This window comes from Opisthocomus hoazin, chromosome 2 (assembly GCF_030867145.1).
Source record: "Opisthocomus hoazin isolate bOpiHoa1 chromosome 2, bOpiHoa1.hap1, whole genome shotgun sequence".
Classification (NCBI taxonomy): Eukaryota; Metazoa; Chordata; class Aves; order Opisthocomiformes; family Opisthocomidae; genus Opisthocomus; species Opisthocomus hoazin.
In genome coordinates, this window is record NC_134415.1 from 6,143,655 (window position 1) to 6,204,602 (window position 60,948).

At 52.2% G+C, this 60,948-nt stretch overlaps 3 protein-coding genes across 3 annotated transcripts; 1 reads left to right on the forward strand and 2 right to left on the reverse strand.

Moving 5' to 3' along the window:
• Nucleotides 1-6,111: 6,111 nt before the first annotated feature.
• On the reverse strand, nt 6,112-13,588 carry RHOU (ras homolog family member U). The gene is made up of 3 exons (XM_075412157.1): nt 13,006-13,588; nt 12,541-12,599; nt 6,112-9,101 (listed from the first exon to the last, which is right to left on the reverse strand). The coding sequence occupies exons 1-3, from the start codon at nt 13,319-13,321 to the stop codon at nt 8,646-8,648; spliced, it is 831 nt and encodes a 276-aa protein (XP_075268272.1). The 5' UTR covers nt 13,322-13,588; the 3' UTR covers nt 6,112-8,645.
• Nucleotides 13,589-40,582: 26,994 nt separating this feature from the next.
• Nucleotides 40,583-46,436, reverse strand: EXOC8 (exocyst complex component 8). The gene is made up of 2 exons (XM_009938015.2): nt 44,884-46,436; nt 40,583-44,238 (listed from the first exon to the last, which is right to left on the reverse strand). Exons 1-2 carry the CDS (start codon nt 46,411-46,413, stop codon nt 43,630-43,632), a joined length of 2,139 nt encoding a protein of 712 aa, XP_009936317.2. The 5' UTR covers nt 46,414-46,436; the 3' UTR covers nt 40,583-43,629.
• A 302-nt stretch (nt 46,437-46,738) lies between these two features.
• SPRTN (SprT-like N-terminal domain) lies at nt 46,739-53,467 on the forward strand. The gene is made up of 5 exons (XM_075412160.1): nt 46,739-47,012; nt 48,633-48,732; nt 49,533-49,661; nt 50,439-50,706; nt 51,056-53,467. Exons 1-5 carry the CDS (start codon nt 46,768-46,770, stop codon nt 51,790-51,792), a joined length of 1,479 nt encoding a protein of 492 aa, XP_075268275.1. The 5' UTR covers nt 46,739-46,767; the 3' UTR covers nt 51,793-53,467.
• The last annotated feature ends 7,481 nt before the right edge of the window (nt 53,468-60,948 follow it).

Consider the following 60,948-nt stretch of genomic DNA (forward strand, 5'->3'; position numbering starts at 1 on the left):
ATTACCTTGCGCTGCTGCTCTGCCTCCCACCTCAGGCACCTCAAGCATTTGTGCCCTCCTCAAGGCAAAACGCAACTGGGGATCCGTGCAGTCAGACTGGGAATAACGATAAAGCGACTTGCTTTCCACTGGGTCGGTGATCAGCAAACCTGCTGAACAGTCCCTGGTGAGCTACCCGCCAAAGTGGCCAAAAACTTGTGTCACACCTGAAAATCTTAGCCGAGGGTACTGGATCCTTCTAGTACTCCGGTGCAACAGGAAATTTTCACTGTCCGTGTCCTCCAGATGGAGGGGATGATGCAGAAAGCAGTCACTTGACTTTCATCCCTGGTAAGATCACAGATCCACAGAGAAATTTGGATCAGAGGAACCCCTGGGCAGTTTCTCCCTCCCAATGCTGTACCGCTCTCACCACAAAGACTAGGTCCCGTATGTTCATGTGGAGGGTAGATGCTACAGTAAAGAGTAACATAATGGACCACATGGACAATATGGTCTGTTGGGAAAGTGCCCTTCTCTGAAGGGAAATCCTTCTGTAAAGCTGCTGCAGTTGTAAGGGATGAAGGCAAGCTTGAGGGTAATGGGGGTCCCAGAGACATGATATGGCTGGATTTCCAGCAAGTTTTTGGCAAGGATCAACACCAAAGCTTGTTGAAACACCACCAGTACAACACGGGACATTACCAAGAAGAGTGCTGAAGAACAAAACTTGGGGCATAGACTTTTCCCGTGGCTCTGCTCTCCACCCCTCAGGAATGGGACTGTGGGGTTAGGGGAGACCTGGAGGGACGGCAACTGAAATGATCAAGGGGATGGAGTGACTGGCGTATGAGGAGACACTAAAAAAGGCTGGGATCCTGCAGCCGGGGAGGAAAAAAGCAAACATGATGGTGGTTTACGAAACAGCGAAGGCAGTAGATCAAGTCACACTGTCATTTACCTGGTCACCTGGCCACCTATTGACCTGTAAACTGCTCTTCACCACCTCCTGCAATGTTGGAGCTGGGGGTGCACGTGATGGAACGAGTGGGAGCTGAGTTTTAAGCAAAGAGAAACAAATACTTCTTTACGCAGCGGGTGTGGGACCTCTGGGGCTGGCTGTCCTGGGCAGACGGCATTGATGAGGGAGAAGGCAAATCCACGAACAACTGCTCCACAGAATCACAGAATCGCAGAATAGTAGGGGTTGGAAGGGACCTCTGTGGGTCATCTAGTCCAACCCCCCTGCCAAAGCAGGGTCACCTACAGTAGGCTGCACAGGATCTTGTCCAGGCGGGTCTTGAATACAGATTTCAGATACGCAGATACTGAAAGGACCAGGGAGGGATGCACCCATCGACGTCCGCCTCGTACAACTGCAGGCCCGAGTCAGATGCTAGAAAAATTATTGGTTTAAACTTTAAAAACCTGAGGTTTCACATTACTCTCTGTTTTCTCCTTGAATCCCTGTGTACCTTCTTGGGTGTCAGCAGCCCAGGTTTTGGCTGCCTTCTGGGTTACCCAGCCTAGATAAACATACGTGCTGCTGAAACCGTTTCCAGGAACGCCTTCCCTCGCCCTGCAATCTCTTATCTCCCGGAGGAGATTGTCAGAGGGTACTTCAAAGCCCTTTGAAAATGGCCAGGGCTCTGCCTGTAGCCCAGCAGATACAGCCGCCCTCGCCCCAAGAAGTCAACAGCCGCCCCGCTGCCTTATCACCGGCCGCGGGAGAGGCTTTACCCCCTTGCCTTTACCCCCCCTGCCATGGCCACCCAATCTCCAGCCTTTGCTCTCCGATATGCTGCCCATCTTCTCCCCAGATTCACCCAGGCGGGTTGTGGCAGATTACAAAAACGAGGGGAAAGAAAAAGAAGTGGGTTTTTTCCCAGCCCTGAGGAACAGGCAAGCCTGAAGCCTGCTGAGCTCGTAATTAAAACGCGGGAAAGCCACGACTGAGCTCAAAAGATGGAAGAACGGGATACAGGGAGCAGAAAAATGCTGAGCACCAGGCTTTCAGGCAACGCGCCGTTTTGAATTAAAAATAAATGAGAAAATTGCCTGTAGAGAGGGGAGCGTGGGGGGAGAGAGGCAACCGTAGAAAGAGAGGATGAGTGGGGGAGCTCCCGTTCCAGCACTGCCCTCAGATAAATCTTGCTCAGCGTTCCTCCACCGAAAGACTGCGAGGCGCAGCGAGGCAGAGGGAAGCGCTGCAGCTGCTTCATGGTGTTGCTACCCCCGTTGAACCATGGAAGACCAAGCGGGACGAAAGACAGGACTCCGTGCGTGCACCTCTCGCTCCGTCAGCAACTTGAAAATGGAAACACGAAACGGAAAAATCACGTTTCCGCCTGGAACTTGTCTTGTGCCATCGATAACAAGGAGCACCGCTGCAGGGGCCGGCATCGGGGATGCAGGCGAGGCGGCCACAGAGGGCTCGAGGAACACACATGGCCAGGGACATCCCCCAGTGATAGGAAAATTAGCAACTGTCCGGACGAGGACGCTGCTTTACCTCGTGTCATACTTTTCCCATCCTTATCAACACCATTAAGCCACTGCTAATAAAATTACCATCCCATAAAGAAGGATTTTAAAATGACCCTCAGAGTTAATTGAATAAATGGCAGACCAGGAGTCAGAAACATCAGATAAGTGCATGGGGAGACCAGTGACGACAACACGCTTTTTGGAAAGGGTGAGCAAAATAATTCACAAGAGGTGTTGAGCTGGGATCGCATTAGCCAAGTGATTAAGCCTGTCCTCTCACGGACAGTAACCGAAGGACTCCTGCGTGACTCTGTGAGGCAGACACTGAATCTAGCTCCTTCGGGTAATTAATGCTTATGCACAGAAATGGCAAGCTAAAGCTGACAGAGGACTGGAAGTAGGTGGGCTGGACCCAGGGGAGCACCAAGAGCAGCAAAACTCTGAGGAGCAGCAGCAGAGGATCAATATCCATCCCTCGCAGTGAAGTTAGGGGGAAAGAGCCGTACAGGGGCAACATCATTACAAGCATAACTGCAACTCCAGAAGCTTAATAGGAATCCCTGCTTGAGCCTTCTTCATGCGACATCGAGCTTTACAGGTCTGCAGCTCTGCTGACCTCAATGAAATGATTCTTTTGCCCTCAAATAATAAGGATCTGACCTAAACACGCAGAGCTAAAGAACACGAGACGTCTGGGGACACTCTTGCACCCACCACGAGCATCGGAATCGGTGCCTGCGGCAGGTTTCTGTGCTCTGCACTGAAGAGCCAGCGACAGGACAAGGGGCAATGGGCACAAACTGAAGCAGAGGAAGTTCCAGCTGAACATGAGGAAGAACTTCTTCCCTCTGAGGGTGACGGAGCCCTGGCCCAGGCTGCCCAGGGAGGTTGTGGAGTCTCCTTCTCTGGAGATATTCAAGACCCGCCTGGACGCGGTCCTGTGCAGTCTGCTGTGGGTGACCCTGCTTCGGCAGGGGGGTTGGACTAGATGACCCACAGAGGTCCCTTCCAACCCCTACTATTCTGTGATTCTGTGTGATTCTGTGAGATCAGTGCAGTCGCCTGCAGATCCTCACCCTTCGTCCTCTAGACACATTTCCTTTGCTGAATTGAAAAAGCTGGTGCAAGCTGGGGCTTTATGCCTTTTTTTCATACACGTCATTGATTTAGCCATCTGGTTAAAATAGTGTGGGGAAATAAATCGGTAATGCTGAAGAATACTCAGCCTCAGATGGTAAAATTCATTGAATTATTCAACTGCTTGTTCCCCAGGTTAGAGCGTAGAGGGTTGCACTACATGGGTAACGAACAACCCTCATCCCATTACATCTTCCCGCCGGCTGCCAGCAATGCGGGAAGCTAAAGCTGCAGAAGGTCCTGTTGGATCCTGGGGCCCTGCTCTTGGCCCCAAACCCATCCTGCTCTTTCAAAAACATTAAATGCATTAGGACGGCCGTGCTGGTTGATGCCAAAAGTCCACCTCATCCCACATCCCGTCCCTGGCCAGCGCAGATGCTCGGGGAGAGAGCATAAGAACCAAGAGTGATTTTTCCCTATAGCGTGCAGTGATATTTCCTCCCAGCTTCCAGCTATCTGCAGCTTTGGGACTTCCTAAAGAAAAGGCTGTGCTTTTATACCTAACAGCTCTCCCTGGGGCTGTTCGTTTCCCCATACACTTCTCTTCCCCATTGCCCAGGAGTCCCTTTGCCAGTTCTTCTGAGCTTTACAACATCTCACTCTTGCCCGAGTAGCTGTTTTTTCCCCTCTCCCTACCCCCCTGCATGCCAGGGCAATGCTAAAGGCAGAAGCTGGCAGAGGTTTCTTCTGTACGAACCTCCGAGCACATCGATTATCTGCTAGAGCTCCCAAAGGCTGCACAATTCTAAGGGCACTCACATGCTTCAGCGAGGTTCAATGTTTAAGCGTAACACATATGACAATATTCGGTCAGCTGCATGGGGTCACACAAAAAGGCCATCTCCCGCAGCAGTCTCTCCCTCCCCGTGGTCAGTCACTGATGTCTAGGAAGAAAATAAGAAACAAATAAGAGTGTGGTGAAGTTTCCTCAGAGACGCCCTCTCCTGAAACTGTCACATTTGTCAACGTCTCAGCTCTAGTCCATCATCAATCACACCCTAGAGGTATGGCCAATGCACAAAATACACGGGGAAAAATGGTAGAGGTGACATTTTTTTCCATGGGGAAAAAAAAAAAAAAAAAACCCTCAATTTTTCCTAGAGCAGTTTAATTTGCTATGAAAGAAAAGAAAATCCTCTCTTGGGAATCCCATCCATCACAAAGCGGCAGCAATCTCAGCATCCCTGGAAAACCTGATGTACAGCACGCTTACTTCAACGTGATCTTATCAGCCTCCACTGCCAGCCCATCCAGGATCCGAAGCAGGGCAGCTGAAAGAGCTTTTTGATCCCAGCAGCATGCACACGCACAAGGTTACCGTGGTGTTACGCGGTGTGTCGGGTAACAAAGCAGAAGAGAAGCCAACACTTCGTTTCAAACGGGGAGGAACCGGCCACGGGGAAGAGGAACGGCACGTCCATCTCCTTCCTCCACTTCGTGCAGGCTGCGTGCGTTTCAACAGTTGGTGAGGGGACTGGAGCATCTCTCCTACAAGGAGAGGCCGAGGGAGCTGGGCTTGTTCAGTCTGAGGAAGAGAAGGCTGAGAGGGGACCTTATAAATGCCTATAAATATCTGCAGGGTGGGTGTCAGGAGGATGGGGCCAGACTCTTTTCAGTGGTGCCCAGCGACAGGACAAGGGGCAATGGGCACAAACTGAAGCAGAGGAAGTTCCAGCTGAACAGGAGGAAGAACTTCTTCCCTCTGAGGGTGACGGAGCCCTGGCCCAGGCTGCCCAGGGAGGTTGTGGAGTCTCCTTCTCTGGAGATATTCAAGACCCGCCTGGACAAGGTCCTCTACAGCCTACTGTAGGTCCCTTCCAACCCCTACCATTCTGTGATTCTGTGATTGTATGATTCTATGAAAACCCGTTGGGCTTACGACCCAGGAGACAGAGAGGGCATCCGGATATGCCACCCCGGTGTGCCTGCTCCACGGAGCTCCTGGAACAACACACGTAACGGTGACAGTGTACAAACCTCGGTCCGGAGCGAAGACTCTTCTCCAAAGCGGCTTCGTAGCAGGACCCCCGGCTCCACGGGGATGCCCAGGGATCTAGATGCTGCTCCCCGCTCCGCAGTCATCACAGCACCGAGGGGCGGATGGCCCCTGTGCCACGGCCACCCGGGAGCTGGGCACCATCAACCTCAAGCCTCGCACGCCTCAGCCACCGCACGAGGGACAGGACCCAGGGGAGGGGTGGCAAGACCCTTGGTGCCAAGTGGGAACGGGTCCCAGTCTTCCAAAAAACCCCTGACCCCGGCGAGCCATGCGAAGCCCCATGTCACTGGTCTCGGTGCCCCCCGCACTCACCCTGCTTTCAGGGACCAGGCACAAAGCCCCCCAGCACGCCCTTCCCACGCAGCCCAGCCCCTGGGGATGGAGCAGCGTGCAGAAAAGTCTGTGCTTTTTTCACCCAGGGCTGCCTCCCCCCTGCTGGGTATCGGCACGGTGCAGGGCCAGGGACTGCCCCTCAGCATCCCCGAGCGGGCAGCAGAGGCAGACGCGTACACAGGTCAGAATTTATTTCCAAATACCTCATTTATATCATTCTCACAGGAAATATTTTTCGGAATATAGCCTACACTTAGAAAACAGAAGAGAGGTTGGTTCTTTTTTTATAAGGCACATCAGATTATAGACTACATAGAGACATCTCCCCCTCACTTGCACTCGTAAAATACCGGTGATTTTAAAAGTAATATTTCTAAAACCTAGACCCTGTGTAGCCCCGCGTAGAGCAGTATTCGTAAAGTTATTAGACCTCAGTTTACATACACCTAGTAAAGGGCTATAACAAGTTGTATATACATCACATTTTCAGAAACAGTCACAGCTGGCTACATTTAAAAGTAATGCTACTCCCGACTATGAAACAGGCTGCTTATGAAATATACCCTACTGCTTCCCGTACGGCGTGATACAAAGCAGCCTCAGCTCGCTGAAGAAATTCTGCTATTTTTGCGAATGGAAGCTGCTCAGATTCGAGCCTGTCTCCCCCCCAAACCCACATTTTTGATTGACTGAGACCATTTTGCAGAGAAGCAAAGCACCCGAGAGAAATCTGGCTTTATGCTTCTCTCCAAGCTGACGGTATGACTGCATTATCTGAAATGCTGTCAAAGCATTCGAGTAAGAAATAGAAAGGCTCAGATGTTAACTTCATGACCAGTAAACATTAAACCATTACCAACCAGACGCAATCAAGTTAAACGCATCCAGCTTCTGTGCTATGCAAACTGTTTTTCCAGGCTGTTCCAGTGCAGAAGCCAACACATTTTTATTGAATCAGGCCCTAGGTAAAGATTTCCATCCCATTTTCAAGTTTTCAGCGATGGAACATTACCCATTCTGCACTCCTTTCGCTGTAGAAGAGGAAAAAATACTGCCTGCGGAGCCTGTGCCAATACAGCCCAGAATCCATTTACATAGTGTCATTTTTTTTAACGGGCCAGGAGGTAAACGGTGGTCAGCTTTATCAACTCTGATGGCTTCCACAGTTCTTCTTTCTATCGGGCATTGATTCATTTCTGACGAAAAAAAAAAAAGGTTCCGGCTTTCTGTCACTGCAGTTTAGTTTAAGACTATGAAAAAGGTCACTTCACGGCTATGGCCAAAGGTAAAAAAAAAATAATATATATATATATATATATAATCTGATCTCGAAATATCGAAGGGGAAACTAAAAAGAAGTGAAGGCCATAAAAAGGCAGGCAGACAGACAGACAGCACAAACTAAATGGCCTCTGCAGAATAAGTTAAAATACTGATTCTAGTCACGTTATCCCTCAGGTTTCTCAAACTCGCCGGGGCTGGAATTAGGCTTAGTTTCGTAGGAACCAGATTTAGTAAAGAGAGTAGGTGACACTCAGCTCTGCACTGTGTTAATCACTCAGCTACATTTTAGGCACATTTCAGTTAATCTGTTGGACTGACCTGGGAAAAAAAAAAAATATGATCAGTTAAATTTCCAGGGTAGTCTCAGCCAATTTCATGACGATGAGCTTGGACAAGATTCAACCACAAGCGACTGCTGCCTTTAGCAGGGAAACATTAACTTAGCCGAAAACAGCATCGTGGAGAGGACACAGCAGCCTTGGTTTCCCAAGTCCGTTTGGTTATAAATCTTGATTTGTGGTTTGTTCAGCAGCCTTAAAAGGTAAGGAGGGGCATCCCGAAATTCTTGGCTGTAGGCATGAAACCAGATGCAGTTTACATGGTGCTGCACAGATATTGGTTACATCTCTTCAAAATAAAAAAAAAAAAGAAAGAAAAAAAAAACACAAACCACCCAACACAACAGCATTTACATTCCTTTCAGCTGAAATAGATGAACTGTCGTCACGTCTGCAAAAACAGAGAGGAAATCGCCGCTGCTCGAGGTAGCGAGTTAAAGCTTGGTCATGTTCCTCGGGCTTCCATGTGGCTTCCCGGGAAGGAGGACAGAAAGGACCTTCACAAAGTCAGGAGGCGACAAACCGAGACGGCGGCTCCGTAAGGGACCGGGATCCCTCACCGGGCGCTGAAGGCGTATTCACGACCTTTCCAACCTCTCACGCACCCTTTTCAAAGCAAGCCCTCAGAGCGCTGCCTTGGGAAGACACGGACGGGAGAGCAGGAGCGGGGTTTTAAAGCTACAGATGCCAGTCAGGAGGCACAGTGTTCTCCTTCCCTTCGATCGCCCGTGTGCGGAGCTCTACGATTCCGCCGCCTCCTGCGAAGCCCCGGCAGCGAAGGCCTCTGGCGCGCTCCTCCCCGTCGCGTACACCTTACAACGCAAGAAGTCGACAGGCAAAACCTTCTACCCTCACAGCCACGCGGTGCTCTTCTTCCTTAAGGGGAGGTTTTAGTCGCGAAAGCGGACGCCAGACCTGATTTCTAGCGATTATTTAACTGAGAATCCTTCTGCCACCCTCGAAAGGGCAACCGAGACAATCCAGTAGCAACATATACACATACGTACAGATCTACACTATACACTCGGGACGACACAGAATGAGATTTCAGCTAATATAGCCTCTATACGATTTCCTCCTCGCAACCCCTATACAAAACAGCAGTACTTTTTCCACCAGGATTTGGAGAGGTTTTTCATCTTGTCCGGAGTCCTACACTTGGATTTCTTTGGTTGCTGCTGGGTATCCGAGTACTGAATGCCAGCCACGATGGCCGCATCAAAGACCTCCTTGAGGTTTTTCTGAGTCAAAGCAGAGCACTCGACGTAGGACGCAGCTTTTATTTCCTCGGCACAGAGCTTCGCAGCCTCCTCTGAGACCGGCTTTTCTTTGCACTTGTCCAGCTCGATGAGAACTTTGACGTCCTCCCGGAGGTCCGACTGCGTCCCAACCAGGATGATGGGCGCCTTGGGGCAGTGGCATCGGATTTCGGGAACCCACTTCTCACTCACGTTCTGGAAGGACGAGGGGCTCACCACACTGAAGCACAGCAAGAAGATGTCCGTGTTGGTGTAGCACAGAGGCCTGAGCTTGTCGAATTCATCCTGCACGGAACGAAACTGCGTTAGCACCCAACGGCAAGAGCAAGATGCCCGGAGGACATCCCGACACGCTCCCAGCTCCAGCCCACCGCTGACCTTTGGGGGAAGTGGAGGATCACCTGCTGCTGCCACCTTGAGAGGCACCTCAACGTGAGCACCCAGACCACCCAGCGAGGTGGGTTACAGGCAGAAGTCGCCCGTACTTGGTGGTGGCAATGGTGATGGCTTCCCCACATTGCTGAGATTTTCTGAGTAACCAGCAAAGGAGCAAGGATCCTGAGGGGACTGGAACATCTCCCCTACGAGGAGAGGCTGAGGGAGCTGGGCTTGTTCAGCCTGAAGAAGAGAAGGCTGAGAGGGGGCCTAATAAATGCTTATAAATATCTGAAGGGTGGGTGTCAGGAGGATGGAGCCAAGCTCTTTTCAGTGGTGCCCAGTGACAGGACAAGGGGCAATGGGCACAAACTGAGGCACAGGAAGTTCCATCTGAACATGAGGAAGAACTTCTTCCCTCTGAGGGTGAAAGAGCCCTGGACCAGGCTGCCCAGGGAGGTTGTGGAGTCTCCTTCTCTGGAGATATTCAAGACCCGCCTGGACGCGGTCCTGTGCAGCCTGCTCTGGGTGACCCTGCTTCGGCAGGGGGTTGGACTAGATGACCCACAGAGGTCCCTTCCAACCCCAAACATCCTGTGATTCTGTGATTCTGTAATGCTGCGGGAAGCAGGGTAGGGCACACAAGCGACGCAGCCAAAAATCGAAGCACGGGAGGGAGAAGGTACCTTCTACGGGTCCACCTCTCACAGGGGTGGGTCAGGGAGATGCTCCGACGCGGAGGGCCCGCGGACCTCCAAGCTGGACACCCCTACCTCCAGCCACGGGCAAGAGCCGGGCGGGCAAGCGGCAGCAGGCGTTACCTTTCCTGGAATCATCCTCACCTTTCCAGGAATCGCCTTTCAAACTGGCGACTACCCCACGACATCCTACAGGATATGGGAATAAACTTCCCTGCCATTGTGCCCAGGGATTTCAATCCGATGGCGGCACTAATGACTCGCAATGCGCAGGCTGAACATGAGTAAGAGCTTTACCTGTCCCTCCCACCAACGCCACATCAAACAAACACCTCCCAGCGCTACTTTTCTTGGTTTGGGTATTATTTTTTTCCCTCCCCCGCTTCAGGAACTAGACATAAGAAAGCCACACAGCTCCAGGTAACTGATCCGCAGCGCGGAACGCGGCGAGCAGCAAGGGTTAAGGCCAGGCAGGCTGCTTTTACGCTGACAGCGGGGTAACAGCAGCAAGCAGCAGCCCGAACAGGCAGGATCTGCCTCAGCGGCACTGACATTTTAATTAAAACGGACCGTGCTCTCAGAAGCTCCGAACCAAGCATGCGAAGAGCACGGGCAGCTGGAAACATCTCTCTGGTACCAGCAGTTTACTGCTGGATTGCAAGTCCCACGTTACTTTTCAAGGGGTGAAATTTTGCTTTCAAGCCCCCGGGGGCCCCGGATCCGCAGCCTGAAGCCCCCCCGGCAGCCTCAGAAGCCTCGTTTCGCTCGAACCGATTTCTTCCAGCAGCATCTCCGCGAGAGACGGCGACGTCTAAAACACGAGTCAAGCAAGCAAGCTTCATTAGCTCTCTCGATTCTCAGGCTAAGCCTCCGGGGAAACCAGGCTCTCACCGCTTGGCTCGAGAGAAACCCGGCGCTCACCGAGAGCCACCGCTCTGAAGGACAGGGCCATTTACAGCAAGACACCTCGTCACCTAATTGCCTCTTCTTGCTACGCAATAAACCTCAAAATGGCTCGATTCAATGCGTTTGAAAGCCAAACACAGATCTTCGAGGGTTTCTGTCTGGGTGAAATAGGGCCCTTTATATTCCAAGCGCGCTCCTGCAGTTTCAGTGGTAGGTACGTGGACTGTGGGGACTCTGCACCTCTTTGGGCGGGAGCTGCTGAAATACAGCATCACCCCTGAAATACGGCATCACCCCTGAAATACGGCATCACCCCTGAAATACGGCACCACGCCGTCCCTTCAGCGGGGCATGAAACGATGGGATAGTCCTGCTCTTCTGCTTCATATCGTAAAATCATGGAATGCTTTGGGTTGGGAGGGACCTTCAGAGGTCATCCAGCCGAACCCCCCTGCAGTGAGCAGGGACATCTTCACCTGGGTCAGGCTGCTCAGAGTCCCATCCAACCTGGCCTGGAATGTTCCCAGGGATGGGGCATTCACCAGCTCTCTGGGCAGCCTGGGCCAGGGTTTCACCACCCTCATGGTAAAAAAATGTCTTCCTTATATCCAGTCTAAACCTCCCCTCCCTCAGTTTAAAGCCATCACCCCTTGTCCTATCACAACAAGCTCTGCTGAAAATATTTTCCCCATCTTTCCTCTAGGACCCTCCAGGCACTGGCAGCTGCTCTAAGGTCTCCCCACAGCCTTCTCTTCCCCAGGCTGCACAGCCCCAGCTCTCCCAGCCTTTCCTCCCAGCAGAGGGGTTCCAGCCCTCGGATCATCGCTGGGGCCTCCTCTGGCCCCGCTCCCACAGCTCCAGCTCTGTCCTGTGCTGGGGGCTCCAGAATCACCACCCGCAGAAGGCTGCTTGTAGGATTTTAGCTTCGGTTTGTAGGGCAGGTGGGAGTCCCACGCTGCCGTCTAGCACTGCGCAGCCCTTCCAACCCCTTTCCTAAGTAGGGCGCCCAGTTCCGACTCCTCGAAATAGGTTTGTGTGTTAAGGCCACCGAGATTTTCCAGGGCGGTTTCGGTGAAGGCGCAGACCCAGATCCACAGAGTCGCGTGGGAACCGAACTCCCACCGCCTTCCAACGCCAGCCAGGTAGCAGAACACTTTCGGCTCCTTCTGGCTCTCCAGACCCAACCCCCGGCCAGCAGCACCGCACGCTGCTCGGGCCAGTACGAGCCAGGGACTCACAGAAAACATCAGGTGCTAAGAAATGGGTTCTTTTCACGTATCGGGCAATACATGAAAATATGTATTGGGGCAGCAGCACTTTTTAAAGGGGTGGGAACAGCAAACACGAAGCCTGCACGGACAACACCCAGCAGGACTTCTTTCTCCCTCCAGCTTCTGCCCCTTCGAAACCGCCGCCTCTGTCTCCACCGCGGAGGACGCTTCGCGCGCGTACACCCCAAGCGCCGTAATTCTGAAATTAATTTTAAGAAGAGAAAACCAGCCGGCCCTGAATCCCCGGCAGGTTCAGCCTTTCCGGTCGGGCTCGGCGGAGCAGCAGCTTGAGCCCGGCCCCTGCGGATGGAGGCAGCGGGCGAAAGCAGCGGATTAAGCGGCGGCGAAAACGATAGCAGGTTAATAAAAGTGATCGAAACGCCGGGAATTCTTTCGAAATCCATGAAGTCATCAGCAGGGCTACTTCACGCAGCAACTTCTCCCCCCCAGCCCCAAAGAAGCGGCTCCACTGACCTGACCCGCTGTGTCGCAGAGCTGAAGTCGCACCGGCTTGCCATCGACGGACACGACAGCTTGGGAGAGAAGGGAGAAAGGGGGGAAAAAACGGGTGGTGAGGCCAATTTTGCGCGTTTTCCGTCAAGGAAATAAAAATCAAAGGAAATATTTACGCTCCCCGATGAGCATCCCGGCAGCAGCCGAACCGGAGGGAAACCCCAGCCCCCCTCGGTGAGGCCAGGCGAGGATTTCAGCCCGGCTCGCCCGGAGCTGGAAGTTTTCGACCGGGGAGCCGGCAGCTCGGCTTCCCCGCCGCCACACCGGCTCCGTTAACGGGAGATGTCCCGGTGCTGGAGCTGCGGTGGAAGCCCCGGTCCCGCCCGAGCAGGGTCCTGCCCCCGAATAAACCGCGAAATGTCCGAAGCCGGACCCCGCTGCCCCCCGCCCTGAGTCGGCAGCGGCCCTCCCGCCGCCGGTCCTTACCGGAGAAGTTGTCGAAGGCGGTGGGGATGTACTCGGTGGGGTACCCGTTGGTGGTGTAGCTCACCACCAGGCTGGTCTTCCCCACCGCGCCGTCCCCCACCAGCACGCACTTGATGCTCCGCCGAGGTTCGGTTCCTCCACCGGCACCGGCACCGGTCCCGGCCCCCGCCGAACGGCAGCGGCCGCCCAGCGCCGCCCCCAGCGCCGCCGCCGCCCGCCCGCTGCGGACCCTGCGGGGGGGAACCGGCGGCACCTCGCAGCCTCCCGGTACCGGTTTGCTGATGTAGCCCGCTTCTCCCTCCTGCTGCGGCGGCATCCGAGCGGCGGCGCCGAGCCCCGGCGGGAGGGGGGCGGCGCGCTGCGCGGGGCCGGCGGCAGCGGGGCGGCGGGGTTCGGCGGCGGGGAGCCGGTTCGAGGCCCCGGAGGGTCTGCGGGAGCGGCGCGGCCGCCGGGAAGCCAGCCCCGGCGGCGGGGGAGGCGGCGGTTGGCGGGCGCGGGAGGTGGCCGGGGAGGGGGGGTGGAAGGAAATCCCGGCCGCGCTGCGTTCGCCTCGCCCCGCCGCTACCGAGTCCCGGCCGCCGGCCCCGCGCCTCCGCGTGACATACGGCCGCGCGGGGAGGAGCCGCCGCCGCGCCCGGCCCGGCAGGCGGCGCCACAGCGCCCCGCGCCGCCCGCCCCGACGGCGGGGGAAAGGGGTGGGGGCGGGCCGCCGCGGCTCGGGCGAGCGTCTCATTGGCCCGCTCGCCCCGCCGCTCAGCGCGGCGACCAGCCCCGCGCCGCCATTGGCTGGAGCGGCGGGGGCGCGCCGCCCGCCCCGTCGGGTGCGCGCCCGCCCCTGCTTGGCCGGCTGCGGTCGCTGCGCGGTGACGGGGCGCGGCGGGCTCGGGGGTGCCTGCGGCCTCTCGCCCGCAGCGGGGCCAGCACAGGGCAGGGACCCGTTCCACCAGCCCCGGGGTGTTCAGAGCCCCGTCCAGCCTGGCCTCGAACACTGCCAGGGAGGGGGCAGCCACAGCTTCTCTGGGCAACATGGGCCAGGGCCTCACCACCCTCATGGGAAGAATTTCTTCCTAATATCTAACCCAAATCTGCCCTCTTTCAGCTTGAAGCCATCACCCCTTGTCCTGTCACTCCGTGCCCTTGTACAAAGCCCCTCTCCAGCTCTCTCGCAGCCCCTCCAGGCACTGGCAGCTGCTCTAAGGTCTCCCCGCAGCCTTCCCCAGGCTGAACAGCCCCAGCTCTCCCAGCCTTTCCTCCCAGCAGTGGGGTTCCAGCCCTCGGATCATTGCTGGGGCCTCCTCTGGCCCCGCTCCCACAGCTCCAGCTCTGTCCTGTGCTGGGGGCTCCAGAGCTGGACGCAGGACTCCCGGGGGGTCCAGCAAAGCGGGGCAGAGGGGCAGAATGCCCTCCCTCGCCCTGTGCCCACGCTGCTGGGGGTGCAGCCCAGGGCACGGTTGGCCTGCTGGGCTGCCAGCACACTCTGCTGGGTCATGGCCAGCTTCTCATTCACCAGTACCCCAAGTCCTTCTCCTAAGGGCTGCTCTCCATCCCTTCATCCCCCAGCCTGTATTTGTGCTTGGCGTTGCCCCGACCCATGTGCAGGACCCTGCACTTGGCCTTGTTGAACCTCATGAGGTTCCCATGTACCCACTTCTCAAACTTGTCCATGTCCCTCTGGATGCCATCCTATCCTTCTGGTGTGTCAGCTGCACCACTCAGCTTGGTGTCATCTGCAGACTTGCTGAGCATGCACTCGATCTCGCTATGTCATTGATGAGAATGTTAAACAAACAGCACTGGTCCCAGTATGGACCCCTGAGGGACACCACTTCTCACCCACGTCCACTTGGACATCGAGCCGTTGACAACTACCCTCTGGCTGTGACCTTCCAACCAACTCCTCATCCACCAAACAGTCCACCCATCACAGAATCACAGAATCACAGAATCACAGAATGGTAGGGGTTGGAAGGGACCTCTGTGGGTCACCCAGTCCAACCCCCTGCCAAAGCAGGGTCACCCAGAGCAGGCTGCACAGGACCTTGTCCAGGCGGTTCTTGAGTATCTCCAGAGAAGGAGACTCCACAACCTCCCTGGGCAGCCTGGTCCAGGGCTCTGTCACCCTCAGAGTGAAGAAGTTCTTCCTCATGTTCAGCTGGAACTTCCTCTGCTTCAGTTTGTGCCCGTTGCCCCTTGTCCTGTCGCTGGGCACCACTGGAAAGAGAAATCAAATCCATGTCTCTTCAGTTTAGAGAGAAGAACGTTATTAACACATTTCTTCTGGGGATCTTAACAGCACTGTAGGAACATGAGCAGTGCCACCTGGAGAACGTGGGGTACGGACTTCAGTATCCTCATTTTGCAGACGGTGAGTGCAGGTAGCTTAAATAACTTACCCAACTCGGTGCTGGTAACGCTACGGCTGAGTTGGGATTTCAGCTTAATCCCCGAGTTCCCAGTGCGACCCGGAGCGCTGTGTCCCCGTTTCCCTCGCTGCCACGGAAGCCCACGGGATGCAGCGGGTTCCGCACCGCAGCGTGCGCCGCGGCTGCCTGTCATCCCCCGCCGCCTGTGCCGCGCTCACCAGAGGAGCTGGGAATGTCGGGCCCAGAGTGCCGTCGTGTTCCTGCTTCTGCAAACCCTGGAGCTGCGTGGTCTGACCTCCGAGGGCCCTGCCGAGGTGCATCCCTCCTGGAAATAAGCTCTCCCCACGGCTAATCTTGCTTTCCTGGGTGTGCTGGCCTTGGGAGCAGCTGCTGTGGCTCTCCATCATGATGCTCCTGCACTTACAGAGCATTCCTGGCACCCCAAAGCAGGGCCAGAACCAAGGTCCTCCCTCACCTGGGAAGACCCCAGGTTGGACGCCCTGCGCATGCGGTTGGAGGGGTGGGGACGAAACAGCTCGGAGCCCTGCACGTGGCCCACAACATCCCCGGGCGGGCACAGAGAACAGCAGCCGGCGGAGCACGGGGGCTTGGGTGCGACGCGCGTGCTGGAGACCCACGGGGACCGCTGACCCTCCTGGCCCAGCCCTGCAGAGTTACCTTCCCCTAAACGAGCAAAAGCAGTGCTGTCGCCTATGGGAGCTGGTGCCAGGGAGAGACGTCGCAGGGCACCCGGCTACAACCAAGCAGCGGTTCCCGGCCGGGTGCTTTCACGTCTGGATCCCTCTGTGAGGAAGCCTGAGCAGAGGAGATCACCCAGGCAGCTGGGCTTTGCCGGGACTGACAGCCAGAAGGATGAGAGCGGGAGCCTGCCGGCGCTCAGGCATACACTAAAATAACAAAAATGGCTCATCTCCTTCTCTGGAGATATTCAAGACCCGCCTGGACAAGGTCCTCTGCAACCTACTGTAGGTGACCCTGCTTCGGCAGGAGGGTTGGACTAGATGACCCACAGAGGTCCCTTCCAACCCCGACCATTCTGTGTGATTCTGTGTAATTCATACCTTTGGCTATTTTGGTGCCGGTCCTCATGGGGGGTGCCTGGGTCAGAACAAAAAGCATTCTATTTTAATTTAGTGTAATTATAGCTTGTCTACCTACTGAACTGCTTTAACAATGCTGTTGCAGCTAACTCCCCGGAGTATGGATGCAGTTGTGCCGGGACAACGCTAGTATGGCTTGTTCTTGTCGGGAAGGGGAAAAAACATTACGTGTGTAGGTGCTGGCTCGCTTTGCTGACAGCTGCAGCACTTTGAGAGGTTACAACCGCGGCAGCCTGTTGCCACACTTGTTCCCGGGGTTGCTCCTGTACTCTGTCCAGTTCTGGGCTCCCCACTTCAAGAAAGATGAGGAGCTACTGGAGAGAGTCCAGAGGAGGGCTACGAGGATGAGGAGGGGACTGGAGCATCTCTCCTATGAGGAGAGGCTGAGGGAGCTGGGCTTGTTCAGCCTGGAGAAGAGAAGGCTGAGAGGGGACCTTAGAAATGCCTCTAAATATCTGAAGGGTGGGTGTCAGGAAGATGGGGCCAGACTCTTTTCAGTGGTGCCCAGCGATAGGACAAGGGGCAACGGGCACAAACTGGAGCAGAGGAAGTTTCACCTGAACATGAGGAAGAACTTCTTCCCTCTGAGGGTGACGGAGCCCTGGCCCAGGCTGCCCAGGGAGGCTGTGGAGTCTCCTTCTCTGGAGATATTCAAGACCCGCCTGGACAAGGTCCTGTTCAGCCTACTGTAGGTGACCCTGCTTCGGCAGGGGGGTTGGACTGGGTGACCCCCAGAGGTCCCTTCCAACCCCTACCATTCTGTGATTCTGTGATTCTGTGAAGACTGAGGTTCCCTGTGAGAATTGAGTCTTCAGGCTCCAAGCAGCACCCGAGAAAGTTGTCTCCCACACGCATGAGCTTTGATAGAAAGGCCCATTGTGCCTGAGGAGCAGAGCTGTCAAGAGGAGTCTCTGTCGCCATGCCCAGATGCTTGTCACCCTTCACCTTCACCCAGCAGTCAGTAGTTTTCCATCACTAGAAATCCAGATGAACATTCCGCCTTGAGGAACAAGAAATTGGAGAAAAGTCAATAGACCAGGCTCAGTTCATACCACATTTATGCAAGAAAAGAAATATAAGGAGAACTATAATTGAATTTTAACCATATTTTACTCTCAGCAGCATCCTATAACTCATGTACCTTGGTAGTACAGTGGAAGGGCATGTGATGCTGGAAGTTAGCAGATGGTAAATAGGTGATGGTAAATACAGTGAATACCGTACCCTTGTCGGCTCTGGCCGTCTTGGACGGCGTGTCGTGGTATGCTGGAGTCGTGATAGCAGATGAATCTCTGTCCGTTTTGGATGGTGTGCCAGCTGAAGGTGAGCAGACAGACTGCGGTCGCTGACACCAGGACGGAGTCTGACCCAGCTGAGGACACAAGGATGCCTGAGCGATGTCACCTTCTTATCCGCCGTGACGAATGGCAAAGCCGCGGCCCGTCTCGACACTGCGACGAGGGCTCGTTAAGAGGGGAGATGCACAGCCACGAGGGAAAACTCCTGTCGGTGGGAGATGAGAGGGCGGGCGATACGCGCTGGGCGACGAGCCGTTTGGGCGGTGTCGAAGGATGACATGAGGAGGCTCTGAGCGCGAACGCTGCGAGCAATAAATGCCACGTGCGCGTTTCTGAACACCTTCGGCAGCCCGATACAGCCAGTGCGCTGAGCAGAGCAGGCTCCAGCCAGACAGCCATAAGGGCCCACTTTGTTTCTGCGCTCGGGGAGGGGGGTGGGAGTGAATTCAGAGCTGCGTGGTTGCCCTATACTGTCATGTACCCGACCAAATACAGCAGCCTTTTGTGTCAGAGGATGAGCTAAGCGGTTGTTTCGCAGGGGGTGGGGGGTCCCGGGCAGCCGTGCCGGCGGTGGGCTGAGGGCGCAGCGGCGGAGGGGTGCTGTAACAGATAGCCGCCGTCTCCCAAGCTTTCGGCCTCAACGCTATCAAGCGCGCGCATCTTACAGGTCTGAACCCAATTGTTTGCAGAGCTCTGAGCTGGGGGATAAACAGGCTTAACTCCACTTAGGTCAGCAGGGTGGCAGTTGTCTGTCTCGGGGCTGAAGGCAGCGCATTATCAGCCCGTTCACAGAGAAGCTCTCGCTCTATCTCCCTTGCTCTCATTAATCAAATATTATTCTTTGAGAAAAATGACAGAGAGGAAATTATTTTATCAAGACGTGAAGTAGGTCATTGTTATAGCCTACCTTATCATTTTCCCTGCGATACAAAAAATACAAACTGGATGCTGGCCTTGTGGAATGAAAGCTTCCTTTATTTTTTTTCCTTTTTTTTTTTCTTGTAGCAACTTGAAAAGCCTGACACGGAGAGAGGCGGCACGCTCCGAGCATGACGTGATGCGCTGCTGCGTGTTCAAGGGAAGGGTACAGCCTGCTCCGCAGGGCTGTCACCAAGATCCTGTTCTTTGTCGAGAAGAGCAACCCCAAGGTCTGGAAAAAAGCCATCTGCGATGCACCCCTTCGTTTTCCAAAGCGCGGAGTGGCGGTGACGTGGCTGAGCTGGCCGGTGGCAGGGGATGCGGGGAGAAAAGAAAGGCGAAGTGTGAGGGAGCAAGGAAAGGGCAACAACCTGGGAAAGAAAAGGCAGCTTGTATAAGGGATGGCTGTGACCTGCTCTGACTCCAGAGAAGTGCTTTTGAGGCTGTTGGTTGAGAAGTAGGAGGGAAAAGGGCTAGAGAAGTACAAGATATTGCTGCTGTCATTATATATTTGATTTGTAAATAAATTAAAAATATATGTATTAGCCAGGGCCTTTTTTTAAAGAACATTTTCATCACACAAGATATTGATCTCAGGGAAGTTTTCACTACCTGGGGAAAGGGATCAGTAAGCGGCACACATTATTAACACAATAAACTCTCCCCACCCCTCCAGCTAAGTTCTGATTGAGGAGACGCTACCAAAAACTCACAGGCAAAAAGGATTGTCGAGATAAACCTGAAAAACAAAACAAAGCTCCATTGCTTCAAGCCTCCCAAATTCCTAGTTAATTCAGAAAACAAATTAACCCTAACCTCCTATCTGCAGTGCCTCCACGGGGGGACCGCGGTGGGAGGTGATCCCTTTATCTCGCTTTCAAAATCCTTTGCAGCTGATCTGGGGTCACAGCTGCTGAAAAGTGCTGCGTGTCCTGTGTTCTGTGTGACGGTCACCAAGTTCCCTGCTTGTCCTGAAGCTCCACGCCGTCCCACACCCCTCCGGGTGCACCAGAGGTGGGACCTCTGCTCCGGACCAGCTCGCCTGGGCACTGCTGGGGACACGCTGGGTAAGATCTCAGAAAATACCAAAGATACCAGTTTTGCCAGACATCTGAATGAAGGAACTGCGCCTGCCCTGTGGCATTTCGTTGCTCTCCTGCTCACTGGGATTTATAACTGCCGTGCTCTTTCTGCCCCAGGAGCCTTGGTTTACAGAGACAATGTGGAGAGAGGGAGGTAAATCCAAACACTAAGCTGGAGGAGAAGAGAACGTGGGTGGGTGTCAGGAGGACAGGGCCAGGCTCTTTTCAGTAGTGCCCAGCGACAGGACAAGGGGCAATGGGCACAAACTGAAGCAGAGGAAGCTCCAGCTGAACAGGAGGAAGAACTTCCTCACTCTGAGGATGACGGAGCCCTGGAACAGGCTGCCCAGGGAGGTTGTGGAGTCTCCTTCTCTGGAGATATTCAAGACCCGCCTGGACAAGGTCCTCTACAGCCTACTGTAGGTGACCCTGCTTCGGCAGGGGGGTTGGACTAGATGACCCACAGAGGTCCCTTCCAACCCCTACCATTCTGTGATTCTGTGCTTAGGCAATGCGCTGCACGTTGGTGGGGCTGGTGAGAGCGGCAGAGGAGGGAGCTGAGCGAGAAATGACAGCTCAGTCTGGACACACGTCTCTGAGGAGCTGGGGGCAGAGCAGCCAGCGCTCAGAACAGGGATGGTATCTGCAGGACGGATGCTTTTTGCCACGTTGCCTGTCAGCCCATATGTGAATCCCCTTACTAGCTTTTCTTAGCTGCCACAAGCCCACAAGCTGCCCAGGTGGGCTCCTGAAACAGCTGTCAAAATCCCAGTCCACCACTCTTTCCAGCAGCTGGGAAAAACTTTCCTTCCTACTACTTAACCCCCTCCCTGTCAGGACAGAATAGAATCATAGAATCATAGGTTGGAAACGAGCTCAAAGATCATCAAGTCCAACTGTCAACCCAACACCAGCAATGAGGCAGGTGGAAGGAGGCAGGTTTTGCACATCCTAAACCCAAACGCACACAATGTGAGAGGGAAGGGAATGCAAGGGAGCAGACAGTCCACGTCCCCCGTAGGCACAGAGAACCAGGACGCTGAACAGCCTCACAATACCGAGCGACATAGAATCATAGAACCATTAAGGTTGGAAAAGACCTCTAAGATCATCAAGTCCAACCGTCAGCCCAACACCATATCTCACGGTACTTGTAAGCCCAGACCAGGCTGGAACCATCAGCAGCCATGGTGACCAGAGACCAGTACTCCCTGGGGAGATCCACCACCTCCCCACCACTGTGGGCTGTCCCCAGGGACACCTCTCACTTGGCCATACATGACTTTGCATAAGCCCACGTTTCATGAAGGATGAGAGCAACTTCTTAACGGGGGACTTAGCTCCTGTCAACGGTGCTGGGAGGTGAGGGGGGCAGAGACCCATCTGCTTTGCAGGGGTGCTCCCACGCTCGCTTCTGCACCCGCCCTCCCCAGAGAAGCTTGCCCCGGCCGACAGATCTGTGCTGGCCTGCCTCCGCGGACGGTTTGGCCGGTGCATTTTTAGTTTGTTACTCTCAAAGTCTGAAAAACAGCGACTGGTCCTAGCGTTATCTCTTTTGGAGCCAGCCGCTTCCTCTTGGTATCAAACTTGGAAGAACCCCATGGCCACTGCTGAAAAGCCTTTCCCTTTTCCACATGGAAAGATCTTTTCTGAAAGTGTCAGTTTTACTGAAAGTGAGCAGGCTGTGCCTCCCTGATAGCTGCCCGGCTCCGAGGGCTGGCATCGTGGGGCAGCATCCGCAGCTGTCTCCGGGGCAGCTTAGCAGAGGGGCGAAAGCCACGGCTTTTTCCGTGCTGCGTGGTGACACAAAGGCAGAGAAAAAAGCCAAAAAAAAAGCAAAGAACATGATTCTCTCGGTGCAGAGCAAACCTCACCGTCCAAATCTGCGCCGTCCTGGCTCAGGTGTTTGTACGTGCAGGCTCCCGGGTGCCTCACTGATCCCCAGCTTAGCCGAGCCAGCTCAGCACCGAGTCCAGCCCACCTTCCCAGCGCTGGTGCTTCTCAGCACGCCGTGCTCCAACCCACCAGAAATCCTCCAGGAGAGGAGCTGGAAGCAGGTTTGGGATACTGGAAAACAGTTAGGTGGGCATTATGGCCTTGAGTTGCGTCATGGCCTCAAGTTGCATCAGGGGAGGTTTAGATTGGATATTAGGAAAAATCCCTTTATTGAAAGAGTTGTGAAGCATTGGACCAGGCTGCCCAGGGAAGCGGTGGAGTCCCCATCCCTGGAGGGGTTCAAAAATCATGTAGATGTGGCACTTCAGGACATGGTTTAGCAGGCATGGTGGGGTTGGGTTGACAGTTGGACTTGATATTAGGGTCTTTTCCAACCTTAATGATTCTATGTTTCTCTTCTTTTTCAGGGACAGGACAGAACCCTTCAATTCCAAGGTTTTCAGGCCAAAACTTTTCAGCCATAACAGGTATACATAATCAGACATAGAAGCCAGCCACAATGTGAGTTATTTTCTCCCCTTCAAGCATCCCATCTCTACCTGTGGGTCCCTTGCTAACTATTTTGTCACCAGCCAGAGTGTTGCCTGGCCAGCATACAAGGCCGGGCTCAGGAAATTGCCATTCTAGTCCCAGTTTTCCTGCTCACAAACCTCCCTCTGCCTGAAGGATTAAGCTGGATTTAGCAAGAAAGAGTTGCTAGAGCAGTACTACCGACACGGCTCTACAAAGCGAACCCTTCCAGGGTGGTTTATTTTCACCAGCCAGACTGGTTTAGAACAGTTTTCTGAACAGATTGAGATGCAAAGGGCTCCTTTGCTGGATAAGCTTGTCAGACCAGCATCCTCTGTTAGCTGGGGAGGGAGAAGGCAGAATTCATCTGCCTAAAAAGAAGAAAACTTCTGTGGAGTGTAAACCGAGCCTAAGTTGCCATTGCATGAGAAGATACTTTTTAGCTGTCTTGAGTTCCTCAAAGATGTGAACAAGGGTAAGGCGTTACTGGTAGACGACGTGATCCTGGCTTCAGACCTACTTCTCCCGCTGCTTTACGGTTCTCCACGCCTTGGAAAGAGAGTGCCAGAGCAAGAGGAACAAAAATGCCGAACCTCCCCCGACTTCAGTGGTTCAGGAGAGAGGTTTTCACAGGGACGTGACTGAGGGGCTTGGAGAGCAGCCTCTGTTAGCTACAAACACAAACCACTGAAAGGCACCAGAGCTTTCCCACTGAAGCGAAGCCATCAAGAGCAGGAGATTAATAGCTTGCCAGCTGTGTCGGCATGATAAGCCAAGCAAGGACCCGGACGCTTTCAGTCAAAAGTGGATTGAGACCTCAGCAGGGACACATGGCAAATCAGCCAGAAGCCACACATGGAAAACTGAGCGAGGCAGCGCGGGCAAACATCTCTTATCTTCACTTTACGTCAATAGAAATGGCATTGTAAAAGAGGCAGCAAAATATTTGCTGGAGAGGAGGAGGAAAAAGTCCACAAGATTTTTCTGGCTGTGCGTGTGGGTTTTAAAATGCTACTGTTTTCCTCGGAAACTTGTGAGTGGAAACAAGCAGGCAAAAATCACCCGGCAGGTTCTTCCAGGAGGCTGGCTGGTTGCTTGTGCCGCTGGATTTAGCTGGCAGGAATGCTGCCTGCCACCGCCGTCGTGCTCCAAAGGCAGCCGGGAAAGTACAATGTCTTAAACCAGCCCAAAACACAGCCGCGATAACTACCCCATCTACTCCGATTTGCCATGAAATGGGACTCGGGGGAGAGGCAGAGCTCAGAAATCTGGGGCTCTCTGCGCGGTGATGCTTTCTGCAGCTGCCTCCCCGTTTCCCACAGCTCCTGCTTCTCCAGCAGCCCGGCCCAATTACCTCCGCTCGCTTTCGCTTTGCTTTCTGGTTTTATTGTTTTCTTTAAGGCTAATTAACAGAAGAGTGGATGAGGCCAGATTTCTTGCATGGATTTTTTTTTTTTTTTTGGTGGCGGTACCTTTCTTTCTGCTGAGTTTTCTTTTTGCTTTTAAGCTGTTTTGATAGTGCAAGAAAAACATCTTTCCTACCAGAGGCAGTACCGAGCAAGGAGAAGACTCAGCAAGGAGAATAATAATTAAGGAAAGGCTGTGAGCAGGTTTCACCTCTTCGGTGGGGTCCAGTTTTGCAGCCTCACCCTGTGTGGGTGATGGGCCCTTGCTGCACCTCTGCTCTGGCACAAATATTCCCCTGACGTAGGACGTGTGCAGGTGTCAGCGAGAGGTGAGCCGGGAAGAACAAAAGGCTGGGATAAATACAGCTGGAACCTCACAGCCTGGATCCATGTGGCCGCTGGATCCATCCCTGCCCTGCGGGGACGTTACACGCCTGCCTGGGAGCTGGCCCTGGACACCTGAAGGTGCTCTGTCAGAAGGTCCAGTCGTGGCTTTTCAGGTAGCAAACTAATGATATTGCTTATAAAAAAAACCCCTCAAAATACAACTGTAGATAAACTAGTGCATTTTCATACAATGCCTTAATTAATGAACACAGATTCTCTGTATTCGCAGTCCCTGACACCATGGTGATGGGCACCATCCAAGAGCAGACAGATGACCCAGCAGCTAAAACGCTGATCATCTCCCTACTAACACAGCCATGGAGAAAAGGAATATGGAAAATTCATGATGCTGAACCGCTTTCTGTTTTCCTCAGCAGAGGAACTTCAGGCAATGCGTCTGTAAAGTGCTGAGCTCCTCTTGACCCCACCAATTTCCCCTGCACAAACTACCTATATGGATTTTACATGTGGTCTCCGAGAGGCCCCCAGGCCTTGTACATCCCAGTAAGGCGAAGCGTATGGCGCGGAGGAGCCAGGTCCCTGCCTGAGCTTCTGCAAGTCCCTAAGGGTCAAGTGAAGTGCAAGCCTGACCCTGTTCTCGGGACCAGACTTGCCCAGCACATGTTTTAAGCCTCCCAGCCTCACCAGGCTGGGTTTTGTCTCCACTGCAGAGCTCAGAGGAGGTGGCCCCGTCTCGCCCTGTGCAGTCCTAGGCAGCATCCGCACCAGACCTGGGGCACGACTCCTCGACTGGCTCGTCCTCACCGTCCCAAGGGGCTTGGAGCCCTGGGGCTGAGACAGGAGGTTGGGAAACCCAAGCGGGCTGCAGGAACTGAAGGCTTCTCTGGTGTCCCCAGGGGTGTGTTTTTCTCCACAGACCCAGGGGCTGAGCAGCACTTCCCCACCCCGCAGGGATGCTGGGATGAGCAAACCCGTTAAGAGCTGTGCAGTGCCAAGACACCAAGGCTACAGCAACACAAATGAAAAAGACAGGCCAGGGGATGTTTTCTGCCCCCGAGCCCCGCCGGCGTGCCCAGCCATCCCCGGAGGGACGAGCTCTTGTTCCCCCAGAGCAGGAGAGCCGTGCCCAAACCTCCTGCTGGGAACCCTCCCTGGCCCACCCTGGCTCCTGGGCACCGGCTGCGGGAATGTTCGCTTGGTCTGGGACAAACTCCTGCGGGGACAATGCCAACCATTCAACTGGCGACCGCCTGGCCTGCGCCCTGCCTCCGCTTTGTTTATTGTTCGTTCGTTAGTGCCTTGCTGCTAGCCTACGCCAGCGCAGACCGAGAGCCCGCCGTCAGCCAGGGCAATAAAGCACCTGCGAGGGAAAAGTGCAAAGCATTTCATCTGGTTTTATAAGAAAAAGGTGCTTTCTCACCTGGGGTTGAATCTCTTTTGTCCTGGTTGCTCCGGAGCTGCGTGGTGTGATTTTTTGTGCGGTGCCTAGCAGAAGGAGCCCTGGCCGCCGTGCGTCCCTGCCGTCCCAGCAGATGCGGCTGCTGTGGCAAAAAATAACACGGCCAGGTTTAAGACAGTCCTGCTTTGCAGGAATATAATGATCCGAGTGGCCAGCTTACCAAAGGGAACAAAGAAATGATTATAGGGTCAGCGGAAAAACAAGGAAAAAAAAAAACTAAAAGAAAACAAAGAGCCATTGACAAGAGGCACAAATTAGTTAGGTCTCAAGTGTCATTCCCCATCTGATGAAACAAAAATGTCCAGAGCAACAATTCACAAAAAAATAGGAAGGGTAAAATGTCTCTGTTTAGCTCCAGGTACTGCAGCCCCCCTCAAGGGAAGCAAAGGACCCAAGCGGGTGCAGAGGGAACGGCCGTGTGCTTGGCGTGATCATGGGAATCATAGAATCATGGAATGGTTTGGGTTGAAAGGGACCTTAAAGATCATCTGGTTCCAACCCCCCTGCCATGAGCAGGGACATCTTCCACCAGACCAGGTTGTTCAGAGCTCCATATATATATATATGTTATATATATATACATATATATATATTAAAAATACAGTTCAGGGGTAGGAACGAGAGCTTGAAAAGGACTCAGAAAGAGAGGCAAATCCAGCATGTGGTTAAGGATGGGAAGGTGCCACTGAAAGAAACAAAAGCAACAGAAAAGGAAAGCTGCAAAGAGTGCCGTTCCCAGGCTGCTTGGGGGTTAATTGGTCGTCACTGGCATCACAGGCGGCGGGGTGACGGAGGGATGGGCAGCCCCACGAAAGGGCCCTGGGAACAACGGGGACCTGAACACAGTTCGGCTTTGCCACATCGAGGAGAAGGGGAATAATCTGTTCTGCACGGCGTGTGGAGGTAAATAAGGCAAGAAATAATGAGTTTCAAATGCAGCAGGGCAAGCTTAATACAGATGGCAGGAGACAATTTCAAATGGTACAGAGGTTGTGGCATCTCCAGCAAGGTTGTCAGGAGTGGGTAGGGACAGCTGATTTTATTTCTAGGCAGCTGGGATGTGCTGGCATTTCCTGGCAATTTCTCTTCCAGCTATACTTTTTGGAAAGCAATCCAAGGACTCTAACATTCAATGGCTCCGTGATGATTTTTACTGACAACGCTACGGAAATCAGACAAAGCCTAGGATACACTGCAGTGCTCTTGCTCCCTCACCACAGTGTTTGTTTGCATGCTTGGAAGTATAGAATCACAGAATCATTAAGGTTGGAAAAGACCTCTGAGATCGTCAGGTCCAACCGTCACCCCAACACCACCATGCCTGCTAAACCATGTCCCCAAGTGCCACATCCACACATTTTTTGAACCCCTCCAGGGATGGGGACTCCACCACTGCCCTGGACAGCCTGGTCCAGTGTCTGACCACTCTTGCAGTGAAGACATTTTTTCTAATATCCAATCTAAACCTCCCCTGACGCAACTTGAGGCCATTGCCTTTCATCCTATCACTGGTTACTTGGGAGAAGAGACCAACCCCCACCTCACCACAACCTCCTTTCAGGGAGCTGTAGAGAGCGATAAGGTCCCCCCTCATCCTCCTCTTCTCCAGACTGAACAGCCCCAGCTCCCTCAGCTGCTCCTCATCAGACTTGTTCTCCAGACCCTTCACCATCCTCATTGCTCTTGGCAAGTAGGTGTGCCTGTTCCTTGCACTTCTCCTCCATCCACTTCCCCGACCACCTCCTCTTGCCCTGTGGATCACCGGTGTGTCCCTGGAGTGCAGCCCAAAACCAGCCAGGCTGGGTGTCCTCCCAGGAGCCCTTTCGGGTCCCTTCCCGGTGCGAGTGTGGCCAGGGGGCTGCTTGGCTCGGGGGGGAAGGCACACGCCGGTGCTGGGTGCCAGCTGCTGCCCGAGAAGCCTGCCACAAGACATAGTCAAGAACTGTCAGACGTAGAGCTAGATCCTGCTAAACGCTGTCTGTTCTGGATTTCAGGTTGCTCTCTCTCAGAGAAAGATCACAGAAACAAGAAACCACACTCGCCTGTTACAGTTCAGGTTTTGGAAGCGGCAGGTTTTCTTACCTATATTATATCATCTACCTATATCGTGCCATCTCTGTACGGCCTCGCTGGAGAAATCCCCAGTTGGTTTGCAGTGATTCCCCTTTCCTTCCCTGCTGGGGCGGCAGACTCGGCTGCTGCCCTCGAAATTGCTCTGAATTCCTTCTGCTTGTTGCAGCAGCTGGTGGCACCGTGGGTTGTTCAGCCAAAGTTTGGCCAACGATCTCGTTGCCATGGCACGACACAGAAGCCCTGTCTTCACTGCATTAGCTTTTGTCGTTCAAATAGTTTACATTTCTTTCGTCAGCAAACTGAAGAAACGTGAACAAATAAAAATATCCATTTTTTTCCCAACGCGGTGAGGACTGGATTCTGCAAAGCCTCATGCAGCTGGCTTCCCTGTTAACCCAAGTTTAAATGTTCTTGTGCTTGGAGCTCTTCGGCACGGCTTGTCCTTCAATGGCTAAACGACAGTAATAAATTGTCCTGCTTAAACAAGGCATCTATTTCACCTTTTTGTCGCTTTCCTAAAAACATGGTGGTGCTAAAGACACTCAGAGATCAAAGGCCTGGTATGCAAAACAGGTCCTGCGCTGGTGGGCTTCATAGGGGTTGGTTGCTATGGTGCTACTGCCTTGACAAGTTAAAATATCCCTCGTCAGCCTCCGTGGGAGCCGAAACAGAAAAGTGACCATCAAAAAATACTCTAATATTGTCTTTGACTACAGTCACTGAGCAGTTAATTTTTTTTTAAGCTTTAATCACCCTGGACTCCACGTTTGGCTATTAACCCACCGACTGATCATTAACTCTACGGACTGAATGACCGATTTCCAGAGGATTGGTCCAAAGCTGAGCTGGTTTTTAATTTTTTTCCTGAATGGTTTTAGTATCTCCCACCAGCATGCAGACGACCTATTGAATCCGCCCGTAAGACTCCGGGGCTGGGCACGGAGGTTCTTGCAGGTTATCTGCCTAGAAACACACTGCTCAGAGCTGATAAACTCACTGAGGCTCCATCCTGCTTTCCAATTTAACTCCAGCCTGCCTAAGCAGCAGGAGTAACCTGACTGAATTGTTGTGGGTCACAGCTTGAGGTCTTTAATCAACATTCCCAGCTTAATCAACGCGAGTTTAGCTAGCCTGAAACCCAAATGGGGATATTTCTGGTATTTCACCTGGTGCTTGTCCTTTTCCTATCAGCACAACTGGTTATGGATAAATGTTGCTGCAGAAGCGATCAAATGTCAATTGGAAGACTTATTTTTTTCACCCCCTCCAGCTTTAAAGTGCCTGGAGCTGAAATTTGCTCCCAGCAACTTGCTTAGGCTGGTTAGAGACGCCCGCTCACAAATGAAAGGAGAAATATATTTTTTTTCATGAATAAACTCTTCTGACTCACAGTCCTTATCCTAAGCCACAAGACCATCCTCCCCTCCTGACTTAAGGTCTGTAAGAAGCTGACTCTGAGTCACGGGGGGAGGGCTGGGGTAGGACCGTATCTGCTGTGTGCATCTCTCTTCCGAACACCACACAGCCAGAACTCAGATGGGAGAAAGCCTCCCGTACCCCGGCCCTGGTTTCCCTCTGGGAACCGCTGGGGTTTTGATTGCTCCCTTTGGTACGAGAATGAATTAAGCTCGGATTTGTAAATAGCAGAATAAACCCTGCTGCGCTGACGGGCACAAACATCAGGAAATACGTAGTTAGTTCCACCGGCGCTGCGTCTTTGAACTGCAATTGTAAGGACCTCTGTCATAGCAGGGGAAGTAGAGCAACACATCTGGAACTCCAAGCTTCCCACTCGACTTTTCACACTAACTCTTTCCAGCTTTTTTCCCAATAGGAGTTTTCAGCCAAATATTTCCTAATGGAAAAACACTGATTCCTTAAAACTATTGTTTTACATACCCAATACACTTCTCAAAGAGAAGAAATGCGGAATAAAAATGCGAATATCAAAGTATCATGTCTTTCCATTGTTGACATTTCGAATAATGTTTTCTTGGTTTATTTATTTGTTTATTTAAATATCTTCTACAATTTAAATAATTTTACTTTTAAGTGATCAAAAAAAAAATCAGCTTGAAATCATTGCAATGAAATTTTTCCATTGACTCAAGCTGCATTTTTATTGCTTGCCTGCAAATACTTTCCATGGCTTGATTTTCTGTCCCATTTTGTGACTTGAGGGACTTTTTCCATTTCGAGTACCTTCCTACCACAGAAAATAGTAACCAGATATTTTGTGCCTGACTAAAATCCAAGATGAAGTTCCAGCGAAGACAGCCCTTGTGTGCCCTTGGAAGAGGTTCCCAGAGGAGCAGCCCTCCTGTGCCATCGCTTTGGGCGTAGAGCAAGGCTCTGCCGCAGGCCAGGCAGGAGAGGAGCGCTCCGTCGGATCAAATGTGCTCGCTTCCTGCGCGGAGCTGCCAGCCCGGGGCTCAGCAGGACAAGAAAGTGGACAGGAATAGACAAAAAAACTAGGGGGGAACCGTTGTTCTGCATACGCTTATTGAGTTTTCCCGTTGCAGAAATGCAGTCGCGTCGCTTCACAGTCAGCAGGACGAACATCCCAGCTTAACAAAAGCACCGAGTTTCCAGTATTCATTCCTGATGCTCAAATCCTGCTGAAAAATCTGTTACTCTGCACAGGGAGGGACTGATCCTGATGGGGACAAAGCTCACGCTGCAGTACGGGGCTGCGGCCCTGGAGCCGAGGAGATGCAGAAGACGCTTTCTTTACCTGCGTGGGACCAGGAGGCACCAGTGACTCTGGCTGCGTCCTGCACGTTTGTAAAGCTGCTTCCTCAGCCCGCAGCAAGCCCACACTAGACGGATTTGCCCAGCTCCCAGGAACGAAATTGCACCTTTGCCAGTCCAGTTTACAATAGGGCCTCAGGCAAAAAAACTCCCGTATAACTCCAACCACCTCCATGGTCACAGAGTTGTCATCGCCCCCAAGGGCAGAAACCATAACAAACCCCAGACCCAGGAGCAGTAGCACGGTGCCAGCCACGCTCGCTGCGTGCCCTGGGCTGGGATGCTGAGATGCTTGGGCTGCTGGATGTTGCACTGGGCGGTGGGCTGTGGGGATGCTGGGCTGTAGGGCTGCAGGACTCCTCGGCTGTAGGGTTGCAGGAATACTGGGCTGTGGGGATGCTGGGATTCAGGGATTGGTGGCCAGATGCCAGACTGTGGGACTGCAGGGCTACAGATACGCACGTTTGGATGAGGGTCTACTGGTGTGCTTGGCTGTGGGACTTCTGGGATGCTGAGCTGGGGGACTACGAGGCCGCTGAGCGGTGGGCAAGTGGAAATGCTGGGCTGGAGGGCTGTGGGTCACATCCACGGCTGGGCTGCAGGGCTGCGGGGCTGGATGCTGGGCTGAGGGTGGGTGGGGAAGTAGGTATGCAGAGCTGCTGGGCTGGGTGCAGGGCAGTGGGAATGCTGGGATGCGGGGATACTGGCAGCAGGGATGGGGGAATGCTGGTGGCGGGGATGTGGGAATGCTGGTGGCAGGGTGGCGGGGATGATGGAGTGTGGGGGTGCTGGTGGCAGGGATGAGGTGGTGCTAGGATGTGGGGGTACTGGTGGCAAGGTGGCAGGGATGTGGGGATGCGGGAACACTGGGATGCAGGGATACTGGTGGTGGAGATGCAGGGATGCGGGGATGTGGGGATGCTGGTGGTGGGGGATGTGGGAATATGGGGATGTTGGGACGCGGGGATGCTGGAATGTGGGGATGCTGGGATGTGGGGATGCTGGCAGTGGGTATGCAGGGATATGGGGATGCTGGCATGCTGGGAAGCGGGGATGCAGGGATTTTGGCAGTGGGGATGCGGGGATGGGGGAATGTAGGGATGCTGGGATGTGGGGATGTGGAGATGCTGAGATGTTGGGATGTGGGGATGCTGGGATGTGGGGATGCGGGGATGCAGGGATCACAGAATCACAGAATCACAGAATGGTAGGGGTTGGAAGGGACCTCTGTGGGTCATCTAGTCCAACCCCCCTGCCAAAGCAGGGTCACCCAGAGCAGGCTGCACAGGACCTTGTCCAGGCGGGTCTTGAATATCTCCAGAGAAGGAGACTCCACAACCTCCCTGGGCAGCCTGTTCCAGGGCTCCGTCACCCTCAGAGGGAAGAAGTTCTTCCTCCTGTTCAGACGGAACTTCCTCTGCTTCAGTTTGTGCCCATTGCCCCTTGTCCTGTCACTGGGCACCACTGAAAAGAGTCTGGCCCCATCCTCCTGACACCCACCCTTCAGATATTTATAAGCATTTATTAGGTCCCCTCGCAGCCTTCTCTTCTTCAGGCTGAACAAGCCCAGCTCCCTCAGCCTCTCCTTGTAGGAGAGATGTTCCAGTCCCCTCACCATCCTCGTAGCCCTCCGCTGGACTCTCTCCAGTAGCTCCTCATCTTTCTTGAACTGGGGAGCCCAGAACTGGACAGAGTACTCCAGATGAGGGATGCTGGGATGCTGGCAGTGGGGTGGCAGGGATGCAAGGATGCTGCGTGAGGGGCAGCAGGGCGGTGGGGATGTGAGGATGCTGGGTGCGGGGTGACAGGCACGTGGGGATGCGAAGATGCTGGGATGCAGGGATGCTGGCGGTGGGGATGCGGGGACGGGGGAATGCGGGGACGCGGGGATGCAGGGATGCAGGCAGCAGGGCGGCGGGGACGCGGGGATGCTGGCAGTGGGGCTGCTGGGTGCGGGGCGGCGGGGACGCGGGGTGCGGGGCAGCGGGCCCGTTGCGGCGGCGGCGGCTGCCCCCTGCTGTCGGTGCCGCTGCGGCCGGGGGCGGCCCGGGGGGTCGGAGGGGGCTACTTCTTTATTCTCTTATTGTATATTTTTGCTTTCTACTCTAAAAAAAAAACTCCAACCCCTTCACTATCAGAAATGCCCTGGTATAACTACAAACAGGCTGCGCTGCGCTCATTTCTTCATCTGCTCTTGGATGAACTACATGGTTACTCACCTGGTTAACTACTTCTCATCAAATACAGATAGCAGCAGCCCGTGGGACACTGGGTGCAGCACAGTGCGTTTCCCAGCGCTGTCCCGGGCCACTTGCGCAGCGTTAGCAGCACGGCCAGAGCTCGGGGGGCGAGATCCAGCGCGGCGCGTTTCCCGGCCATCGCATCACATCGCTCTCTTGGACCCCTTTTCTGCTGTTAATTTGCAGACCCAGTGGAGGTGCGGGCCATCTGTCACGAATTTAAGGCAGCTGACACCAGGGTTGATTTTCTTAGCTCCCATTCCCCTGCAGATAACCCACGGATCCCCTCGGGGCCTGCAGAGGATGGGTTGCGAGCTGTTGGCGTTGATAGATGAGCTTCCCCCCGCCCTCTTCACACAGCCTGGAATAGCACTTGCTTGTCTCTTACCTAAACAAATTAAATATTCCAACCCCAAGAAATGCTGGAGCTATTGATGGAAATGGGGATGAGGTTAGCAGTTGAGTCTCCTACCTCCTGATCCTTTCCTTCCCCACCCCTCTGCTCTGGCACCCACTTTTTAGATTTTCATTTAATAACGCAGTGCACAGACGTGTGTGTGTGCGCAGACTCACAATGTTTAGCACAATGAATCACAGAATCATTAAGGTTGGAAAAGACCTCTACGATCATCGAGTCCAACCATCCCCCCCAACACCACCATGCCTGCTAAACCATGTCCTGAGTAAGGGACCTGAGTTACCAACTGAGTAAGGTAAGGGACGAAAAAAGTCACGCCAAAGCGATCCGTGTTTGAAACTGTGGCCTTGATGCAGGGCTCAAGCTGGCAAGGTGGGGGATTACAGCCTTTTCTACAAGGGCAACCAGAAAAAAAGAACTTTGTGCCTTTCCTACTCCTGCAAGGCTCTTCTGCCTCAGCCGACCGACGTTCTCCGCATCAGCTCCCGGCCGTGGGAGCGGGTCACAGGCAGAACCGAGCACATCTCGCTGCAGCACCAGCACGAATGCAGAAATGCAGAAGCCAGGACACCTTTAGCGCTGTGGGCTCTCGGAGCCAAGCTTGGCTTGCAGCTCGCACACCCCTGTGCCAAGGTACTTGTAGGCACTGCAGTACAGACGTGTTCAAACCCTCGCACCGTGAAATACTGGAACTACTTTAAGGGTGGGAAAGCATCTGGCTAGCAGACAAGCTCTGTGTGTTTGGGCCTGGCTCGATTAAAAACCTTTTTTCTTCCAGAATATTGGAAGTAATGGAAGTGCCTGCAGTAAAACACCCGATAAGCCTCCCCTCCTCTATAGAGAGGGTAAATGCATGTCATTTTCCAATTAGCTCTTGCTCTCAGCAATTATGTTGATCAAATAATTGAATAAGTGACAGGAATGCGAATTCTGGAGACAGTTAATTTCATTCGTCTGCCAGTTTATAGCTTGACTTGCATGAACACATAAACCAGGCTAATCTGTTATTTATAACTTTGCAAATGGAATTATAATAGTCAAACATGAAGAGTTGTCTGTTGGGTGTGCGGAGAGGAAGGTTTCTGCTAGTGAATTATAACAATAGCTTAATCAGAGAATCACGGAATCATTAAGGTTGGAAAAGACCTCTAAGATCATCGAGTCCAACCGTCACCCCAACACCCCCATGCCTGCTAAACCATATCCTGAAGTGCCACATCCACACGTTTTTTGAACCTCTCCAGGGATGGGGACTCCCCCACTGCCCTGGGCAGCCTGTTCCCGTGCCTGGCCACTCTTGCAGTGAAGAAATGATAATGAGAGAGTTTGTCATTTCTAGCCAGCACGCAGGACAAGCAGGACGTATGGCCTGTGTTTGAAAAAGCGAACCAGGCTGGTGCCAGCATTAGCAGGGGGGGAAATGGCCACGACCTGGACGCGGGGCAGCCGAAGCCTTACCCTGCCCCGGTACCCACACACCGCTCTCAAAGCGAAGCTGAGCATCAGTGCTGGGGGAGAACCAGGACTGTGATCCTTTGCATGGAGGTGGGTGCAAAAGAGACAAACTGGGTGAGCACCAGGGTGCTCTGGAAAAACGCCCCGGTCGCGTGTGCTCGACACCGAGGTACGGAAACAACCCATCAAAAGCATGAACCCTTCTTGCCAGTTTTCTTCAGAAATAATCATAATAATAATTAAAAAAAGAGCTCAGCGGGAAAACAAACCATTTGTTTTTCTTCTTACAGCTATCTTTAGATTGTCTTAACTGATTGCACCTTTTATCCGAACCCCCTGTAGCAGCCTGGCCTACCATCCAACGGGAACTAATTAGCAGAGATATATGGCAATAAAAGTAGTGCACAGGCATGAGCCATCGCCTCGCAGGGAGTATTACCTGGGCGAGCGCTACGCTGACTACAAGGAGGAAATCTGTGCAATTAATTGCTTCCTGATTAAAGGCATTTGCAGTCTGGCCCTTAAATCTTCAAGGCCTACAAACACACACTGAGTTACATAGGGAATTTGCCCACGGGAGTTAAAAACACTGCCCCGGACGGCAGGATTCGGTGCCGTAATTCTGGCTGGGAAGAAACGCTTTGCTGTCTAAGCGTGTCGTACCCCAAGCCAAGTACGTCGAAGGTGCTCCAGTCAAAACTGAGGGGCCTCAGAAGGTCTTGCGTGGGGTTAAAACAGTTTCTAAACCAGTTTAGTTGAACCCGTACCGTTTTCCTGCGAGGACACGATCTGAGGGGAATTAATTTCGCAGAGCGGGAGGCAGCAGAGCCCAGAAACCCCCAGGACATCTCAAGCTGCAAGGCTATTTAAATGGTAATTAATAAACTTCAGGGGAGAACGAGAAATGGTGGCTGATGACAGGCGCACCAGGAGAGGGGCTGTTCGGTGCCAACATGGGGAAGAATTTCTTCCCTCTGAGGGTGACAGTGCACTGGAACAGGCTGCCCAGGGAGGCTGTGGAGTCTCCTTCTCTGGAGATATTCAAGACCGGCCTGGACAAGGTCCTCTACAGCCTACTGTAGGTGACCCTGCTTCAGCAGGGGGTTGGACTAGATTACCCACAGAGGTCCCTTCCAACCCCTACCATTCTGTGATTCTGTGATTCTGTGACTCTGTGACTCCTGCCGACCGCGCGCATCCCGTGTCGCCCAGCAAACAAGACAGGGTTTGTTCCCCCCCGAGCCAGGAGACCTGTTTCAGGCTGGGGAGACAGCAGGAGGGACTGGCTCGCTGTGGGATGGAGCGGGGCTTGGGTAAAACGCGGGAGAATAGAGGCTGGGACTGCTGCTTCTGGTGCCAGCCTGCATCCCAGAGCAGCGGCTGGCCCACCCTCGCGGCACACCTTCCCTTGCACCTTCCCTTAAGCATCGGGGTTTTCCTGAAGGAATCTCCTTAGGCCGGTAACTAGTGGTGTCCCTCAGGGGTCAGTACTTGGCCCAGTCTTGTTTAACTTCTTCATCAACGACCTGGATGAAGAGTTAGACTGTACTCTCAGAAAGTTTGCTGATGACACCAAACTGGGAGGAGTGGTGGACACACCAGAAGGCTGTGCTGCCATTCAGAGTGACCTGGACAGGCTGGAGAGTTGGGCAGAGAGGAACCTGATGAGGTTCAACAAAGGCAAATGCAGGGTCCTGCACCTGGGGAGGAACAACCCCATGCATCAGTACAGGCTCGGGGTGGACCTGCTGGAGAGCAGCTTTGTGGAGAGGGACCTGGAAGTGCTGGTGGACGACAGGTTAACCATGAGCCAGCAGTGTGCCCTGGCTGACAAGAAAGCCAATGGGATCCTGGGGTGCATCAACAGGAGTGTGGCCAGTAGGTCGAGGGAGGTTCTCCTTCCCCTCTACTCTGCCCTAGTGAGGCCCCATCTGGAGTATTCTGTCCAGTTCTGGGCTCCCCAGTTCAAGAAAGATGAGGAGCTACTGGAGAGAGTCCAGCAGAGGGCTATGAGGATGGTGAGGGGACTGGAGCATCTCTCCTACGAGGAGAGGCTGATGGAGCTGGGCTTGTTCAGCCTGAAGAAGAGAAGGCTGCGAGGGGACCTAATATATGCTTATAAATATCTGCACTGTGCGTGTCTGGAGGACGAGGCCAGACTCTTTTCAGTGGTGTCCAGCGACAGGACAAGGGGCAACGGGCACAAACTGAGGCACAGGAAGTTCCATCTGAACATGAGGAAGACCTTCTTCCCTCTGAGGGTGACGGAGCCCTGGCCCAGGCTGCCCAGGGAGGTTGTGGAGTCTCCTTCTCTGGAGATATTCAAGACCCGCCTGGACAAGGTCCGGTGCAATCTGCTCTGGGTGACCCTGCTTCGGCCCGGGGTTGGACTGGACGACCCACAGAGGTCCCTTCCAACCCCTACTATTCTGTGAAATTCTGTGATTCTGTGATTCCTCCACCCGAACGCGGTGCCATGGATCGCGCCCTGTTGGGTGAAGCAGCTTTATCTCAGCGTGTCCCACTCCGTTGTTGCTGCCTCCTGGAAAGCGGCAGCGCTGGTGATTTCTGGAGCTTGCTGCTCCCACTGAAGCAGGGGAAGGCTTTGTTCAGGACCACAATTAGTCAGACGAGTGCTGAGGTGTCGCAGAAACGCGCGCTTCGTTTGCTCCCGTGCTGCTGTAGCCCCAGTGTTGCCCCCATTGCTTCTTTGCCAGTTGGTTTTGCAAAATTCAATGTAAATGTACTAACGTGCCACGGACAAAAAGCACTTTAACATCTATTAACTCTCCCAAATTAAGTGGGGCGTATTATGTCCTTCAGTGTGTGCTTTAGCACCTTGCTGGATGGAAGTTGGAGGGACAAAGATTACAGATGCTTGCTTGCACCCCTCCCCGCCGCCTTCCTCCCCACGTACACTGCCGTTAGCGAGAGCAGGCGGGAGGCACGCGGCCGGAGTCGCGTCAGGACAGATGCACGGACTGTAATTTAACGTGCAGCTTGGCCCCCGTCCTCCACAAAGCCAGTCTGGCACCTTTGCTGGAGAAGTTACACTGCGGAGCGGGAAAACAATCCTGCCCGTTGTTGGTGAGGGGGAAAAAATGAGCAGAAACGGAGCTTCTTATCAGAAACCTACATTTTGAGAGGAAAATTCACTGAATCCTGAGGAAGGAAGGATTCTCTGCAGAGCTTCAAGCACTCTTCTGACAAGCCCATCCTGCAGGAATGGGGGCAGGGAGCTGGGCCCCTTCCTATTGTGAAAACTGGGTCCGGAGAACTTAAAAGGAACACAGCAACAGGCTGCAGCAGTGCTGTAAAGCTGCAATTTAAAAAACCCAAAACATATTAGCCTTAACAAATCTGACTGGCGCAGGCAGTTGTCTACAAATTGTGATTTTAGAAACAGCAGGAATGACTCCAAGCCCAGAAAACTTCGGGTGCGGAAGCGTTTGAGGCAAAGTTTTCCCTCGGCCCACGGTCAGGCTCAGGGGTGTCTGAAGATCCGACCTCAGTTTTGCCCAGGTTTGCGGGTGTTCAGAATCACGTGCCTCGTATTGCAAGGGATTTGGCCAACTCACTGTCACCTTCTTGACATTTTTGATTTTGACTGGATCGGCTTTCCAGGAGGGCAGAGAAAGAACTGTGAGTGTTTGTGCAACTAGCTGAAGAGCTGCATGATTTTTTTTTTTTTTAAATAATGTGAAATCACCATTAACCCAAGCATCTCCAAAGACTTCTCAAGCAGCAGTGATGATGATGCTACCTGCTCTTCTCCCTGGTCCATTCCCTAGCACAATACATTCAATAATCACATGCCAACATATTAGCACATCTGAACAAGATTCCCAGCAGCTGCAGGGCCAAATTAGATCTTGGGTAATCTAAGCTGATGCTGCAGAGTCCAGCTCCTGCCATGACACGAAGAGATTAGTATCTCAGCTTTCATACCTGCTTTTAGCTCTTGTACTGCTGCTCTACAAGAACAAACTGAACGCAATCGTGTCTGCTCGCGTACGCAGCAGGTGCCCGTTTTCCCTGCGCCGAGGCGATGCTCAGCAATGCAGAGCTCTTGCAGGACCTCCACCGGTAACCATGAGCCATCACCGCTCTCTTCAAGTAATGTGGGGAGCAGGTTCGCTCCACACTCCCGCATAATCTTCTGCCTGGGTGAGAAGTGGGATGCTCAGGCCGTTGAAAGGAATGCAGCCGTGATTCAGCTACTGCATCATAGAATCACCGAATGTTCGGGGTTGGCAGGGACCTCTGTGGGTCACCCAGTCCAACCCCCTGCCAAAGCAGGGTCACCCAGAGCAGGCTGCACAGGACCGTGTCCAGGCGGGTCTTGAATATCTCCAGAGAAGGAGACTCCACAACCTCCCTGGGCAGCCTGGGCCAGGGCTCCGTCACCCTCAGAGGGAAGAAGTTCTTCCTCGTGTTCAGGTGAAACTTCCTCTGCTTCAGTTTGTGCCCGTTGCCCCTTGTCCTGTCGCTGGGCACCACTGAAAAGAGTCTGCATGGGGCGGGAGAGAGGACAAATCACACAGGGTCACAGAAGCGTGATCTAAAATTGCGTTAAAGCTGTCTTGATCTGTCACATAAACCTCTGGGAAGGGGAATACTGCTCAGAGCTCAGCACAGGCCAGGCCTCTCGCTAGTGCTTTCTCTCCGCTGTGCCCAACAGAGCACACCTGTAGCAGAGACTCTAGCTCAGCCTGTAACCCTGAAGCTGAGAGCTGTACGACAGGGCATGCTGAGGCCACTGAAGTTGCATCAGCAAAGTTTCTTAAATACTCAAAGAGGTAATTACTCTGTGTCTGAGGTGGCTCAACAAAATCCTGATCTGTTACTCCAGTCAGCATCCCTTGTAATTATACAGGGCGTAAAGCTATTGTCACAAAACCAGTCTACTGCATAGGACTGGGAAACATCCTTTCCATGGTGTGTGGTGTTTCTCTCTCCACTGCCTTTCAGAGCTTGTAGGGATGGAATGCATCTCACAACTCTGGAACCTCTGAGGAAAAAGATGTGTCTACGGGCTGTGCTTACGAAGCTCCTTGACAGGTAAGCTCCAGTCTGGATTTGATTTTCTTCAGAGAAAACACACCGAGAGTCTGCCGAACCACTAACATTCTTCAGTAAAACCTAACCCATACATAAGAGTTATGCAGGGAGTGTAAAGAGTAAGTTATGAAGTTTGGTGGTGGGAACCTGCTGCATTACTGCACCGGAGTGCAGAGCTGCGTTATGAGCACGAGCTCTCACTGGAATTCCAGTCCAATATGGAAGTGAAATGACAAGAGGTCACACGAGCTTGACTTTGAGAAGTCGTTCAGCTGAACACCTGACATGAGACAGCTGAAGCTGGGACGAGCGGCTTTCGCATCTCTGCAGGGGCTTGCAGTCCAGCAGCGTCTCTGAGGCAGAAGTCACAGGTTGGTTCGCACCTTTAGAAAAAGCAGAAAGCTGAGGTCCTCTGTGGGATGCCTGCTGATGGTATAGAAACACAGTAGGAAAAGAAAACATGATGAATTGGGAAATTAACAGCACAAAAATCAGCAAATGCAGAAGAAAAACACTACCAAGGAAGGAAAAAGAGTTGACCCTCACATCTGGATCATTTGGTGCAGCATTTTCATGCCCCAGCGCGCTGCAAACAGTCCCAAGCCGCACGGCGAGGCAGCACAGCCCTAGAGCCCGTGCCTGGCCGCGGCACAGCGCGGTTCCAGCGGACAGGACTCCACCTAGTGAGGACAGGGACTGTACTGCACGTCCAGCTTCCACGCGAAGTACGAACGGTCTCCAGTGACAAAACCACCTCTGGAAGGTTCCAAACCCTCCGGCGCTACGCTGCCCTGCTGCAGACAGGGTATCCACCCAAAGTCCCACTAGACCAGAGCAGCACCCCTCCTCAGTTTGAATCAGATACAACGTCGAGAAACATTTCTTGCCAACTTCACCTCATTAAGCCACACACTGAGCTCGCAGGAACGTAGCAGAAGTGGCATCGCTTGGCTTTCATCACCCAGCTGCCTCCTGCGTCTCCCTCGCAAACGACTGAGCTGAAGCTCTTCGACCCCACCAGAAATTTATTAGCAGACTTGAACCTTAAACCAACATCCTCTTTCTGATGACGATGTAATAGAAACAGAAACACATCACTGGTGGTGTAGGTCCAAAAGTTTTAATACATGGTCCTCACTGTTCAGAAAAGTTATTGCATTAAATTCTAATACATACATTCATCTGAATTTAAAAAAAAAAAAAAAATCTTAATTTTACACATCACAATTTTGTCACAGCAGCTAAAGGAAACCAGATTTTGTACGCAATTGTCTCAAAACAAAGAAAATACTACTAGTTCTTCCCCAAATCAACAAAACTGCCATCATGTTATTCAGTAGTTACCGCAAATCCCAACTTGAGGAACACTATCCCCACAAATGTACAGCTCAGGAAAAGTGCCATTCCAAACTACCGCCTGCAAAGCTGAAATTTATTAAACCAAGACTCAGCATATGTCGGCTTCTTCTGTTAACTGAACTGACACACAAAGCACGTTCCATTTAATTGCGCACCATTTTCCTTCAGTTATTGTTTTTCTTTGATTATGACTTGAATAGATTCGCAAGTTACAAAATATCCATGCTACCTCCAGCAGTTTACACAAACCCACACCTGTGGTTGAACTGTGACAGGCACACGAACATGGTATTTGCTCTCCCAGAAGAACGGCCAGATTCCCTGACCCATGAAACCCAGCACCCCCGTGAGGTCACTGCTCCACGAGTGACGGCAGAGACAAATTCAGTAGCCCCTGCGTGCCGTGGACAGACTGATGAAGGGAGCGGTGACAGAGGCGTAACGGAGCACGTGGCAGAATCACATTCTACATTTCATCCTCTGACGAGGATAAGATGTGCTACACCGGCTTGCAATACAAGCATGAATAGGGCTCTCCTCCTATTCAATCTTACGCCAGAGCTGGGAATTGGGAAATTATGATTCAGCTTCTTACACACAATCCTCAAGCATCACAACAATCAGAGCCTTGAGCTGCAGTTCCACAGCTCACCCTTCTCTTCCACAGGGAAAAAAAAAAAAATTACATAAGGCTCATCTGTATTTATTCCTTAAGAAAACAATAAAATACACCTGTCTTCAGAGAAAAAAAGCCCTTCCTTGTCCCTCTCCTCCAAAATACCCGCCATTGTGCAGAGCTCTCACTTACAATCGACTCGAAAGTATTTCCCAGATTAAGGTTGCTTCCTTTGCTCGCTTCAAACAGACAACAGAGTGTATAACTTTGATATACTTCACTAGGTTTTGCTATCAGAAATAGTTTACGAGTGAAATAACACCTGTGTAGCTCTCTTGGACGTAACGTGTTCACACAAGTTCTAACTCTCACTGTCCCTGCACCTTAAAATAAAACTATAGCTATTTCAGTGGTTTTCAATCAGATTTAGCTAAGAGCAGTGAATTAACCCTTCAAAACTGTTTTGTACGGGGTTTTTCTGTGCTTTGCTAGCAAAAGGCCCAAACACTGGAAAGCAAGTGAGCAGAGACAGTAGGATGTTCTGCAATATGTGACAGTTCCAAGGAAGAGAATGAAAACGAGCGCCGCTGCAGTGAAAACTGCGGTGAAGGAGCGCTGTGAGGACAGGGAGACACGAAGACGCTCCAGCATAAGCAGTTCTGCAGAATCTTTTACTAGCGACACCTTTCCCTCGTTCGGGCAGTCACGAGGCATTCATCACCGTGATACACATCGCAAAAGCTTGCAAATGAAAGCGCAAGAGGAACAGGATACTCAATTACTCCAGTTAAGAACACTCCTTCAGAGTCTAATAACAAGATTACTTACCTGTAACATGATTTGCTCACAACTAAGAAAGTCTGCACTAAAGGGGAAGAACTTCACACAGCTTAGAACACAATTCTGCCAGCATTTTACAGCCAGCCTTTATGCCAGGCTTGCTTTTTTTTTTTTCAGAGACACACGCTGAATGAGCTAGCCACCACCATTCAACCCAAACATACAAGCATTTGCATAAACTTCCCCCAGCTACATTAGAGCTCCCAACCAAGCACAGCCTTTGCGTTTTCTGCAAAAAAGACAGTTCTTCTTGGTTACTGCTGCATCACAGGAAATGATACTCATATTTGCAGGAGACAGAGTATGTATTTTGAAGATTGCATCATTTACAGAAAGCCTCACACCCAGTCTCTTCATCCTGTGCTGCTTCTGCACAGCAAAACCAGCATCCTGCTGCTTCCAGACGAAACCGTACCTGCAGACCCTCTCCCCGCCCCGCACATCTCAAGAGCACCGATGCCTCTTCGCTGCGGTCGCTACCAGCAGGTAATGGCCTTTACACATTTACAGCAGCACCTCAAGCCAGAGCGCACGCTTCATCAAACGGACTCGGCCTCAGTGAAGTCCATGGCAAAACAAGCAGGGGAACACAACAGGGAAGGGAAGAAAATTATTCTCACTTCTTCTCTGAAGGGAAGAAATGTTTCTGACAGCAGAAGGTTTGTTTCCAGAGAGCTGTAGTTTAAGCCCACAGGACAGCTTATTAAATAGAAGCAGCCCCTTCACCCAAACACAACAACTTATACCAAAACCCATTTTTCATTTAGATCTGCCTCTCAAATGAACGAAGAGAATTTGAATGCTGGAGAAACTGAAGGGCCTGCACCCCTACCAAACAAATCAGACCGGGCAAACCCACGCTGTTTACCTGCAGTGCTGAGTCACACCTGGATGGTGGATATGCCCCACCAAGTCCCACACACCAGGAGCATCCCAGCATCTCCCCTCCTACCAGAACGCTGCCTGAAAAAAGAATTCCTACAGTGACATGATGAGAAGTTATCTTTTCCTGCCATACAACGTACATCTGTTTAAGATTTAACATTTGGCCCAAAATTGTACGACACAATATTTCCCCAAGTCATAAACACTACCCAAGCCATTCTCACAGGATCTGCTGTCCAAGGACACGCGACCTCGACATTACTTCTCGCTCTCCTACACCCCATCCACCAGGAAAAGCATTGCATCCTTGCAGGCTTTGATTGTAAGTCTTCACCTTCTGGAACGCAGCAGCTAGACTTCTGCATTTTTAAAACTGAAAAAAAACCCCATTTAGTTCATCTATTCATTGTACAACACTTCCAGCAAGCGCTCTCACACCCTGCTCGTAAGAACAGTGAGGCCACTTCACACCACAGAGGTGGTACTTTCCGGATTTACACGCATCAAGCGTGAAGCATTTCTCAGATCCTGCAGCTGCTTGGCCGGCTTTCCAACTCCTTCCTCAAATCTTTTTTCCACAACAGGAAGGACAGTTTCATACAGGAAGGATGCATTCTGCCTAATGAACGCTTTCTTCTCAGGGTCCTGCTCGCACCGTAAACTGTAATCAACATGCTGGACGGCCACCAGGATGATTTCCACCAGACTCTCCAAAAGCACCATATGCAGCTCTGGGAAGTAAAGCTTTAACGCTTCCTCCAAGAAGGCCATAGTCTGCTTAGTGAAAGCCACTACCGTATAGCTAAGGTTGACCCAGCAGTCATCACCTGTGTATTGGTCAAAATTGCCCACCCCGCAGCTCCTCATCTCCTCCCGGAGCTTCCCCAGCGCCTCTGGAGTCATCAGGTTCATCCTTCTCCACATCTCCTCGGAGTTGCGGTGCTTGGTGGCCTCGATGATGATATCCTTGTAGCTCTGCAAAGCACCTTTGATATCCTTCACCAGAAGGGCATGAATGATGAAGGTGAGATCCAGTCCAATCTCGCTCAGCTGCTTGCAGTGCTCTTTAGCTACCTGTGTGTGAACAAAGAGTGAAGGGTGTTACTAGCGTGCAGGCCCCCCCTTACACCTTGCACATTCACCAAATCCCTCATTCTCAGAAAACGGGGAAGCGTTATTCATGCTTCACTTCTCTCTCCTGCTTTAAGAGATTCCTCAGCAATGAGAAATTAATAACTGAAAGATAAACCCTGTCAAAAATGTTCTGGAAAATTACATCATAACCCCCCCAACACACTTTCCCCCCCATTAGCAGACCATAACCTGAGAAAGTTAGTCTTGCAAAAAATTACGGAAACGTAGTCCAGGACAGGCTTGGAAAACAAACAAAAAGTCTTCAAATGCTCAGCATTCAGACGCAGCTTCTGTAAATTTTAGGGGCTCCTACTGCTTAAAGGCAAATTAAGAATAAACACATTTTGCATTTCTGATGAAAGGCGGGGTTTTCCTTGCTGCCTATTTTCATCTTCATGCTTTCCTCTATGACACTGGAAGAAACCAGACCAGCCCCAGATTCATATTACCTTGTCAACGCAAGAAACCTCTCCAGAGACCTGCCCAAGAGCCAACGACTAGCCTGGGGTTAGAAAAGAGGATTTACAAGCTCCGCAGCCTTCGTTGTGGCCATCACGTCACACCACCCTCCTCGGACCCTCTTACCTTGACGCACTCCGCCGCAGTCGACAAGCTCTCTTTACTGTCAAACACCTGCTTACTGAAGGCGTCTACGAACATCCTCATGGAAGAGCGGGCCCAGACGACGAAGGCCGAGTAGCAGCCGTTGTTGCCAGCGAAGTCCGTCTCAAACTCCCTCGCCGTCTCCAGCAGGCTGGTGAAGAAGACGTGGCAGAGCTTGTGGATGTAGAGCAGCGTGGCGCCCTCGATGCGCAGCTGCCGGATGGCCGTCTGCACCGCGGCCGCCCGGTTCTTCAAGAAGAGCTCGCACGCCTTGGTGGACTGGCCCAAGCGAATGAGCTGGGACACGGCCCGGCGGGTGGCCCGCGGCCCTCCCCGCAGCGAGCGGTCCGGAGACAGCTCGAACACCAGCACGTCCGTGAGCTGCCGGACCCGCTCGTCCACCTTGGCCCGCAGCTCCTTCACGGGCTGGCTGACGGGCTTGTCCCCCAGGTACTCGTTGAGTTTATCCAAGAGGTCCACTGCCCCCTCAAAGTCCCGCTGAGCGATGCAGACGTCCAGGTCCTCGGGCAGCTCTTGGATCCACTCGAGCGAGAGGTCGACCACCTCCTCCTCAGCAGAGGGCTCTTCCTCCTCCTCCTCCTCCTCATCCTCCTCGAAGGGGTTGGTGGACTCAGGGGGCGTCGGGGCGGGCCGGGGCAGGGCCTCCTGCTCCAGACGTCGCTTCTCGCTGAGGACCCGGTTGCGCTTGGTCTCCTCCAGCACCTCCAGCCACTCCTTCTTGATCTTGGCGTTCTCGGCCTGGAAGATGCGGCTCTCGGGGAACATGAGCAGCTTGAACATGTCCTTCATGGGCGGGTTGTCCTTGACGTTGACCACGGCCAGGCCGTCGAGGGGGTAGAGAGCGTCGTAGCGGTAGGCGCCGCGGCGGTTGGGCAGGGCGGTGGCCACCAGCAGGCAGTCGTTCATCAGGAAGGCGTGGACCCGCTGGACCTGCGCCATGTGGTCGGCGTCGTACTCCACCAGGTCGCCGTTGTAGACCAGGTACTTGCCGGGGCTCTCGGGGAGGAGGTCGCGGCAGCCCTCCACCTTCTCCAAGAGGGTGGTGAGGGTGCGCTGCCGCCCCTCCTCGCTGGCCGCCGCCTCCTTGGCCGACAGCGGGAGGAAAGGGTCGGCGGCGGCGCGGCGGGAGCCCAGGGCCGGGTCGTCGCGGTCGGCCTGGAGGAGCAGGGCCTGGGTGACGGCCTCCATGATGCCCTTCTGCTCGGTGAGGATGTGGCTGAGCTGGTACATCTCGCTCTCCAGGTAGCTGATCTCCCGCGCCGTCTCGATGAACTGCCGGTAGTTCTGGTAGACGTTGCGCTTCAGGCTCTGCGCCGTCTCCTCGCTCAGGGCCTGGATGCGCTGCCGGTGCTCCTGCAGGTCCCGGTCCCCGTCCGACTGCTGGGACAGCTGCTTCACGTACTCCCCCGCCGCGAAGCCCCCCGACTCCAGCTGCCGCCGCAGCCGGCTCCCGCCTCCTTCCCCCAGCGCCATCGCCGCCATAGCCGCCATTGCCGCCGCCGCGCCTGCGCACAGCGGGACGCGCGCCCCCTGCGCCAGCATCGCCGCGCCCGCCGCGCATGCGCGGGAACCCCGCCGGAAAGCCGCCTGCCCGGACCGGTGGGGGAAGCGCCGCCCTCAGGCGGGGCGGGCGTCGGTGTGCGCGCTGCGCATGCGCAGCTAAGACGGAGCGGTGGCGTTGCGGTGTTTGCGCATGCGCGCCGGGCTCCGTGAGCCGTCCGGGCGGGGGCGGGTGTTGGTGTGCGGAGTGCTCATGCGCAGCTAAGCCGGGGCCGTCGTGTGGCAGCGTTTGCGCATGCGCATTAGGGTCCGTGAGGCGTCGGGCCGGCGGCGTTAGCGGCCGCCATGGCGGAGGACTTCGCGCTGGCGCTGCAGCTCCAGGAGCTGTGGGAAGCGGAGGACGCGGAGGCGGCCTGCCTTGAGGCCCCGCCGGCCCCCTCGCCCCTCCGCCCGCTGTCGGTGGTGGACGAGGCCTGGGAGCTGCTGGACCCCAGCCCCGACGTGCGCGGCCTCTTCGTGCAGTTCAACGAGGCGCTGTTCTGGGGGCGGCTGTCGGCTGTCGAGGTGTCGTGGAGCCCGCGCATGACCCTGTACGCTGGGGGGGGGGGGGGGGGGGGCGGGGCGGGGGGCGAGGGAGAGGGAGAGCCCCGCCTGGGGAGGGGACCGGGGGGCTGCTGCCGCTCTGAAGGCTTTGGGCAGCCGTAAGTGGCTTTTCCCGTGGTGGAGGGAAAACTGGAGAGGCGTTAAAGCGGAATAGATAACTTGGTTTTAAGCTGGCATGTGTCGAAAATTGGAGAACGAAAGGCTGAGGGAGCTGGGCTTGTTCAGCCTGGAGGAGGCTGAGAGGGGACCTTATAAATACTTATAAATATCTGCAGGGTGGGTGTCAGGAGGACGGGGCCAGACTCTTTCTAGTGGTGCCCAGCGACAGGACAAGGGGCAACGGGCACAAACTGAAGCAGAGGAAGTTTTTATGACAGCTTTGCAGCACAGCAGAAAGGCAAATAAGAAATGATAATAGCATATTTATTAACAAGGTTTAGAATAGACCATGAAGAGGAACATGAGAAATCTGAGATTTAAAAAGAGGAGGAGGAATATGCAAGAAATGGGAGATTAAAAAATAACCCCCCCATGAGGCACAGGCTGCAGCTGTGGCGCAGAGGAGCTGGTGCGGCTGCTGGCTGCCGGGGCCCTGTCCCCCATCTTCTCCTCTGCTGGTCCCAGCACTCTGCAGGCACCTGGAAACGCTTGGGTGCTGAGCAGGTAGAGGGCTAACCTCATGGAAGAAAAACAGTCATTTTGAAATGTTTCTGCTGACTTACTGTGCGGAGGTGAGGATGTGCGAAGGTAGTGACTGAGGGAGCTGGGGCTGTTCAGTCTGGAGAAGAGGAGGCTGAGGGGGGACCTTATCCCTCTCTACAACTACCTGAAAGGAGGGTGTAGTGAGGCAGGGATTGGTCTCTTCTCCCAATTAACCAGCGACAGGACGAGAGGCAATGGCCTCAAGCTGCAGCAGGGGAGGTTTAGATTGGATATTGGGAAAAATGTCTTCACTGCAAGAGTGGTCAGGCATTGGACCAGGCTGCCCAGGGCAGTGGTGGAGTCCCCATCCCTGGAGGGGTTCAAAAAGTGTGTAGATGTGGCACTTGGGGACATGGTTTAGCAGGCGTGGGGGTGTTGGGTGGATTGTTGGACTTGATGATCTTAGAGGTCTTTTCCAACCTATGATTCTATGAAAAGCCAGGGGAGAGTGAGGGGTGAGATGGCAGCAGCCGGTGGTTCTGTCGCTGTTGGCTGCTGCGAATCGCCAGCCTCTGTTGTGTGTGTTTTGCTCCATCGGGAGTTGTAACGAAAACAATCCTCTGCCTCCTAAACAGGTTAGCTCTGAACTGGCCACTGTAAGTTCTTTTTTTCCCTTTTTTTTTCCGGATTGCTAGCTTTGTAGTAAGTGATTGCAAGAGATCTAATAAATTATAGTATCTCTTCTGCTAGTTCTGTCACAGTTTATCATAAGGAACTTGCAGGCTTTTTTTTTTTCTTTTGCTTACTGATGTTGAGTTTTTCAAGTAACTACTGAAAGTGTTTTTTCATGTTCTGAGTTACCTAATGTGTGTTGGAAGGGGCCAGCATTTTAACTCCAATTCTCAATTTTATTCAAGTACTACAGAAACAAGTAGCTATAGTGTTTTATTTCTGTTCTCTTTCAGCTGCGCTGGAGTGTGTAGATATGAAGGAAAAGGTGGAATGTGTTCGATTCGTCTGAGTGAGCCGCTCCTAAAGTTAAGACCAAGAAGGGATCTTGTTGAGGTATTTGGAAGTTGCTCATGAATTTGCATATAAAATGTGTTGTGCCTCGTCCCCACTCCATACGCACATTTTACATTTCGTAGTGGGATTCTTATATAGAGTGACTCACACATCATAAAATAGTGGTGGTTATAGTGTTACATTTTTGTGGCTTGTGTTGCGATGTGGTAACCTTTCAGTTTTATGTTTCTAAGTGTGCAGCTCTGAGTAGGAGTCTAATGTCACTTGTTTGCTTTACTGACTGTATAAAGGGGAAAAAACCCAACTTTTTTTTTACTCCTAAATTATCCTCTAATATTAAAAACAAGCATGGACTGTAAGCACAATCAGAAAGTGGCTATAGGTTCATCTTTTAGGTCGAAAGGCCAACAGCAGAAAATAAGGATATACGATATGGCTGTAAACATAACTTTGTGTGGCTGATGGTTTGAGTTGGCTCGACGTTCGGATTTGCTGCATGAACAGAAATGCTGCAGAGTTTCAACTTTAACACAAGTGTCTTTCTTTGGTTGCAGAGGGGATGATCTCTTTAAAGATCTGACTTAAATTTGAGGATTATTTCTCCTTTTTGTAATGTCACTTGTTATAGTAATATTCTCCAGCATGTTCTGGTGGTATGGGAATAGAGGGAATGTGGTTTGATAGATGGAATAAGTATAATGTTTTTATGACCCAGACTGAACATGCATGAAAATAAGATCATACCAAGATAAATGTAAAAGAGGAAAATATTTCCAGCGCAATTTTGAAACTCTGTGTAATGCTTTTCAGTAAATAGCTAATGATTTGCATCGTTTCAGACACTTTTGCATGAAATGATCCATGCCCTGCTTTTTGTTACCAATAATGACAAAGATCGTGAATCTCATGGACCGGAGTTCTGCAAACACATGCGTCGCATTAATCGCCTGACTGGAGCCAATGTCACAGTAAGCGAAATCCACTTAACCTAATGTAATAAAGATTTTTTTTTTTTTTTTTTCCCAAAGTTGGTTTTTCAGTATGCCTGGTGTGGTGTGAGTAACCTATATTTTCTTGTTGGGCACTTCACAGTGGGCACCGACACAAATTTGCATCCCAGTGTATGCCAGTTCCATAGTTATTTTGTTGGGGATGATGGTGGGAACAGGTTGAGGCAGATGTGGTGGGTTATATGTCGTATAATTTCTCGAGTATATTCTCTGTAAGTATTTTCTTTTAAACTGGAAACAATGTAAATGATGCCAGGGACAGAATAGCTCCACGCTCTGAGTAATATTTGGGGAAGAGCAGTCTGTTTTAGTTGAGATTTGTATCAGCAGAGGCTAATGAGTTGATGATATTTAAACATCGTGTGTCTGATAAGATAAATTAACCTAATAGCTGGAGGGAGAATACAAAACTGGTATTGTTTGCAGTGCATTCTAAACAGTGTGTTATTTAGGCTGAAACTGTGGATAGACTTTTAAAGTGATTTTATTGCATTTAAAAGAAGACAGCCAGGACATACTCCTATATATCCTGTCTTTTAAAGCTTTGTTTTAATAGTATCTAAATGTTGATCAAATTTCACCCAGGTTCAGCTCTTTTAGCTGGTAATGTAAAAATCACAGCAGTAATGGAAGGAATAGAATGGTAATACAGTTTTAAAAAATATGTTGTAGAACTAGTGATACAAAATTAGAACCTTTCTGAATGGCTGCTTTTTTTTTTTGTCTTAAACCTAGATCTATCATAGTTTTCACGATGAGGTGGATTTGTACCGCCAGCACTGGTGGCGATGCAACGGCCCCTGTCGAAATAGAAAGCCTTACTTTGGGTTTGTGAAACGTTCCATGAATAGAGCACCCTCTGCGCGTGACTTTTGGTGGGTTGAGCATCAAGAGACATGTGGAGGGACGTTCACAAAAGTGAAGGAGCCGGAGAACTTCTCCAAGAAATCCAAGGATAAAACCCAGCCAGCAAAACTTCCAAATTCCAGCTCAGCTAACAAAGGTATTTAAAATAGTTCTTTCTTCGCCAGACTGTTTTTGTCCAAACAGTCCCTTGCACAAATACAGATCAACCACTGCATGAGCTTTGTTTAGATATTACTGCAAATATTAATTAATTCTAGTATTACTGCTATTAATTAATTGTAATATTACTGTAACAAAGAACAAGGCCCGTTTTATTTGTGCATTTTTAGGCAGCGCCTCAACTTAATTGTCTGCAAAAGTTTTCGTTTGCTGTGCTCTTTTCAAGCAGCAGATTTTTTGGGCGAAGCACATAAAGTACTAAGCCTGTGATTTATGTATGAAAAAGTTACTAACTTTTCTTATTTTCTTCTCTTCTTATTTTGCAGGGAAGACACAAATGCATGATGTGCAAGATCTAATGCCATTTAGTGGAAAAGGGTATCGGCTTGGAGGAGGAGACAGTGGACTCTCAGGGAAAAGCACAAATTCCGGCAGCATCGTTAGAAGCGGTGAAACACCTGGTTCGCAGCATCGTTCAGCAGTAAAGACAATACCAATCCCTAAAAATGAGATAAAATTTGAAAAATCACCCCGTAATGGCGTCTTCTTTCCACTTTATGCTGATGATGCCAGTGAGAAAATCAACTTCGCTTCAGAGCTTGAGTTTCCTAAACCCTCTGTTGCCGATACAAAAGCTTACAAGAATGTTAGTGGATCGCCTGTGAAAATTGCTCGCGTTATGGAAGAAAAATCAAACCAAGGCTCTGCAAATGGAAAGAGGGTTATGCCATTTTATGACAGGCCACCGAAACAGTTTTGTTTTGAGCAGACAACAGCAGCTCAGGTTGCATCTGAGAAAAAAACCCCAGAGCGTACTAACACAGTGCAGCAATGGCCAAAAATGGAAGACAAAACTGCCTTTGAAAACTATTTCATTAAAAAAGGGACTACTGATGTCACTTTAAGTATAAATACACCTATGAAAACCAAAGCTGAATCTGCAGTGTCCTCTCCAAGTTCCAGCACTGCTGCAAGGCAGGATAAAAAAGTCAGCTGTCCTGTTTGCCAGACTGAGGTTTTGGAGTCTAAAATAAATGAACACCTTGATTCTTGTCTTGCATAAAACCCCTCAGAAAGCTGTCTCCAAAATGATAAACCAGGGCTGAAAACGTTGCTTCAGAACTACTTCGCTCAGGGTTTGCCGAGCTGCGGTTGCTTCCCCGTGTGCCTGTTCTGAACTGGAATTTGAACTGCCGTCAGCCTGCTGAGCGACAGGTTTTGTGGAGCTGCACGTCGGCGCTGACGACGAAGCTAGCTGCGACTCGTGTTCCAAGGAATCGAGTACTCGTGTTTTTAGGAGGTGGATGTTCGTGCCAGCGGTCTTGCTGCGGCAGCGGCATGGAGACTTGGCAAACGGCGTTTTCAAGGCAGTTTTAGAATGAAGACATTTTTAATGCTGCTGATTTCTCTTCGTTCTTAAGACCCCTTTGTGTTGTGTGGTTTTGGTTTTTTTTAAGTGTCTTTGGCCATTCTGAAAGTTCACCACCTATAAAAGAGAAGAATTCTTCTGTCTACTGCGATGTTATTAAGTGGCAGGTATTTTTAGAACAGTAAAAATTTTGCATGAGCCAGAATCACACTCTGAGGCGGTCCTTCCCACCTGTGCCCTGTTTGAAAAGATGGGTGAGAGCACAAATCTCAAATATGGGCTTTTGTCAAAGATGGGAGAGGCACAGGCATCGAAAACGTAGCACAGCGTCCGTTGAGGTTTAGTGGGTGGACTGTAGCAGGAGAAGAGAAAATCCAGAAGGGCGATGAAGGTGCTAGGAAATCAAGCACAAGCCACTCAGTAGATGAGGAGAAGGCCTTACACTTAAGGGCTCGATTAAAAACAAAAAAAAAGTATTTTGAGGAGCTTGTTTTCAAAAAGGATATAGAAGTTAGCTATACTGTTGGAGTAGTCAGGTGGAAGCTAATGACTGTCTTGGGTGTCTTTTGATCAAGGATCATGGCTAGACTCTCCACCCGCTTTTTCTGAGGGTTTGCACAGACTCCGTGTTGAAAGTTCACAAGTTTTTGGGATGTAGGTATTATGTGTGTGAGTAACTGACCCCCATGTGCTGACCCTAGTAAGTAAATGTTGTGAGGAGTCCCGGTAGCAGCACCGCTGAAGACTCTTCCTGGCTGCAGCGTAAAAGCCGTCCCGGTTTTTCAGTTTTCAGTTAAACTTCCAGTGCTTTACAGGCCAAAACGGCATTAAATCAGCGTTAGCTGGCAGCCTTTGCTCTGCCTCTCCTGGAAGCCAGCCAGGCTGGCGATCAGCGTGAACGAGCCGCTCAGTTCAGCGCGCAAAGCGCTGCGCTCTGAGAAGTGACGAACGCGGAGCAGACGTGCTTTCTGCCTAAGCTTTCTGAAATGGCAACAGTTCTCTTGCTGCGCTGGAAGTGTTGAACTGGTTAAACAGTTAACAGTTTGATTCCTTACTTGTAAAGCTTGTTGTAAGTGTTTTTGTTTAAAAAAAGAAAAAAGCCATGAGGCCATTTCCTGTATGGTTGCTGCAACTTTAAATGGCTGTGTTAGCCTTGGATGCACATATGTTTGCCTTTATGGAATTCCTTACTTGCTGCTCCCTGTTGAAAATGGGAAATAAACTGATGTGCAATGGAAATTGGTAAATGATACCTTTAGTCTTTTTAAACATTGGCGTATTTTTTTAAAATATTGACACTACTGAGGTGTAGTGTGAATTGGATTGTTCTTGCATATTCTGAATAAACCAAGTTTTAAATTTTCGTAAAGCCTGGGTTTCCTGTGGCAGTTGTGGCCACCTTGCGTTACTCACCAGAGGGCTCACTTGTCTGTCTCATAACAGTCCGGATCAGCAGATCCTTTCTGTATTAACACTTTTCCTTCTTAAAGTTCCCTGTAAAAGCAGGTGTTAGTGAATATAGGCTGCATCAACCTCTGCCTTCTCCATTGTATTTTTAGTACAGTTTCACTTTTGTTGCCTTTGTGTGAAAAACTTGTACAAATTCCGATTCTAAAACTTGATTTGGCAAGTTAATTTTCCGTACTTCCTTCTAAAAACTGCAGCATCTGTCGGTGTTCCCAGTGAAACTTGGCGCTTACAAGGACAGTACGACCTAAAAGTATTTGTACTATGATACAGTTTTTTCAGATGAGAACTAGATTCACATCATCCATGGTCCCTCTCACCATGAAGCATTTTTTGAGACTTCCTACTGTTCTCCTTGTTTTCCTGGTTTGTGTCTCTCAGGGCAACTGATAAGAGTAAAGGAGAAGAGAGGATTGTGGGTGTCATTAAATGGATATTTTTTTTTCTCATGTCTTCTTTTACACCAATGGTGTTCATTTGAACAACAAATAGAAAAAAAAATGTGGGAATTGACCTGTAGAATTCACTGAATACTGTGGCCAGGCAGGGGGAGAAACCAAAGCTACCGGCACGTCCTGTCTCCGATACACCAATGCCCTAAAGTAGATCTGTTTTCAAAACAACTGGGAAATGTTGGACCTGCTGTGGAAAAACAGCCCCTCTGCCCATGGGTGTTTTTACAATGAAGCGTTCTGATGCCAAGGCCTCTCTGACACAGAGATAAAGGTGACAGAGCTGGGCGGACAAGCTTTGCAGTTGCTACCTGTTGTAGGTTGTTCTTAACAGCTCACGGCCTTGTTTTTTTGCGTGTGTTACTGCAAACGCTGTTTCTGTAAGATTTTATTCTTGAAGACAGTGTTCTTCCCACAATCAGAACAATGGCTACCAGTATGTCATTAAAATATGCTGGTAATTCTGGGTCAGAAGTGAGAAATTTCATCTTCTATACCATATTCTATATTCTTCTTGACTTTGTCCTGAGTGAGTTTAGGTACCGTCCGTAATGACACAACCTGGTAATGGATCTTGAGCAAACGCCTCGCTGCACTGCAAAACGCATCGCCTGGCGGGAAATCGGAGGAAGGAGTGAACACCCGTGACTTTCGAGGCTGATCAGGTCTGAGAGAGGCTGACAAATGGTTCTGCAGACGGAAGGCAAATCCATCTCCTGCTGTGGTGGTCTGCTGGAGTTGCCCAGCACGGTTCAGGTAAGGTCTCTAGAGGTTAAACTACCCAAGGGGGGATTGCTTGGCTGTTTCATTATTATAAGAAGAGGCTGCTCTGAAGTTGCCTTGAAACTGGTCATCGGGCAAGAAATCTTGGAGGTCAAATATTTTCAAGTGTTTTTTTACTTCATGGAAATATTACCTAGGAAGCTTTCATAAGACTTGAGGAGTTCTGGTGGGGCGGGAAGTCGAGTTTTTCTCCAGACTAGTAAAAACAAATTAGTGTCTTTCAATAAGATAGGTAGTAGAAACAGTCTGCTTTTGTAACATGTTTTAGAAGTGATAATGTGTGTTCCTCTGTGCTTTACCATCCCCATTAGTCCAACACTGTTTGTTTTCACATGGGATGCCTCGGCTGAAGGGAAAGTCTACTCTCGCAGCTAGTTCAATGCTAATTCCTACGCGTAAGCTGATGAGCAGGGTATTTATGTCGAGGTGGAAGTCAGGGGAGGGGCTGCTGCTCAAACCACAGAGGAATTCGTTACCTGAGCCTCTTTTGCAGGAGTGTTTTTCAAGGGAACAACTAAACATCGTTCATTTGGACCAGGCCGTGCCACCCGCCGCTGTACCGGTGTTGGTAATAAAGGACAGCGGGTGGTGTGTTACAAACCCAAAGGCTCGAGAGGGCATAGTCGCAACTGGGTACCTGGTGAGTAATTCCTGACATGCCAAGTAGCTACTCAGAATCACAGAGTGCTTGGGGTTGGGAGGGACCTCTGTGAGTCACCCAGTCCAACCCCCCTGCCGAAGCAGGGTCACCCAGAGCAGGCTGCACAGGACCTTGTCCAGGCGGGGTTTGAATATCTCCAGAGAAGGAGACTCCACAGCCCCTCTGGGTAGCCTGTTCCAGGGCTCCATCACCCTCAGAGGGAAGAAGTTCGTCCTCATCTTCAGCTGGAACTTCCTCTGCTTCAGTTTGTGCCCGTTGCCCCTTGTCCTGTTGCTGGGCACCACTGAAAAGAGTCTGGCCCCGTCCTCCTGACACCCACCCTGCAGATATTTATCGGCATTTATTAGGGCCCCTCGCAGCCTTCTCTTCTCCAGGCTGAACAAGCCCAGCTCCCTCAGCCTCTCCTCGTAGGGGAGATGCTCCAGTCCCCTCACCATCCTCGTAGCCCTCCGCTGGACTCTCTCCAGTAGCTCCTCATCTTTCTTGAACTGGGGAGCTCAGAACTGGACACAGTACTGCAGCTGGGGCCTCACTAGGACAGAGTAGAGGGGAAGGAGAACCTCCCTCGACCTGCTGGCCACACTCTTCTTAATGCACCCCAGGATGCCGTTGGCCTTCTTGGCAGCCAGTGCACGCTGCTGGCTCATGGTCAACCTGTCATCCCCCAGCACTCCCAGGTGCCTCTCCACAGAGCTGCTCTCCAGCAGGTCCGCCCCAGCCTGTACTGGTGCCTGGGGTTGTTCCTCCCCAGGTGCAGGACCCTGCACTTGCCCTTGTTGAACTTCATCAGGTTCATCTCTGCCCAACTCTCCAGCCTGTCCAGGTCTCACTGAACGACAGCACAGCCTGCTGGTGTATCCACCACTCCTCCCAGCTTTGTGTCATCAGCAGACTGGCTGAGGGTAATTCAAAGGTCACGCTTCTCTTGCAGCAGCAGCAAGGTACGCTGTAGAGTAAAGGGCTTGTGAGGATTTTTCTTTGTCCTGGGGTGTTCTGGAGCCCCTCGGTCCTCTTGTGTTTTGTAAACGCTGGTGTCCTTGTAATAAAGCAAGCTACACTGTACTGGGGCCTAACAGCAAGGAAGAGCAAATGGTGGGTTCCTGAGGCAAGGCGCGACGGGCGTCTCTTCTCAAGGGGCTGGAGCAGCCGCTGGCGAGGGCAGGGTGACGCGGGCCGCTCTGGCTGCCACCACGGCCGTTCGCTGCGTCGTCCTTGAGCACGGCCGTCGCGTTTTGCCGCCTTGTGTTGAAAAGCCGCTAAAAGGGGGGGCCTGGGTGAGCTTCCCGAGGTTCGTAACAATCCCACGAGCGTGGGATTGTTACTGCAGGAACGGCGGAGGGGAGCGAGCTGCTCTGCATCGGCGGCTGCCTACCTGCCAGCCCGCAGTCAGGAATCTTGTGCTCCAAATTAAACACCCGAGTTCTTACCTGCATCTGCATTGCTACAGCTGTTCTGAAGGCTGAAACAATGGTGTGCGAACGTAAAGACTCCGTATTAAGTTACCCTTCAAGGGTCATTTATGGGCAGACAGGCCGTGAATAAGACTTATGTGTGTGTACACGGCTGCGCGGGGCGGTGGGGCGGCATGCCCCACGCTGCGGGAACGCCGCTGTCAGCCTCGCCGACCCCCGTGGAGGAAGAACACCGAGAGCAGAACTTGGCAGCCTCCTGCGTCGCCCAGCCCTGCGCTCCAGGCCGCGGGGCGATCGGCTCCAGCCCCGACCGGACGGTGAAACACGTCGGAGGAGGAGCAGTGGGGGGGGTCTGCAGCTCACTGCGAGCTGAGGAGTGGAATTTACAGCTCACTGGGTTTTCTGTGTTAACTTTGCTGCAAGAGGGGCTTGGGAGAGGAGCCAGTAGCTCCTTTGTCTAGTTCAGGGTTCAGTGAGTAACCCGAAAGGCATCCTTTTGCGGTCTACAAATCCCGCAGCGCTCGCGTACATTGCAGTGAAAAATCTCATTTTCTGCCCCCGTTTGGCACCAGCCCAGCCCCTGGAGAGAGGCAGGACGGAGCTGTGGGGGGGCAGAGGGGTTGGTAAAACACAGACCTTCCCTCCCGCGCCTCGGCTCAGCCTGGGAACCAGCGGAGGGTGCCAGGCCGAGGGAAGGGTAGGGTGCTGTAGGTGTGACAGCTAAAAAAGGGAGGAGGCCTTAATCCCTCCATTCCCTTTTAGCCTCTGCCAGGCCAGGCTGCTTTAAGGCTAGATTAAGTTTCTAAGAAGGTGCAGCAGCTTGGCCTGAATAGCTCACCCTGTCTCTGTCCCGTCCAGCCCCATCCGCCGCATCATTTCAGCTGCTTTTTTGTCCTAAGAAGTCTGAGAACTGATGGTTCATAAACTGCGCAACAAAGAACGTTTGAAGGAGCAAAAACCAACAAGCCAATATTTGGCTCCCTATTGCTTGATTTAGAAGCACTAAATCCCTTGATTTTCTTTAAATGACATCGATCTCTGGACTATAATTTGTGGCTTCACTGCAAGTAGCTTCTCTTTAGAGATGTACTAACTGCACAAAGCCTGGGGTGAAATGGAGACTGAAGTTCAGTGAAGCCCCAGTACAGAACCTTACCCATAGGAATATGGTTCATTTGGGGATTTTAATTCCTCAAATCACAGCATCATTAAGGTTGGAAAGGACCTCTAAGATCATCAAGTCCAACCGTCACCCTGACACCCCCATGCCTGCTAAACCATGTCCACAAGTGCCACATCTACGTGGTTTTTGAACCCCTCCAGGGATGGGGACTCCACCACTGCCCTGGGCAGCCTGGTCCAATGCCTGACCACTCTTGCAGTAAAGACATTTTTCCTAATATCCAATTTGAACCTCCCCTGACGCAACCTGAGGCCATTGCCTCTTGTCCTATTGCTGGTTGCTTGGGAGAAGAGACCAACCCCTGCCTCACCACAACCTCCTTTCAGGGAGCTGCAGAGAGCGATAAGGTCCCCCCTCAGCCTCCTCTTCTCCAGACTGAACAGCCCCAGCTCCCTCAGCCGCTCCTCACCAGACTTGTTCTCCAGACCTCTCATCAGCCTCATTGCCTGAACATGAGCCAGCAGTGTGCCCAGGTGGCCAAGAAGGCCAACAGCATCCTGGCTTGGATCAGGAATGGTGTGGCCAGCAGGAGCAGGGAGGGGATGGTGCCCCTGTCCTTGGCACTGGTGAGGCCGCACCTCAAGTGCTGTGTTCAGTTCTGGGCCCCTCACTGCAAGGACATTGGGGGGCTGGAGCATGTCCAGAGAATCATGGAATAATTACGGTTGGAAAAGACCTCTAAGATCATCAAGTCCAACCATCAGACCAACACCCCTATGCCTGCTAAACCATGTCCCCCAAGTGCCACATCCACACGTTTTTTTAAACCCCTCCAGGGATGGGGTCTCCACCACTACCCAGGCATCCTGTTCCGATGCCTGACCACTCTTTCAGTGAAGAAATTTTTCCTAATACCCAATCTAAACCTCCCTTGATGCAACTTGAGGCCTTGTTGGCCTTCCCCCTCATCCCCACCCATAAGCACTCGACCTCGTCATCACAATTGTTGAGCTCTGTACAACCAAAACACTCCCAAGCACACAGAGCCACCCCGCCGCCTCTCCTTCCTTGCCTCTCCGTTCCGAAGGCAGCCATCCACTGCAGCCCTCCAGTCGTGAGAGTCATCCCACCGTGTTTGCGTGATGGCGACGGAGCCATCGCTATCCCGCTGCACAACGGCTTCTTCTAGCAGCTTCACTCAGTGACTTGCTGATGGGGGAAGAGCCAAGGGGCCTCTGTGCTCTTACTCCACTTCCTCCCCCACTGCTCTCCTCCCGCCCGACCGCCTTGGTCTCTTCCCAGAAACATCCCAGGAATTATCTGCACTGTCCGTTTCCTTCAGCTCAAGCTCAGCACTTCTCAGAAGCACGAAATAACCCAACCAGAGCAGTTTACTTTTTACGCCCCTTGATTCTGAGCGCAGCGTACCGAGGCTTTGGCCCGTTTAATGCGCAACCCGGCACACGCTCGCCGTTTTACGGGCGTTACTCCCCCGTTACTCGTAGGGCACAGCACGTCTTACACCAGCTGGTTTCCAACCAACGGCAAGACGAAACTCCCTGGTGTGTGACAGGACCACACAGCTCGGCACGGGCTGCTCCAGGTAACGCTGCGGCGGAAGGATACGGTACAAAGTCCGGGCTGTTCTGGCAGATGGCAAATGGGAACGCGTCCAAAGGGAAGCGTCGTCCTGAGGATAAAACACCCCGGGGGCTTCAGAGAGGATGGCTCCTCTAGCAAGCTGGGTACGGAAAGCTGCGAGTAGGGGAACTCAGCCTCAGATCTGCTGTCTTCTGCAGGACATGTCACTAGGAATTATTTAGGTTAGTCTTCAGATTTGCATTTAGCAGTACCTATATAGGAAATTTAATTTAAACGTAAGAAATTTAATTTAAACATAAGAAATTTAATTTAAACGTAAGAAACAAGTTCTTTACAGTGAGGGTTGTTGAACACAAGGAGCAGGTTGGCCAGAGAGGTTGCGGAGTCTCCATCCTCGAAGACCCTCAGACCCCAGCGGGATGTGGTCCTGGGCAGCCAGCTCTAGGTGACCCCGCTCAGGGCAGGAGGGCTGGCCCAGACCACCTCCAGGAGCCCCTTCCACCTCCGCAGCCCTGGGTTTCTGCCCGACAACCCCCTGAGCACTCCAGGATGGAGTGAAATCACGGCTGGATGGCATCTGCTCGCCCTTGCACTGGCACGGCCCGGGAGCAATCACAACATCTCCAACCACCAGTTCACTTCCAGCTGCACGTTTCTTCCTCTCCTTGCAAAGTTCAGCTCTCATCACCCAGGCCCTGTCCGGGAGGGACAAATCCCCCACCCCACGCACCAGAGAGCAGGGGACTTCAGGCAGGAGCCACGTGCCACGACACAAGGACAGGTACGAGGGAGCTGGGCCCTGCCGAGCCGGGCGGAGAAGCGGGGAGCTGGGTCACCGCTTCTCACGCCTGCCCTGGAAAAGCGGGTTTTAATCGCTGCTTCCTCGCCAAGCCGCGCGGCGGGAGCGGCGGGGATTATCGGCCCTGCAGATGACGTGAATCAAAGCTCAGATGTAATTAACTTTGAATGTACCTAGAAGAGATTTAAAAAGCAGGAAAAGCATCTGATGACAGGAAATAGGAGGTATTTCAGGCACTGCAAAGCCCCAAAAGACTATTCAAGCTAGCTGGCAACATTTCCCAGGCAGTTTGGCAGAGTGAAGAGGACACCACCCAAGAGGTTTCACTGCTAACATTTTGGGCTGACGCTTGGTGCTTGAAATGCGATTTTGTCGAAGCAGACGCACGTCCCGAGTGGTAAGCCACGATTTTGGAGCTGTTTGCAAAGCATTACGGGCGTGAGCATCTCCTGAAGGATGAGGAGACCCGAGGCTGGAGGAAAACCCCTAAAATTGCCTTCCTGCAGCCTTTTTCCTAATCCCTTCATGGGCTCCAGAGATGTGACCTTCCC

Coding starts and splice junctions, on each gene's coding strand:
- RHOU (XM_075412157.1), bottom strand. CDS start 13,321: ATGCCGCCGCAGCAGGAGGGAGAAGCGGGCTACATCAGCAAACCGGTA. Junction 12,600..13,005: donor CGCCTTCGACAACTTCTCCG/GTAAGGACCGGC, acceptor TTCTCTCCCAAG/CTGTCGTGTCCGTCGATGGC. Junction 9,102..12,540: donor TCTGCGACACAGCGGGTCAG/GTCAGTGGAGCC, acceptor CGTTCCGTGCAG/GATGAATTCGACAAGCTCAG.
- EXOC8 (XM_009938015.2), bottom strand. CDS start 46,413: ATGGCGGCTATGGCGGCGATGGCGCTGGGGGAAGGAGGCGGGAGCCGG. Junction 44,239..44,883: donor CTGCGGCGGAGTGCGTCAAG/GTAAGAGGGTCC, acceptor GTTCACACACAG/GTAGCTAAAGAGCACTGCAA.
- SPRTN (XM_075412160.1), top strand. CDS start 46,768: ATGGCGGAGGACTTCGCGCTGGCGCTGCAGCTCCAGGAGCTGTGGGAA. Junction 48,733..49,532: donor CAAGAAGGGATCTTGTTGAG/GTATTTGGAAGT, acceptor GCATCGTTTCAG/ACACTTTTGCATGAAATGAT. Junction 50,707..51,055: donor TTCCAGCTCAGCTAACAAAG/GTATTTAAAATA, acceptor CTTATTTTGCAG/GGAAGACACAAATGCATGAT.